The sequence below is a fragment of the Microcebus murinus genome, chromosome 6, assembly GCF_040939455.1.
Source record: "Microcebus murinus isolate Inina chromosome 6, M.murinus_Inina_mat1.0, whole genome shotgun sequence".
NCBI classification, from domain to species: Eukaryota; Metazoa; Chordata; class Mammalia; order Primates; family Cheirogaleidae; genus Microcebus; species Microcebus murinus.
Window position 1 is genome coordinate 10,298,510 of NC_134109.1, and position 72,089 is coordinate 10,370,598.

Consider the following 72,089-nt stretch of genomic DNA (forward strand, 5'->3'; position numbering starts at 1 on the left):
GAGGGATCAGGCTTCAGGGCAAATAGTCATAGACAGTCAACAGTCTGTAGCCAGAAAGGAGAATTATAGAGGTATCATGAGAGTGGTTGCCATGGGGGAAGGTCAGTGCAAGAGCCTGAAAATCTTAACCTAGGGCCTTTGGAATGGCCTGTCGATCTAAGGAAATTAGGCAAAATAGACTTCCACATGGTATTCTTGGTCATTGTGTTGAGAAAAAAGTTTGCCTGATGGGCCTGCAAGTCCTGAGGGCCTGAGGAATTTGGAAAAGTGGCTACTAGGTATGGGGTAAAAGGAGTGGCTATTGGGGCTTTGGTTCAGTAGAGAATAAGCAGATTATTTCTCATGAAGAACATAGTTTTCTTTGATCTAGGCAAAATAATGGCTTGATAGTTTCTCAGAAACTTTGCTTGCCACCTTCCTCTGAGGAGTAGGAGAGCGATTATGCTCCCTAGTCCACAGAATTGCTGTCTCGCTGAGGTCCTTAGCTCCTGCAGTGGTGTGCCCTTGCACAGATGACTTGAGATTGCACTTTGTAGTAGCTGGATATTGAATTCTTGTCAACTGAATTTCTGAAGTTAGAGTTCAGTATTGTGCTTCTGCATAGAAGAGACTCTACACTTAAGATTTTTTGTTGAATTAGATGCAACAACTTAAGTTATGTGTTGTATGATGGTTAAAAATTTAACATGTCAGGAGAGTCAAAGGGTTTGGTTGTCAAGTAAGAAAGCACTGTATTCACTCTTCTGGTTTCATAGAATAATAGCAATGAATACTCCAAAGCAGTAAGGGAGAAAAGTCCCTACTGGGAGCAAGTAAATTCTGCTGATAGTCAGGAAAGCTGGTGATAGACTTTTACAAAGAGATTGTAAATCCTAACCCCCTGTTCACAGGTTAGGAATTCAATTTTTGTCATTTTACCTAATCAGATTTACATATGGGGAAAAACTATATGAAATACAGAAAAGTGCTTAGATACCATGAAAAAAATTTTCATTTCATAGAATGATGTGCTTTGTTTTAATTTATCTAAGATATGTATAATTTTAAAGATACATGTTTAAATAGTTGGTCAGCTATGCAATTGTGATAGGTTGTCAATTGAGAAAAAAGACCTTCTGTGTTCATGGTTTTTTGATAAAATAACATAATTTTGGCAGACATTCGAATCTTTTCTGTGTTGTAGGCATAGTGCTAACTACCTTCCATACATTGTGTCATCATTTTATCAATAATACTGTCATATAACAAAGAATGTATGAAATATATTTATGTATATATTTATGTATTATATATACACATATATATAACAAGGCATCATACTATACATATTTTCTTTTAAAGTGTATATTATGGACACTGTTCTATATCAGTAAATACAGATACATATTGTAATCTTAATAGATTCAAAGTATTCTATTGATAGAGCTATACCATAATTTAGTTAGATTTTTACAAGTAGGTTTTAAAGTTATTTCTTATTTTTAAGTAATAGTGCAGCAAAAAATATTTATGTACTTATATCTTTCTGCAGCTTTCTGACTCTTCCGTTTAGATAGGTTTCTGGGTATAGAATTGCTTGGTCATGTATAAAATGCTTGACTTTTCAAACAATCCTCTTACATCAAGAAAAAGCTTAAACAGTTATAGGAAGAGTTTGAAAAAGCTCATAGGAATGATATTCTGATGTTTCTCTTGTTTCTGTGCTTTCTTTTGTTTTTCACCCTGCATGGTTGTGTAATGGTATTCTTTTTCCCTTTTGTAGTAAGCTGTGCTAGAACAAAAATGCAATGAAAGAAACACTGGATGAATGAAAAGCCCTGCTTTGCAACCCCTCAGCATGGCAGGCCTGCAGCTCATGACCCCTGCTTCCTCACCAATGGGTCCTTTCTTTGGACTGCCATGGCAACAAGAAGCAATTCATGATAACATTTATACGCCAAGAAAATATCAGGTACTAATGCGAACACTAATACTGGAGCATTCTTCACTAAAATGGAATACATTAAACTTATATAAAACTCATTTACCCTTTCAAGCCCCCCTCTTCTGATTAATTTTCTCATTCAAAACACTTTTATTCTTAATAGTCCTTTTCTTTTCTAACATCTGCTGAGTAATTAGATTTGATAGTTTTATTTGTGAAGTTGTTTATTTTTTTTTCCCCTCTGAAAACCTTACGGTTCCTTAATATCCACTTGGGTGTGTTTGTCCTAATGAGCTGGGTAGGAATCTAGATTAGTTTGAAAATGCTCAAACCATGAACTGGTAGAACCACTCATACTCTCAGTTCTCCATATTATTCCAGAGAAGTATTCTGTGTGTGCAAAAATAATTTTTAAAGAAACTGTAAATTCCATTTCAACATATTTTTACACAGCATAGCCATATAAAACAGGCATTTTATTCCTCTGATAATATTCTTGTATAAAGATGTAGAAAGTATGTTTTTGTGGTAAATTTATTAGAGGAAGATTTTAGAAAATAATAAAATTTCTTAATTTAAAACAAAATCCAATTTTCTAAATTCTGTACTTAGGTAAGAAGTGTATAATCTTTTTTTCCCACCATATTTCCAGGTTGAACTGCTTGAAGCAGCTCTGGATCATAATACCATCGTCTGTTTAAACACTGGCTCAGGGAAGACATTTATTGCAGTACTACTCACTAAAGAGCTGTCCTATCAGATCAGGGGAGACTTCAACACAAATGGAAAAAGGACCGTGTTTTTGGTCAACTCTGGTAATAAAAAGTTATTTTATCAAATTGTGGAGGAAATTTGATGGGGTTTTATGTTTAAGCAGATTTTCTCTGTGGGTATTAAGTTAAATTATTGAATGTGAAGAGAGTTTGACAAATGCTGTGCTTGTTGAAGCTCTGCTGGAAGAAATACAGTTTTGTCCTATTTATAGTATTTCTGTTAAATGTTCTAAATTTGAATTTCTTTTGAATGGATTATATTTGGAATATAATCTAAGTTGTTGCTGTTATTTTTGTTCTTGATGTTTTAGCTTCACAAAGTATGTCAAAAGGTGCTTAATTTTGGATAGGTAACTTTTGATTTATGATTTTGCTGTACACATTGTAGAAAGAAAGTTACATATGCTTCTTAAAAGTTAGATATTCGGTAACACTTTAAAATACTGATTTTTGTATGTTTGGGATTATATCAAAATATAAAATGTGAACCTAAGCTAAGAATGTCCTAATATCTCCATGTCACTCATCTCCCTAGTTTTAGATTGCCTCAGCATAACTATGTGCATTAAATATGTATTAGACTGTTTTATTTCTTGGTGAAAGAATGTGGTTTTATTGAATAAAGCAGGAGGGTGGCTCTGGAGTGGTTGCTACTCTAGGCTGGAAGGTAAAGTCTTAGGTTAGAGGAAGCCAACTGTAAAGAAAAAAGGAGGTGGTATAAAGTTCTCTGACATGAGTAACAAAAAAAATGAGTTGGCGAGTCTAGTAAGTACATTTTGGAGGATAACTTTGGAACTCTGATTTAAAATTGGCTACTTAAAAAATTTGTAGTTAGGTCTAATAATAATGATTTCCATAACTGTTAATCATTAGTAGTCCAGAGAGCCAACTAGGTAAAATTTCTTTTATTTACATGGAGTGTTATATTTGTAATCAGCAAACCAGGTTGCTCAACAAGTCTCAGCTGTCAGAACTCATTCAGATCTCAAGGTTGGGGAGTACTCAAACCTAGAAGTAAATGCATCTTGGACAAAAGAGAGATGGAACCAAGAGTTTACTAAGCATCAGGTAAGACTTGTAGAGAAATTTCACTTTATAAATCCCTACAAGTCCTTGACGTGGTTTGTAAGATGACCTATAACCTTGGCTGTCAGAGTTAGGGTTTGAAAACTCTACTTTTCCTATACTGTATCAGCCTAGAAACTAGCCCTTAGGTGCTCTCTTTTACTAAAACTTCTCATCTTAAAATCAAATAAACTTACTAATTTTTATTGCCATTACTTTGTAGAAAAGAAACAGTTTTCAGTGTGATCTGCTTGCTTGAAAAACACAAATTCACATGACTTATTTCCAACTTGCAGTAAATTTCACAAAATTTACTCTTGAGTTAAATGTCTTGAAACTGGAGACATTTCTTGGTTGAGGTCCTTGCTGGAGACTTTAACTCACGTCTCCATGTAGCCAGCAAATGTTGAGGTCTTTTTGTGTGTTGGTGTTGGGGGATATAAAGTGTTTAAGAAGAGATGCTTTCTAACTAACCTTAAATAGCCCACAGCCTACTATTATGTCTCACATACGGGTTAAATTCATTAATAAAGCATTTAAATGTCCACACAATGATAAACTAGGAAAAGAACACTTAGTCTGTGTCTTCTTCCAGAAAACCTTGTCAGTTTGCCAGAAAACAAAAATTTAAAAAGTGTAAATTGTTCTTTGATATGCCTAAATTGACAGGTCTCATCAGTCAAAATATGGCTTTGGGAACCAAAATTCTTAAGTAGATTTATCATAAAGTCATAGTCTCCATTATCAAGAATTTTTTCTTATAGTCTTTCTCATGTTTTCTGAATTTTCTTCTTAGTTTCAATGTATGAAATTATATACATTTAGAATTTTTATTTTAATTTTGATTAATGAATTTCTTAGTCCTCACCTATAATGTAATGGTTCATAAAAGTATATCCAGGCAGGTAAATGGGATGTTTGTATACTGATGCTGATTTTGTTTTAGGTTCTCATTATGACTTGCTGTGTCGCCTTGAATGTTTTGAAAAATGGTTACTTATCACTGTCAGACATTAACCTTCTGGTGTTTGATGAGTGTCATCTTGCAATCCTAGACCACCCCTATCGAGAAATTATGAAGGTAAGTTTTTAGACTTTATTAGTGTTAATAATTTTACTTAATAAATTACTGAGTAAATGCAGGGCTTTTAGATTTCAAAAGCAGTAATATTAGTTACCAGTATTGGGAACTTGGTTCCAGTGTATGAATGAATGAATGTTCAATTAATGTTCATTTAAATCTGTAATAAACTTTTAAACATCGTACTAAAAATAAATTACATATAGTAATTTTTGTAGTATATCTAGTTGTGCCTTTTTGAAAAACAGAACTTTTAAAGAAACTATAGTAATTCCATGAGTAATGTTATGTTGTCCTTGGTATGTTGATGTATTCAAAACAAATAGTTTTTTAGTATTTGTTAGTGATTTTGTTAGGTCTGGCCCGTTGGCAGACTGTTGTCCTGGTTCTTTGGCCCCTTTCTTGGAAAATTCACAAACAGGGCTGGTGTGACTGAGTGACCACAGGCAGGAAGTCATTCCACACTAATAGTTTTTATTGCAGAAAATAGGGAGCTATGCAAAGTGAGAATATGTTCCAGAGAGGAACGGGTCAGTCTCCATGAGTGGAGAAAGATGTTGAGGATTCCCAGGTGGTTTCCTTTTATTGGTCTGATCGGGAGGAGAACTTAAGGGAGGTGTGGGATATTACCAGATGATCGATATGCATGATTGACAGGTGTTCTTGTAACAAAGCTGCAGCTCCACAGGTGTATAGATCTTAAAACCTCAAGTTCCTGCTTGCAGTTGTTGGCTGTGTTTTCCTACAGTCCCTTCCCCTGCCCATCTTCTCCTCTCCTAGGAAAGCCCTCCTAGCCTGTGTCTGCCACCTGCAGATTTGGTCCTTGCCTAAGAATTTCCATTTGTTTTAATATGGTGATGTCTCTCTTGTGACCTTGCAAAGTTAAGTCTTTACTGTCAGTATCTTTCATTTTGTTAGCTCTGTGAAAGTTGTCCTTCATGTCCTCGCATTTTGGGACTAACTGCTTCCATTTTAAATGGGAAATGTGATCCAGAGGAATTGGAAGAAAAGATTCAGAAACTGGAGAAAATTCTTAAGAGTAATGCTGAAACTGCAACTGACCTGGTGGTCTTAGACAGGTATGTACTTACGATTGACTTGGCTTTAATGAAATTAGTTGTAACCAGTATTTTAGTTTTCAGTGTCTTTTGTAGTGCCTTGCAAATAGTACCTGTTTAAGTGAACAAATGGCTTTTTAAAGGAATGAGCAAGACTAAGAATTCTTTTTGAGTATAGTTACCTGCAAATTCAAGAATCTAACCATGTTTCCATGGAGAGTAGCAGATAGAGGCATTTCTGCCTTAAGAGATTGTTGCATAAGGTATCAGCTTTTCCTGTTTGCTAATACTGCCAAGCCTGGGAACTTTGACAGTAAATTTGTGTTTTTTTCTGTCAATAGGCATGCTTTGTTGTTTCGACCTCAGTGTCTCACATGAAGCTTTGAAAAAACATCAGTTTATTTAGAGAATTCGGCAATACACTTTAAAATATTTGGAAATACTCTGTTGTTTTGGAAATGGGTTATGGATTTCTGAGAAAGATGCTATTTATGATTTCCATGTTTGACTCTCTTTGAAGGGGTTACTATTTTTGAGTTTCATTGAAACACACTCACACACAGAACCTTATTGATTAGTTTAAGTTGGTGGAAGGAACCCTTTATAAGTAGGAAAATGGATTTTTAAATAAATGTAATTCAGTTAATATCAAAATAGTCTTCTATATGTGTAGTCTTAAACAAGGCTAAAGATTACCAAGTGATTCTTAGATAGTTATAATAAATAGAGAAGACTTCCTTAGGTTATGGAGTTGAGTTAGACATGGGTTTGAATACTAATTGTAAGCTGTGTGACCTTGGGTGAGTCACTTCCCTAAACCTGTAAAATGGCATTTACAGTGGTTTTTTGGGATTCTTTGATGATTAATTACATCGATACATAGAAAACACCTTGATATTAGTAGGAATTTGGGAAAAGTTCTCTTTGTGAAGTAAAGAAAAGGTAACATTTTGAATTCATCAAACACAGGTATCCAAATGCCATATGAAATACAAATCTTGTGACCTTTAGGACATACTATTTCTGACTTTCCTGAGCCAACACTATGATGTAGAAGTAGAAGGCTATACTTGCGCTTTTGTTGGACCTGATATAGAGTGCTTGGCCTCTATTACTTGAAGTTTTGGGGAAGTAGAGGTATTAGAACATTTAGGTAAAACCAGTAGGTAATCTATTGGACAAACATTACCTAATTCTCCAAATGTGACTCTTTGGTTATGTATAAATTCTGATTTGGGTTGAGAAAAAGGAAACCTATAGTATTTAAGTGTATCTTTACTATATTTCTTTTCCTTGATTAAAATCATTGTATGTGCTTTTACAATATTATTTGCCATTTTTGTCATCATATTTTATGAAGGATATGAAAGAGTCAAGGAATGATATCAGAAATGAATGAAAGTTGGAATTTTCCTTATGAGAATATTAAAAACACATTAAAAGTAAAAGTGATACTTGCTAAAAATTTCAAGTGGTATGGAAATGGATAAATTGAATGATAACCTCCCCCCCCCCCATGTCCATGATTTGTCCTCCCAACTTTGTTTCTGCTTCTGAGAAGTAATCATTGAGTTTTCTGAATATCCCTCTTTCTCATTCTGGCTGATACCTAAGAGGCCAAAAGATGGAAGTCTGACCCTAAAAAACGTGGGATAATAATGAAATCTATCTGCAAAATTTTGAGTATCAGCTCCATGTAGTCTTTCCTTGAGACCTGATGGGCAAACAATATAGATTATGTGTCCCTAAACAGAAAATCTGAAATTCTAAATGCTCCATAATCCACAACCTTTTGAGTGCTGACATGATACCACAAGTAGAAATTCCATACCTGACTTCATACGATGAATTGAAGTCAAAATGCAGTCAAACTTGTGTCATGCACAATATTACTAAAAATGTTATATAAAATTACCTTTAGGCTATGTGTATAAGGTGTATATGAAACATAAATGAATTTTGTGTTTAGATTTGGGTCTCATCCCCAAGATATCTCATTATGTATATGCAAATATTCCAAAATCCGAAACAATTTGAAATCCAAAACACTTCTGGCTCCAAGCATTTTGGATAAGGGGTACTCCACCTGTACAGATAAAAGTGAGGCACCACTTTAGGAAGGCATTTGTGAGTCTGCCTTTTATCTTGATTAGGTATACAAACTGAAACTAGGAAGGTCGGTTGTTTTTTTTGTTTGTTTTTATTTAGATATGTAAGTGGATCATAATGCTATAGTTAGTTTTTAAACAAAAGGTGTTCATGGAAGCAGTGGGGTTTGGCTGAAAGAACCTTCAGAGGAAGACAGTACTGAGTTTTGTTTAAACAAAATCAATGTCTTTAAACTTTCATAATCCTCCCCGTGTGAGGATTCAGTTAGAAGGTATGTAAAGTTCCCAGCATAATGCTTTGCAATGTAGTAGATGCTCGGTTTGTGTTTTCTTCTTTCCTCTCTTCTCCCCTTTCCTTTTGAAAACATCTTTTAAATAATGCTTTACTGGTTTATAAAAAAATGTTACATATTTACTGTGGAGAAATTTGATAATATGGAAAAATAATAATTAAAAGAAACACCTAAAATTTTACTCCCTGCTAACATTTTGGCATATTTTCTTGGTGTCGAAACTCTTTCTCTTTTTTTTTGAAAAACCTTTTTTTAAAATTAAAAGTTACGTTTTCATTCTTAAGCAACAAAAGTTGTCAATATTGCTATCTTAAAGGTATACTTCTCAACCATGTGAGATTGTGGTAGATTGTGGACCATTTACTGATAGAAGTGGGCTTTATGAAAGACTGCTGATGGAATTAGAAGAAGCACTTAATTTTATCAATGACTGTAATATATCTGTACATTCAAAAGAAAGAGATTCTACTTTAATTTCTAAACAGGTAAGCACATACAAAGTAAATACAGTAATTATATTAAAGTTTGTTTATTTTTAATATTGAAATGAAAATATGTTTCTAATGGGGCTTTTAAAAAAATACATTTTAGTTTAAGGTCTTTTTATCTCCCTGGACATTTTTCATTGAATATGGTATGAATGAAATTTTTATTGTTTATTGTTGCCTGACATTTTTATTAAGTATAGACCTCCTTTATTTAAGGAGACGAGTTAGGATTCACGTCGTGGCTATTTAAGTGTAGAGAGTGAGGCCAATTTTTTGTTTTGTTTTTGGTCAGGTGAGTTAGTGCCTGTTCAAACCTTTGGACTAAGGGAATTCTTCCACTGTTTCCTAGTGTGCATAATTGGATATGATCCTGTTGTCCCTGAGTGACCAGCTTTGATAAGTGATTCCTTAGGACAGTGGCTCTCAAAGTGTGGGTCCCACACCAGCAGCATCAGCATCTAGGTAGGGTCCAGAACTGAGTTAAGAGATTTCAAAAGTCCTGAGATTTGAGTTTTGACAAGCCCTCCAGTGATCTGATGCAGTAAAGCTTGAGAAGCACTGCCCTAGGACTTTGCAACCGTTTGTGAATGTGAACACTGTATTAAATGTGGGTCTTTATTTCTCTCCCGATTTTTTTCCTTTTTTGGTAGATACTATCAGACTGTCGTGCGGTATTGGTAGTGCTGGGTCCCTGGTGTGCAGATAAAGTAGCTGGAATGATGGTAAGAGAACTACAGAAATATATCAAACATGAACAGGAAGAGCTGCACAGGAAATTTTTGTTGTTTACAGACACTTTCCTAAGGAAAATACATGCACTATGTGAAGAGCACTTCTCACCTGCCTCACTTGACCTGAAATTTGTAACTCCTAAAGTAGTAAAACTGCTTGAAATCTTACGCAAATATAAACCATATGAGCGACAGCAGTTTGAAAGCGTTGAGTGGTATAATAATAGGAATCAGGATAATTATGTGTCTTGGAGTGATTCAGAGGATGATGATGATGATGAAGAAATTGAAGAAAAAGAGAAGCCAGAGACAAATTTTCCTTCTCCATTTACCAATATTTTATGTGGAATTATTTTTGTGGAAAGAAGATATACAGCAGTTGTCTTAAACAGGTAATTTCTAAGAATAACATCTTTTTCCAAATTAGAACAAGGCAGCTTTTTGTTTTGTGGAGTAATATGCTATAACAGCTTTAAGAGCTAATGTAAGGGTTATATAAGTGTCTCGGAATCGTCGTAGTTCATTTGTGATGCTATAGTGGAATTGACAGGGAGGATGTTTATAAATACAATAACTTTTCCAAAAGGCTAGTTTTGACAGAGACTGAAATGTTTTTTTTTAAAGGATGCAAATTCATTCTTATCCATTTAAAATAGAGAGCAAGTACAGTATAGAAAAACTGTTACATTTAAGTAAAGCATTCCTTGCTTTGTATTCGATTGTTAGATTCAGTTCAGATATTTATTAATCTTTAATTATGTCTTAGGCATTGTGTTAAGCATTTCACACCAAACTTTCTCCTTCGGGTAATCTTAGGATAAATTTTGTCTGAGTATTATGGCTAATTTCTTTATGTTAAATTTTTTCTTAAAAACTATTGATTCACATTCTGAAGGCTGCAGTGGAAAAAGTTTATAACAACTGGATTTGCAGTTTGGATTGGTTCATAGACTGTGGATTAACATTTTCCAAATCAGAAGAGAATAAGAATGTTAGGGAAGAGTTCTGAGAATATTCGCAAAGGCGACAATGACTCTGACTTTTAGGTTATAGCTTTACCCCTTTCCCCCTTCTTCAGTGAAAGTTTATTTTTCTTGAACATAGGCTCAACCAAGGAGCTATACTTCACATTGTGTCAGATGGTCACTTAATGTGTCCTTTTGGTTTGTGGATAGATGCTCTGTTATTTTCTGCCAAAAAAGGGTCCTTATTTTGTACTTAGGACAATCTACTTTTCTATGAGATCCATTAATTGTCCAAAGTTGATCTCTAAGAGCCTTTTCTGTAAGTAGTGATCTCTGAGGAAAAATTAAGCTTTGTTTCCTGAGGTAATTTGGGATTTTTTTTTTTCTTAACTGTTCTGAATGTTTAGGGGTTTTAAAAACTTTTTTGAGTAACAAGAAATTGGACTCGAGGGTAGTCATCTGGCAGTTTTTAGTCTGGTAATTTTCATAGTCATTGAGCCTGATCCTTCTGATGAATATGAAGTAAAATAACTTTAGGTACTGAATTACATTAAGTCAGAAGTTTAAGGTTGGAAAGGGACCTCACTATCTAATCCAACCCACTTATTTTTATAAAAACGAGAGAGTGCCTCAGGAGGAAAAGTGATTTGCTGTAAGTTAAATTGCTAGTCAGTGGCAGAGACAATGCTAGAATCCTAATATCCTAACTCCTAGTTTCCAGTTCCTTCTACAATTGTAATGCCCTTGGGCATCACAGAATGCTAAAAACTGGTGCTTTGCAGTGGGAAGACTGCCAGGAGACAGCGCCGGGAACGCATGCATGACGAGGGATCATTTCTTAGAATGGGAAAAAGGCATTTTGGGAGTCAAAAAAGTTTAATGCTGGCGCAGTTCTAATCCTAGTTATGGACATAACTCTCTGCCTCTGTATAGGATGGTATAAGGATTAAATAAATTTTCTGGGGCTTGGAGAGAAAAAAATAGGAGTGTATTTTTTGCCTTTCCCCTGTTTGCGCATATATTTTTGTGTGGATATGTGCCAGTTTTCATTGCAGGAATATTAGCCTGAAAGGTCTATTCAAAATCAGTCACTTCCTGTTGACTTTAAAGATCAGATTAATTGTGATCAACTTTCATGAAATGTGGCTGGAATTTAGTGTTGTATGATGAATCAAGAGTGGTCTGAGGGTTGACTTTATGAGCAGCTAATTAAATGTACAATAGAGGTCTTGTTCCAATAAGCTTTTTAATAAGCTTAGAAAAACTTCCTGAAATCCAAATTCTTTCCTTCCATCAGTTTAATAGGAGGAAAAATTCTTCTTCAGTGAACAGTTTCATTGGAGTATAAGCTATTGTAATGCACATGCAGTTTTCCACTCTCCTAATTAAAAAAATAAATCACAGCTAATTCTGTATGTAGTGTAGGTGTATGTAAAGTCTTATGTTTACAATTTTCCCTTTACCATATATATGTATATATGGGTTTATAAGTTACTTTTATATATATTGAAACATTTTTCACAATACCCCATAAGGGAGGAAGATAGATGTTCTTACCATATTACAGACAAAAGAAACCAAGAATCAGTTTGTGACTTTCCTAAAATTACACAGTTATCAAGTGGCAGAAAATGGCTTCGAGTCTCTGCGTCTAGTGTTCTTTTCACCATGCAACTTGCTAGTATTGTGTGATACTCGTGTTGGACAAACCTGGGTTTATATCTGTCTCTATTGTCCCACCCTTTTTTTTTCCTAGCAACTTTTTATTTTGGAATAATTTTATTAATAGATTTACAGAACAGTTGGAAAGATAATACACAGAGTTTCCATATATCCCTTAGCTAGTTTTTCCCATTGTTAATATTCTACATCACCATTTGTCATAACTAAGAAAACTAATACTACTGTCTGTAGTGCATCAGTATTAACTAAACCCCAGACTTTAGTTGGATTTTGCCAATTTTCCCACTAATGTCCTCTTTTTAATCCAAGGTAATATGTATTGCATTTAGTTGTCATGTCTCCCTGGTCTCCTTTGGTTTATTGTACTATCAAGTTTTTCCTTGTTTTTGATGACCTTGACAGTCTTTAAGGGCACTGGTCAGGTATTTTGTAGAACACCTCTCCGTTTGGGTTTGTCCGATGTTTTTCTCAGGGTTAGACTAGGGGTTTGGAAGAATACCACAGAGGTGTTGTGGCCATCATATCCTCATATCATATCAGGGAGTCTCAACACGAAACATCTCTGATGATGTTAAATTTCATCACTTACTTATGATAGTGTTTGCCAGCTTTCTCCATTATAAAGTTACTATGTTTCCCTTTTCTTACTCAATTGTTTGGAAGCCAGTCTCTTAAGTCTAGCTGTCCTGGGAGAGCAGGATTACTCTCTACTTTCTAGAGAGCAGTATTTCTGTACAAATTATTTGGAATTCCTTGTAAAGAAAATTTATCTCTTTTATCCTCTTTCTTTGCCTTTCTGTTTATGTTTATTAACTGAATCATGTATTTCTATCAGTATGGATTCATGTTTATGTTTTACTTTGAGTTATAATCCAATACTATGTTATTTACTTTGTTGCTCACATTGTTCCAGCTTTGGCCGCTGGGAGCTGTTTGCAGTTAGTTCTTGTGCCACTTTGACATACTCTCATCTTTTTGTTTTTTGAATATTTTCTTTTTTGTACTGCAGATGCTCCAGCCCTTATATTTTTCCCTGCCGCAACCCTAGAATCATCCATTTTGCTAAGGAGCCCTAGTTTCTTTTCTTCTCACTTTTTGAGTATGTATTTTATGAAAATTATTTAACTTTTTAAAGCCCCAGCATTTTCATCTATAAAATAGTAATAATACCTCCCTCCCTTATTGGTTTGTTAATAAAAGACAGGTATGTAAAAATGGCTGTTTTATCACCTGGCACACACCTGGCTAATTCTTAGGTTCTTTATGCACACATTTAGAGGGTGCAGTATCAGTATTCCATAACTATCAGTGATTTTGGGGTAAGATCATAGAGGTATTATATTTGATTTTCTCACATTGCCAAGAAAATATAAGGAGTAAGGGATACTATTAAAGGTTTTTGTGATAATATACTTCAAGTACCTGGCAGAAATTTCAAATGAGGTGTTCTTTGACTTTTTCTCCTCTTACGGTTGTCTGCATTAATTAACATGTTTAGTAAAGTCACAGTTGTCCATAATACATCTATTAGTTTTCTGAACCTACCATACATATTTCCTGTTTTGGGTCATGTTAGTTTTAGTCTGATTGGGGAAGCAATGTCTATATACATACAACGTGTGGTCTGTGGCCTGGTTAACTCTGCAGTGAGTTAAACTATAGGGTCTGAAAGTAAGCGTTGAGAAACTCCTATAGCAGTATAACAGTAATTTTGTCTACTGAATGTAATAAAATTGGCACTTGAATTTTAATGCTTTTTTAAATTTTATTTTTTTAAAGACTAGTCAAGTATAGTAGTGAGAAAGGGAGGAAGAGTAGAACAAGAAGTTCGATCTGCAACAGACTGTGAACAATCAAGATAACTCACTACCCACTATTCAAATTTTAATGCTTTTTAAGTTTCATTTTCTTCATTTTTATGGAATTTTACAAAAATATTGGTCTCTGATGGATTAGAAATTTAAAAAGAAAGCCCGATTCTTTGCTACGTACAGTTTCAGAAGCACTGTGCTCTAGGGAATGGTATTATCAAGTAGCTTGCTTATGGAACAACGCCTATAAACTCAGTGTAAAAATCAAAAGAAATAAGACTTTGTCTTATCCATTCTGTGGTGTTGTGAAATCTTTAAGCAGTCTGTGTTAGTCACTTGTGTACTCCCTGAGAACAGCAGGCACTTGTTTTGTTTCCCTTAAAGCCTGTAGCTTTGTCATGGGCACATGGTTAGGCATCCTTAAATTCATCGAGTAGAGAAATATATTTTTGTCTCTAAACATTATCAGCATAAATGTATAGTATTATTGCTTACAAGAGGTTTTATTAATGTGCATGTTATCTCTTCTGTTCTCTACAGTTTTGATGTGAGTTTCATTTAGAGTAAATAAATTGGCTATTAGTCCTTCCATTTCTCATCTAATTGGTCTGCCAAATTGATAATTTTGGCAAAGTAAAATACATTCTTTGCCTAATTAGGAGTAACTTGAAATGCATTTTTTATCTCTACTACATGCAAATTGATGCTTATTTATCTAAATTAAAATTTGGAAGTAAATATTATTTCTAAGGTAATTTATTTCATAATATAGACTTCTGGGCATGCTATTTGTTTGCATGGAACACTGCTTTCTGTCACTGCCCTCACAAGTTATTATAATAGTTAAGAAAGCCTTGGAACATAATGAGGGAGTTTCTGATCTGGACGTTTTAAGTATTTGAACTGTAGAATAGATGTTCAAACTAACCTAGACATGCAGTTGTTCTGTTGGCTGGGAATGGCAGATATTCTATATGACTACTCAAGGTTTCTTCCAGCTCTTTGATATTAGTCTGTTTCATGTATTTTAAGAAAAAGAATGATTTGATTTTTAAAATGCAATTTTCTGTTAGGAATTTATACTATGTAGTGTGTCTTTAGAGGGACCATATGGAATCACTTATGTCAGGTGTGGAACCATTTATCCTGTGTGCTGAGTTTTTGGATGTGAATATTTCCAAAATAGCTGTAATGGCAATAGTAACTGTTAACCTCCTGCACCCATGTAATGTGATCTCATCCTGGAGCTCTTTGCCATTTCTTAGCTAGAAGGCTGGCGTTAGGTTACTAGCACTCTGGGTTAATACCAAGAAGCAGTCAGGAAGAGGGACGGAGCTCAGGAGTCTCTTCTTTTTAATGACAGGAGGGTGTAGGGAGCTCTTTGGCATTGCTGTGCCAGTACTGTGCCATGCAGAACTTTGGTCAGTGGCTGGGGATCAGAAAGTGTTGGGAATTGAGATGACAAGGCATTTCTTTCCCCAGAGCTCTAATTCTAGTGATACAGGGTGGTGGGGTAAGAGGAAAAGAATACAGCTGGAACCCTTTTGTTACATATAGCAGGCCAGGAGGTTTCCTTTGGTGTCAGGCTTGCTAGTCCTTGCTCTGTGTAAGCATGGCCGTAGAGGAAAGACTACGGCCGTAGAGGGAAGAGCAGGTCTGCAACTGAAGCTGCGTGTGATCTAGAGAAGGGAGCTTTTCCACTGGAAGTCCGATCCTGAAGCCAAGATGTAAGAGGGCCCATGTTTCTCTCTGACTAGCTCGGTCTCATCCAGGGCCACATTTCTATTAAGTCATCATCGCCAAATCAGCAGCTGGAGGTAATGTGACCACTTCATTTGTCACTATAAACCAGCCTTGTATTTGGTATTATAAGTACTTGGTTTACTGATCTATGTGACAAAGAGTGATAGTGATTTCTGTTTAAGCTGGTTGGGAAAACAAACAAACCCACCCAAGACTACTTGTTAGGTATGTTGGCAAAAATTACATGTATTTCCATTTTAAAGGAGCCCTTACAAACAAACGTTTATTATCTCTCAGAAATGCTTAACTTCCAAATGTGCATAATTTTCTTAGATTGATAAAGGAAGCTGGCAAACAAGATCCAGAGCTGGCTTATATCAGCAGCAATTTTATAACTGGACATGGCATTGGAAAGAACCAGCCTCGTAACAAACAGATGGAAGCAGAATTCAGAAAACAGGAAGAGGTAACTTGAATCACAATAATTGTACAATAACAATTTTCAGAACATATGCAGACAAACTGCCATTAGGAATTCCCTTTCCCTAGCAGTTTTTTGTAATATAGAATACTTGTTCATGTATAGACAAGCTGTCTCCTGTGAGGTACCTGCATAGTGATTTATATGCTCAGAATTAGAATAGCTGTCCGGCAGATCAGTTTTGTGTCTTGATTGTCATCAACCAGTTCATTTTCCTTTGTCAGATTGAGGTCACACAACTACATTTCATAGAAAAATAAAGCACATATAACCATAACTTATGTTGACTCCATATGACAGTGGAGTCAACAATGAAGCAACAAACTGAAATCTTTTCCTTGAAGGTGTTTTGTTTTCTTTTCTTTTTTCATTTAAAGTTCTGCCTTGGTTGAATACTTAAAAAAAAAATAGCCCTATATTTTTTAATAGATTTTTTGTTTAAATTTTTTTGTGCTTTTTAAGGTGTTAATATGGGAAACAGCATTATTAAAGATGCTAAAACCTAAAACAGTGTTTTGACTTGCAAACAAAAACCTTTTATTTAAAGTTTATTATTTAACTTAAAATTAGCAGAATAATTCCTGTCAAAGACATCTTCTGCATCATAGCTTTTTGATAATATTATAGGTTTGAGGAGTCTAGGATCAAGCCTGATGGATCTAATTATCTGAAAACCAGCTTATGTTATTTAATTTATCTTGAATTGGGGAGTGACATGATTTTAAATCTTATGTGAAAAAAGTTTTCACTTTATGTTTTAATCAATTATGACTGATTTAATTGAAAATTTCCCAAGATGCCAGAAAATAGTAATGTTTTACTTGTAATTCTTAATTCCAAATCAATTTTAGTGTGATAGAGTTTTGGCATCTTTGGAGGGATGTTTGCACAGCCTCACAGACTTAAGATATCATCATGGAGGGTAAGAGTATTGACTGAACTCCAGAAGTGGACTCATTTGGTCACTTAGTTAGATCCACCTGTGGTCATTAAAGAAGCTAGCCCCTTCAAACTGAAGCTTTCTGTGATTTGTGACATTGAGTATTTTTGTAAAGTAGAAAGCCACTTTGATTTTCAAGTTATGTTCGGTTGAAAACTATTGTCATTGAATCAGAGTTTCTTTGTTCATCTATTTTGAGTTTTCTTTAACCTGGCCTTAAAGATTTAGTGTGAAAAGAGTGTCAGAAATGACATTTGTCATTTATTCTTACTATATTGTTTTCTTTGGAAATTTTCTTAGAATTACTTTTTTTGGTGAATTTTTTCTAGGTACTTAGGAAATTTCGAGCGCATGAGACCAACCTGCTTATTGCAACAAGTATTGTAGAAGAGGGTGTTGATATCCCAAAATGCAATTTGGTGGTTCGTTTTGATTTGCCCACAGAGTATCGATCTTATGTTCAATCTAAAGGAAGAGCTAGGGCACCAATCTCAAATTATATAATGTTAGCAGATACAGACAAAATAAAAAGTTTTGAAGAAGACCTTACAACCTACAAAGCTATTGAAAAGGTAAGGTCAAAAAATTAATATGGCATCTGTGTTATTCTTTGTGTGTATAGGAATAGAGAAAAGGTTCATCAACAGAGAATAGTTTCAAAAGGGCTACACATTATAAGGAAGTTGAGAATGATTACAAAGACCCAGCAGTGTTTTCCAGAGGTTGAAAAGTCATAGTAAAATAACAGTGAAAATGGCCATGTGGATTATTGGGGAAGGATCACTGGGAAAGTGTACTATAAATGTAGACGGCAGTAGTGACTGTCAATTGCTTAAGTTGTGGAATGACTAGAGAGTGATAACGTAGTAGTTGGACTCGTGAAAGACTGACCATCACGTGTGTGGATACGCTACAGTGTAGAACATGTACTGTGTGGTGAGTGGCTCCACATGACTGGCGCTGGGAGGGATCATTGGAAGAAGTTTTTGCAGCAGATGACTTTAGAATATTGAAGTATGTTTAAGAGAGAGAGATTTCAAGTCAAGAGAGCTTTTTCTATAGGTGCAGAGGAAGACAGCTAACATATGGCAAGCAGGACATTTTTTTCTCATCATAAGTTCTGTTTTTAAAATGTTCAGATCTTAAGAAACAAATGTTCTAAGTCAGTTGATACTGGAGAGACTGACATTGATCCTGTTGTGGATGATGATGATGTTTTTCCACCGTATGTATTGAGGCCAGATGATGGTGGTCCACGAGTCACAATCAACACGGCCATTGGACACATCAATAGGTATGACATCAAATCATTTGCCTGGAAAACCTATAAGTATTACAAGATTTAAGTCTGAATCTGTAAGTGGTGTTTATGTTTTATAATCACTGATATTTTCATTAAAGGTTCATGATATTTTGATGAAAGAAAAGTTGCTTTTTTCGTTTATTCTTTTTGTCAAAAGGCAAAAACCATTTATTGTATAGTAATAAATGTTTAATACTCATTGACAAGGCTGGCATAATGAAGCCATGCTTATTTTGATTAGATTAAATTTAATTTTGTAATCCGAATTTTTTTCTGAATCCTGAAATTTGTTGTTTTGTGCCATAAGTGGTAAGTAATGTTGAATTTTTCCCTAGCAATAAAGTAAGATTATGATAAACTAATCTGTATTTTTGAATACATTTTAATTTACTTTGTCCCTGAGCTGATGATAACATTTCTAAGAGCTAAAAAAGCAGGTACATACCTAGATTATATATCAGGATAATTTTCATTCGAAGGCAAAATAAAAGAGCAAGTATAAAAGATTTTCTTTTTAATTTTTTATTTTGAAACAGTTTCAAACTTTACAATGTTGGAAGAATGCTACAAAGAACTCCCTTGTGTCCTTCACAATGAGAATGTTCTTTGTAGGCAAAGGATCCTACAAAAGGATCCTGCAAAGGATCATGAGTAGTAGTTATGTCCTGTTGTCACATCTACCTAATCTCCTTCAATCTGGAGCCATTCTTCAGTCTTTCCTTGACTTTGATGACCTTGAAACTTTGGAAGATGTGACCAGTCATTTTGTAGTCTGACTCTCAATTTGAGTTTATCTGATACTTTCTCATGATTAGACCCAGGTTATACATTTTTGGCCACCACATCACTGAAGCGATGTGGTGGTCTTCTCATCCTGTCTTACGGGGCAGCCCACCATGTTGATTTGTGCCCTTACTGGTTGGTGGTAACTCAGATCACTTGTGTAAGGTCTGCCAGTCTTCTCTACTGCTAAGTTAACCTTCTACCTCTTTTATAATTAATAAATATTTCATGGGGAGATACTTTGAGACTATATAACATTTATTCCTTTTCCCTACTTCGACTCATTACAGTAAGTATTCCTTGATATTTCTTGCCTGAATTGATTATTACTATGATGGCTACTAAATGGTGATTTTCTAATTCCATTATTCTTACCATATTTATTAGTTGGCATTCTATCATATCTCCATTTATTTATTCTTTTGTTGTTGTTTTTTATCTCAGTGTGAATTTATGGAGTCCTTTAGGTTATAATCTATTACTATCATTTATTTATTTTGATGTTAAAATTGTCTCATATTTGGCCCGTGGCTATCCCTTGCTTATGTGTCTTTTTAACATGTTATCATCATTCTTTGACCACTTTCTTGCTTTATGGCACAAGACATTCTAGACTCAAATACCTTCTCTGCCACAACCTTGATGTTGGCTATTTGTCCATGAGGGTCCGGTTCCTTTTAGTGAGAATGAGTTGTGGTCAGAAACCAAGATCTAGATAGACACTAGGTATATTTATTGCCACTGGGGTATTGCTACTGCCAGACTTTTTAGTAGACAGAGCTAGAAAGTTTATTTATGTTGTATATTTATATATATTCACATACACATTTACATCTCTATGTCTGACTACCTGTCTGTTGATACTTCATTTTCTGTGTGACACTAGAGGATTCATTTTAGATTTCCTCTTTTCTATCTTTGTACCTCCCTTTTCCAATAGTGAGAAGTCTGGCTCCCATTGTCTTCAGAATGATTACTTACATATTCAGTCTTCTGTATGTGGCCAGTTTTCCTACTCTGCAGGGCTGCCACCATGCTTGGGTGCCCTAATTGCACAGGCTCTAACCTGGCAGGGCTGCTGCCCATTCCCTTGCCCTCCTTCCTTGGGTCCTGTCCTGGCGTCCTCCTTACTTGGTGGGCTTGGCTTTCCTGGCTCACTTCCTGCCCTGCACCCGCCCTCTCCTGGTGCTGTTGCTCAGTGAGCTTCTTGTTCTGATGCCTTCCTGTGTCAACAGGGGACTGTCCTTCTGCCTTCTTCTGATGCCTTCTTTACACATGCTGAAATAGTTGCTGGCAAATGTAAGATGATTAAGGAACAAAACATCGCAGTATGTTCCATTAATGGATACAGAACAGTACTTTGTGAATTGTTCATTATAGTAACACTAGACACATTGGCTATTTAAATTGAAAATCCAATTTAAAATAAAATGTAGTTTCCTAGTTGCACTTGTGATGTTTCAGGTGCTTAGCAGTTGCTGCCTTGTTGGACATCGCAGATACAGAACATCTTTGCAGAAGTTCTGTTAGACAGCACTGTTCTATCTTACTGATAGTTTGAAGCAGTGATGTTCAGATTCCACCTATAAATACTAATCCAGTAGAGGGGAAGAAAGACATAAAAAATCAAACTTTAGGTTGTGAATATCAACAAACATTTTTCCATGTCTTATAGATTCAGCCTCAGAATTTCTTTTTCTTCACAGATACTGTGCTAGATTACCAAGCGATCCATTTACTCATCTAGCTCCTAAATGTAGGACCCGGGAGTTGCCTGATGGTACATTTTATTCAACTCTTTATCTGCCAATTAACTCACCTCTTCGAGCCTCAATTGTTGTAAGTTTAGAAAAAGACATGATTGTATCTTTAAAAATATGTTTTTAATGGATTTTTTTTTCCAGCTTTTCTAAAACATGAGAGTTATAGGTAAATTTGATTTTAAAATTTACTTTAAAAATAGATTTATAATCTTTTGTAGTAATCTACATGTTCAGATTTTTAATAGACTAATTTACAAACTCTTAGAATTAGACTAAACCTCTGAAGTTTCCTCTAAGGCATTATTAATGTGTACTTTTTTTTGTAAGGAATCTGTAACTGGTTGTGAAATGTATACATTTTTGAAAGAATCATTCAGTTGTGGCTTAAATACTTATTACAGTGACAGAAAATTCATTAAATGTAGTTGGGCTGCACTAGTTATTTTGTTGGTGACTCAAAAATCTGCCTTTTGTAACTACTGTTCTTGGTCTCAATGTTGATTTCCAGATATTTCAAGGTGACTCATTTCTATTGCATATTAAAAGCTGCTCGGTACTATTAATCTGTTATAGTTATATCCTATTGTTTTGTTTTTTTGCTACATATTTGTAGATTAGTGAAAATAAGATACTTTAAAATCTTACTGAAATTTAAATTTATCAAAATCGTAAAGTTTTAGTTATGAATTAATTTTTACTGGACATGATTTTTAAAGATGGATATTTCAAAATGGAGACTAAGATTTTAAAAAACTTGCTGGTACTTTTTAAAATAAAAATCTTTGTTTTGGTAAATTGAACTTTAAAGATGTTGGCAGAGGTTTCCTAGATGTTTTATGTGCTAGTGATAATATAGCTACATGTTTATATAATGGAAAGTTTTTCTGTTATTTTCAGGGTCCACCAATGAGCTGTATGCGATTGGCTGAAAGAGTTGTAGCTCTCATTTGCTGTGAAAAACTGCACAAAATTGGTAAGGAGGTTTGAAAAGCATATACAAATGAAAATCAGTTCCAAATGCCTTAAAAAAAAAAAAAGCATATTGAGGACTCTGAGGATTTTGTAGAGGATTTTTTGAGACTCTGAGGATTTTGAACTTGCTGTTCTTTGGTGAATATAAATTTAAGTATTAGGTAACTGTAAAGTTACCTAACTTGAAGATCCTACAACATTAGGGGACTTTTTTGGTTTTTTTCCCACATCTTAACTACAAACAGCTGTCATTTATTTACTGTCTTTACTGATTCCTTTTTAAAAAAATCTTATAACTATTGAATTATGCATGAGCATTTGTGTTTTAATGTATCAGTCTCTCAAATTAGTCTTTACTAGTGTAAAAATTAATCCTTTTTAAAATAGGAAGACTCATTTTCCATGTCCTTTTAATTTAAAAGTAGTATGTGCTGGTGTCCGGTTTAGATGTTATTTTTGAACCTTAGAACAGAATTTGCAATCCTGCTCATACTGAATATACGAATGCCAAAATACACTTTACCTGAAATATTGTGTCTGATTACTTTTACATTATTAAAGGCAAAGATGCTTTAGTTTTCCTTTTTCAGTTGCTTCCTAACATGGTGCTCTTCTAGATTCTTTACTCATTTAGGTTTATCTGATGGTTTATTTTCTCATGATTAGACTTGGGTTATACATTTTTTGGCCAGCAAATCACTGAAGCTTTCTGTGTTCTCGTCCTTTCTTACTGGGCAGCCCACCATGTTGATTTATGCCCTTCCTCATGGTAACTTAGATCGCCTGAGTAAGGTCTGCCAGTCTTCTCTGCTGTAAAGTTACCTTTTACCCCTTTTATAATTAGTAAATATTTCATGGGGAGACAGTTGGAGACTATATAACATTCCTCTTCCCTAGAGAGGCAAAATCTGGATTATGTTAATTCTTTTAAAATTTCTTAGGTGAACTGGATGACCATTTGATGCCAGTCGGGAAAGAAACTGTTAAATATGAAGAAGAGCTTGATTTACATGATGAAGAGGAGACCAGTGTTCCAGGAAGACCAGGGTCTACAAAACGAAGGCAGTGCTACCCAAAAGCAGTTAGTATTGCTTAGAAAGAATAAAAATCTAGCCTTTCTGACTTATTTCTTGCTATATCAAATTTAAATTCCTCTGCTTAGTTGGCTTCCCAGACCCTTGTTACTTGGCCCATTCTGAATCTCGGCTCATTTCTCCAATTCACAACTTCTCTCTGATCAGCCCCTTTACTTTTGTATGTACACTGTGTGCTCTTCCACTTCAGATGATGCTTTTGTCTTTCTTCTGAAAAGGATTCTTGTGCTTGTCAGATTCTATCCAGAATGAGTTTATTTGACTTAAAGGGACATTTTTTGTTTCATTCATTTTAGTGGTATGATTCTTGCTTTGCCTATGTTTTGGGGCTAAGACAGAAGAGGATTTGTATGATAAAATTGACAAGTGAAAAGATAGCTTTTAAAATATTTGTTACTATTTTTACCTCATAAGAACCAGCAAAATTTACTGTGTATAGCAGGCCCCCTCCCCTTATCCTTGGTGGATATGTTCTAAGACCCCCAAGTGGAAACCAGGCCCAACTCTGACAACAGGTCCTTGAATGGCTTAAAGTTATTTCATGATAATGTCGATGAGAAAAATTGATTCCCAGCTCGAGGTCTAGGTGAAGTTTACACATTCTCCCCACATCTGCGTGGGTTTTCTCTGGGACCGCCAGTTTCCTCTTACATCCCAGAGCTGTGCATGTTAGGTTCACTGGTGTGTCTGCGTTGTCTACATTGTATGAGTGAGTGTGGGTGTGGATGTGAGTATGCCTTGTTATAGAACGGTGTCCTGTCCAGGGCTAGTGCCCGTCTTTTTCCCCAAGCTGGGATAGGCTCTGGTCACCCACCACCCTGAACTGGAATAAGTAGGTAAATAATTATCTCATTTTTATTAACCCTAATTGCATATATAGCTCATGTTCATTTCAATGTTTAATATTAGGAATGTTTTGGACTTTATTTAGAAGTTTGGTAATGACCAGATATAGGCCATAGGAATCTGACTCTTGTTTGTATCGGTTAGCCTATGGTAAAATTGGTTTCATTCCATTCATTTTGCTTAAAGTCACAGATCCCAGAACCTATTGACTACGTTAAGTGAGGGCTTGCTGTACATATTAGGTTGATGCGAAAGTAATTGTGGTTTTAGCATTGTTGACATTTGTCATTTGATATTGGAATACATTCTTAAATAAATGTGGCTATGATATACATCATTTTAATGCTCATTTCTCACTTTGTTTTTTTGCTAATGACTTAATACTTACTGTTTATTTTAGACTATGAAAATGATGTTAGACAAAAGGCAAATTCGAGCAATTTTCTTATTTGAGTTCAAAATGGGTCGTAAAGCAGTGGAGACAACTTGAAACATCAACAGCGCATTTTGCTCGGGAACTGCTAACAAACATACAGTGCAGTGGTGATTCAAGAAATTTTGCAAAAACAAAGTTTTGCCAAGAACCTTGAAGATGAGCACAGTGGCTGGCCATCAGAAGTTGACAATGACCAATTCAGAGCAATCATCGAAGCTGATAATTTTACAACTACATGAGAAGTTGCTGAAGAACTCAACGTCGACTGGTCGTTTGGCATTTGAAGCAAATTGGAAAGGTAGGTGAAAAAGCTCGATAAGTGAGTGCCTCATGAGCTGACTGAAAACCAAAAAATCATCATTTTGAAGTGTCCTCTTCTTGTACGCAACGAGCCATTCCTCTATCAGATTGTGATGGGCAACGAAAAATGGATTTTATATGACAATCAGCAATAACCAGCACAGTGGTTGGACTGAGGAGAAGCTCCAAAGCACTTCCCAAAGCCAGACTTACACCAAAAAAAGTTCATGGTCACTGTTTGGTGGTCTGCTGCGGGTCTTGTCTTAGTGACTACAGCTTTCTAATTCCCGAAGAAACTATTCTATCTGAGAAGTATGCTAGCAAATCGATGAGATACACCAAAAACTGCAAGGCCTACAGCTGGCATTGGTCAACAGAAAGGGCCCAATTCTTCTCCATTACGACACCCGACTACATGTCACACAACCAACGCTTCAAAAGTTGAACGAATTGGGCTATGAAGTTTTGCCTCATCCACCGTATTCACCTGACCTCTCGCCAACTGACTACCATTTCTTCAAGCATCTCGACAACTTTTTGCAGGAAAAATGCTTCCACAACCAGCAGGATGCAGAAAATGCTTTCCAAGAGTGCATTGAATCCCAAAGCAGGGATTTTGACGCTACAGGAATAAACAAACTTATTTCTCATTGGCAAAAATATATTGATTGTAATGGTTCCTATTTTGGTTAATAAAGATATGTTTGAGCCTAGATACAATGATTTAAAATTCATAGTCCAAAACCCCAGTTACTTTTGCATCAACCTAATACTGTTTTTTCCTATGTGTACATACATACTTAAGATAAAGTTTAAATTAGGATAAAGTTTATAAATTAGGCACCGTAAAAAAATAACAATAATAGAACAATAACAGTATACTGTAATAAAAGTTATGTGAATGTGGTCTCTCTCAGAATATCTTTTTGTAATGTACTGTCCTGTTTTTGGACCACCATTGACCTCAGGTAACTAAAACCATGGAAAGCAAAACCTCCAGTAAAGGAGGGGGAATACTTTACTTTCATCTTAGCCTACATGTGTGATTGGTTTTGCAGTTTTACTAAGCTTTTACTTTTAAAATATTTGCACCCAGCTAAGCATTTCAAGATTTAAAATTATGTTGGTTTTTTAACAATCATGAATGTTACTCATTTTCCCTGAATGCTTATGTCTCTCATATCCAATTTTCCTGTTGGACTAGTTTTATATGATAAAGGTCACTGATGATATAACTGTTCCAAAAAGCATAGTTCTGCCTTACATTCTGTTTAATTAATAGATACATTCTGTATTATCAGGTACTCTACTAATCATAGCTATCTTAGCCAGCATTTCTTTATCTTTTAACTGCAGATACAGTTGTTTGTCATTGAGCCTCCAAAATTTCAAGACCCTAATATGAAGGGTTGTGTTAATATTGAAAACTTAGTAATCTCAATTTAATTATGGTTCACTTACATAATAAGATAGGCATTAAAAATTATATTAATTCATATTGACCCTGAAAGATATTATAGTAACTAGGGATAAAAATCAGGTTGCCTTCCTCCCCCTCCCCCTCTCTCCTTCCCTCTTCCTCCTTTTTTCCCTACCCCTCCACACACCAATGTTTTGTGATTCTATTTGTAGGGAAAAATATGAATGTATGTGTTTATATATTTAATTATACAGTATATCAAAATGTTAATGGTTATCTTTGAGTGATATGATTATATGTGGTCTTAAAAATTTTACCTACCTTTATATTTTGATATGCTAGAGTAAGTACTTAAACAGCCCAGAGAAGAAGAGTTCTCGTCAAAAGAAGGAGATCAAATTAATATTTTTAAAAGACCCTATAGGGTCTGATTGTTTTATATAATTTTGATGTTAGCTATATAGTCAACAGTGCATTATAATGTACATGAACTTGGGCCACTATCAGCAGCCCAGGCATGAGATTTACTGAGTTTCCCAGGAGTGTTAATAATTAGGAGGTCTCATGTCTTGTGTGTTTTCTTAGCCTTTTCTCATAAGCTTTTAGTAAAGCTAGGAATTAGTTTTCTTGCTGACATCTGGAAAAGAGCCTATTATACTTGAGCATGATGCTTAATTTTTTTTTTTCCAATTCTAGATTCCAGAGTGTTTGAGGGATAGTTATCCCAAACCTGATCAGCCATGTTACCTGTATGTGATAGGAATGGTTTTAACTACTCCTTTACCTGATGAACTCAACTTTAGAAGGCGGAAGCTCTATCCCCCTGAAGATACCACAAGATGCTTTGGAATACTGACAGCCAAACCAATACCTCAGGTAGATATTTCACAATAATTGTTTATGTTAAAAATATCTTGTTTTAAAAAGAAGAGAAGGAAAAAAGAAAATTATTTAGTAGTGAGTGCCTTTTGTTACCTCCATGTGTTTCATATTTAAAGATTAAGGTGCCTCTTCTGTTCCCCCAGTAGAAAGCATCATTCCTTCTTAAGTTAACTATAATGGAATAAAATACTTGTTAACTTTGGGCGGTGCTTTATTTTTCTTTTTGCTAAGATTCCACACTTTCCTGTGTACACACGCTCTGGAGAAGTTACAATATCCATTGAGTTGAAGAAATCTGGTTTCACATTGTCTCTACAAATGCTTGAGTTGATTACAAGACTTCACCAGTATATATTCTCTCATATTCTTCGGCTTGAAAAACCTGCACTAGAGTTTAAACCTACAGACGCTGATTCAGCATATTGTGTTCTACCTCTTAATGTTGGTAAGAAGGAGCCAGACCTTAAAGTGTTCGTTTATTTATAATAGCTACAACTTAAAGTTTTGCTTGGCAATTAGCTTATTGTATATACTAAAAAAGCTCTTACTTTGATAATTCTTAATTAGACACATATACAAACATGTAGCTTAAGTAAAAATCTTTTCTACATTGCGGTTTAACAAGCTAAAGAGTCTTTTTTTCCCCTAAGTTAATGACTCCGGCACTTTGGATATTGACTTTAAATTCATGGAAGATATTGAGAAATCTGAAGCTCGCATAGGCATTCCCAGCACGAAGTATTCAAAAGAAACACCTTTTGTTTTTAAATTAGAAGATTACCAAGATGCAGTTATCATTCCAAGGTAGGTATTTAAATGGATAGGAAAATGGTGGTGATACTTTATATCAAAAGATGCACCTATTAACCTAGGAATATAAGTGGGCCGTGACTTCAACGTTGTTATTACTACTAGAAAATTTAGGTATCTTGAGGTGGACTGTTCTCTCCAGTTTACTTGCTTTAAAAGCAAAACCTAGAACACTGCAGGTAAAGGGACTTTTACTTTGTAAAGGTCAGCTAATCTAAATAGTATTGATAGGCTTTCCTCTCAAGTCTTATTACAGAATTTGGTCATAATAATTTAATTTTTAAAAATTTTATAAGGAATATTAAGCTCAATAAAAATAGAATGATTTTTTTTCTTATTTTATAAAAATTTAGGGAATGAAGTTTTGGGGGAATAAAATTACATGCACTTTTCAAAGAAGTAATTCAATCTTTCTTTGATCTTTTTTTTTTTGGCATCTTACAGCCATACTTTAAATTATCATAAGGACTTACCCTAATAGATGATGCAGTAATATACTTTATGTGGCAAATGTCTTTTATGTTTAGCATTAGTAATGTACAAAATGTTTATTCAGTTATTTGGGTATTAAATTTTCTATACTGTCTATATTGATGAAATAGGTATTTAAAGGTGTCACTTAGCTTCATGTATTATTAAAATATAATTAGGAAAAGAATAATAAAGTAGGGGAGAATAGAGTCAGTTTTTACTTGATGAATATTGTTCTTACTGTCTCAAATACACTTGAAATATAGTCTTTGGAATTGAAGTTTTCGTTAGTATTTTTTATTTCCAGTGTTTTGAATCGTTAATCATAATTGTTTTCCAAATTAAAAAATGGTTTTAAGAATAGTTGATTTAAACCAAAAAGCAAGTGATTATTTTTTTTTTTTAGATACCGCAATTTTGATCAGCCTCATCGATTTTATGTAGCTGATGTGTACACTGATCTTACCCCACTCAGTAAATTTCCTTCCCCCGAGTATGAAACTTTTGCGGAATATTATAAAACAAAGTATAACCTTGACCTGACCAATCTCAACCAGCCATTGCTGGATGTGGACCACACATCTTCAAGGTAAGGAGCTTCAGAAATGACATTTAGATTGCATTTGAGGCATTCTTTTCAGATATTAGTAGGCACATGCAGAGGTCACTGTCCACCTTGCCCACCTGTGGGCTATCTGAAATCAGGGGACCCTTTGCACATAGACCTGCCCAGGAGATGACCCAGGAGTCTGCACTTTAAATGGGCTCGTCAGGTGATTTTTAGGCACACTGAAGTTGGAGAAACACTGTGAGAGTGTACTTATTTTTATCTGTTTGGTAAAATTGTTTTGGAATTTTTGTAGACTTAATCTTTTGACACCTCGACATTTGAATCAGAAGGGGAAAGCTCTTCCTCTTAGCAGTGCTGAGAAGAGGAAAGCCAAATGGGAAAGTCTGCAGAATAAACAGGTAATGAATTAATTGTTACTATCATAACTTAATATTTGTTTGAATTGTGTATTATCAAGTTGACTGAGTGACTTGTGAATCTTTTCAGAAGTTATCCAATCCTTAGATTTTTTTGTTTTAATCAATATTATGTTTTTCTTTTTGGTAAATATTGAGAGTTTTAGTCTTTTACTTGGTCCATTGATGTAATTATATCTTGAAACCATCCTCTTAAATCTTGGGATAAATCCCATTTGGCCTTAGAGGATTATTTTTTTTTTTTTTTTTTTTTTTTTTGAGACAGAGTCTCGCTTTGTTGCCTAGGCTAGAATGAGTGCCGTGGCATCAGCCTAGCTCACAGCAACCTCAAACTCCGGGGCTCAAGCAATCCTCCTGCCTCAGCCTCCCAAGTGGCTGGGACTACAGGCATGCGCCACCATGCCCGGCTAATTTTTTCTATATATATTAGTTGGCCAATTAATTTCTTTCTATTTATAGTAGAGACAGGGTCTCGCTCTTGCTCAGGCTGGTTTCGAACTCCTGACCTCGAGCAATCCGCCCGCCTCGGCCTCCCATATTTTTTAAATGCTTTTTAAAATTAGGTTTTACTAGCATTTATGATTTTCTTTATTCATTAGTGAAATTGGTCTTTAATTTTTTTTTTTGTTCTTTTGTGAATGGACAAATGGCAAGCTTGCTAGTGCTCAGTGAATAAGCTATGTGTGCTTTATATTTATCAGCTTTTCTTCCTTCTTCAAAGATACTGGTTCCAGAGCTCTGTGCTATACACCCAATTCCAGCATCACTGTGGAGAAAAGCAGTTTGTCTCCCCAGCATACTTTATCGCCTTCACTGCCTTTTGACTGCAGAAGAGCTAAGAGCCCAGACAGCCAGCGATGCCGGCGTGGGAGTTAGATCACTTCCTGCGGATTTTAGGTATGCCTCTGCAATCACCACAAAGAAACAAAGGTTTGCAAAAGAATAGAATTAAGTTAAAAATTTAATTTTGTATAACATCTTAAAGGATCATAAAGAAAACATGGATGTCTAATACATGAAATAAATACATTAGATATTTCCTAAGTGAAAATCTGTATGTTGGGTTATTGAGTCCTATGGTCTTGTCAATTCTGAGAAGGAGATGAGCTCTTAAAGCTAGAAATAATTATTTCGACTTCAGTGGTAACAATGGAAGAAAGAGTGAAAATAATTCTTTGTTAGTGTGACACCATTTTAAGACTGCTTTTTCTTTCTAAAAAACCAAATATATATTAGAAAGTAGAAGCCTTAGCATGTTCTTTGTCTTCATTAACTTCTTCCCATTAGTAAAGTCTCTGCATTCTAAAGAAATTATTGGTTTAATTCAGGCGTCCTCAAACTACAGCCCACTGGCCACATGTGGGTGTTTTTGCCCGTTTATTTTTTTACTTCAAAATAAGATATGTGCAGTGTGCATAGGAATTTGTTAATAGTTTTTTTTAAACTATAGTCTGGCTCTGACCCTCCAACAGTCTGAGGGACAGTGAACTGGCCCCCTGTTTAAAAAGTTTGAGGACCCCTGGTTTAACTACTCAGATTAATTTTGGTTATCCAGTTGGCAATATCAAGATGGCTCTAGGCATTGAAGGAACTTTAAAATATAACAGTAATAACTACAGTATTTATTGAGTACTTACTGTAGTGTCAAACACTAGTTTAAATGTTATACCCTATGTTAACTCATTTAATCCTTAGGACAATCCTATGAGGTAGGAATTGTTAGCCCCATTTTCAAGTGCAGAAACTGAGGCACAGAAAGGCTATGCAAGTTGCCCAAAGTTACTCAGCTAGTTAATTGGAATGCCTAGGAGTTCCACCCATGAAGCCTGTGGCTCCAGGTCTGCACTCTGTTTCCAAGCTTCATGATCTTCTTAACTACCTATCCTCTAGGGCAAGGGATCAAAGCAGTAGAGTAAACTGCATCCCACTTTATAACTTACATTGTACACAATTCAAAATAATGGTAATTTCTGGTTTCAAAACGTGTTTCTCTTCTACAGTAGGAGTATATCTAAAGGGATTTTTTGTTTTTAATTCAAATTGCTATTGCTGTGAACCTAGCCCTTTTGACAGATCTGACAGAAAGTTATAAAAATGTCTTTGCAGATACCCTAACTTAGACTTCGGGTGGAAAAAATCTATTGACAGCAAATCTTTCATCTCAAATTCTAACTCCTCTTCAGCTGAAAATGATAATTACTGTAAGCACAGCACAATTGTAGTCCCTGAACATGCTGCACATCAAGGTGCTAATAGAACCTCCTCTCTAGAAAATCATGACCAAATGTCTGTGAACTGCAGAATGTTACTCAGTGAGTCACCTGGTAAGCTCCAAATTGAAGTTTCAACAGATCTTACAGCAATTAATGGTCTTTCTTACAATAAAAATCTTGCCAATGGCAGTTATGATTTAGCTAACAGAGACTTTTGCCAAGGAAATCAGCTGAATTACTACAAGCAGGAAATACCTGTACAACCAACTACCTCATATCCCATTCAGAATTTATACAATTATGAGAACCAGCCCAAGCCCAGCGATGAATGTACTCTCCTGAGTAATAAATACCTTGATGGAAATGCTAACAAATCTACCTCAGATGGAAGTCCCATGGCAGTCGTAATGCCCGGTACGACAGACGCTGTTAAAGTGCTCAAGGACAGGATGGATTCTGAGCAGAGCCCTTCTCTTGGGTACTCCTCGAGGACTCTTGGCCCCAATCCTGGACTTATTCTTCAGGCTTTGACTCTGTCAAATGCAAGTGATGGATTTAACCTGGAGCGGCTTGAAATGCTTGGTGACTCCTTTTTAAAGCATGCCATCACCACGTATCTATTTTGCACTTACCCTGATGCTCATGAGGGCCGCCTTTCCTATATGAGAAGCAAAAAGGTAAGGTAGGATTCTTTTATTTTGAGCAGTTAATTATTGAGTATGCCTGAAAGTGGTTTGCAGTACTGGATAATCTCCGAGTATGGGAAGAATTACCTGCAGAGAGTGCTGCAGCGTCCAAGCACAGCTGTTCCGTCACTCTCCTAGGGCCAAGCTGAAGCCTGCGGTAGAACCGCCTGGTGATTGATGTGGATCTACTTCACACTGATGACACACTCAGGTTTTGGGGCTTAACCAATCAGTATGTTCCTTATTTATTGATAGAAATTTAGTTCAAATAAAACTATTTGTGCAGGTGTGTATACCGCTAGATCCTAAGGGGGATATAAAGAAATATGCAAAATACTTGTTCAAGGAACTTGTGCTGTAGGTGAGTTAAACATTTATTTGAGGGGGTGCTGTTTTGGCTTTCAAGGTGTGCAGATATGAGTAAGACATAGGGCTCTCATGAAAGATGGATCTACTCAAAGTTTTAGAGAGTCAGGAAAGGGAAAGAGTAACAGACTTCACACAGCTCAGTCACCTTTCGTGTGAAGAGATGATATGAGAGTTCTGAGTAACAATCTCTTGACAGCCAAAAGAAGATCATGCTCTTAAACTTAGTGTGGAATTAAGACTTAGGAAGAAAATGAAGGTAAAATATTTAAATGATTTAAAAAGATGTCACGAGACAAATATGAGCCTCCTTGACAAATGACTTACAACACTGCTAATTACCTTCTACACTCAGAAGGAAGGAGTGTCACTTGTGAATCAGGGAAGGCTTTAATGGAGGAGGTGAGTTTATAGTGCACAAACAGAACGGACAAATGGCAGAGCATGTCAGTGCTCAGTGAATAAGCTATGGCAGCAGTCGGAAGTGTGTAGATACCTGAGGAAAGGCTTGAAAAGCAGGTGGGGCGAAGCGGTATTGTGGAAGGCCTTGGGTACTAGGCTAGGGAGTTTGCATGTGTTTTGAATGTCATTGGCACCGTTGAAGGAATTGTGAGCAAGGGGCCATTAATATTAATAAAGTGGTAGTTTAAAGTGATTAATCTGATAGCAGAATGTAGTGTGGGTTGAAAAGCGAAACCAAACAACAGTAGAAAGAGAAAATGAGATAGAACTGGGGTTGTGGTGGTAAGGAAGGGGCTGAGGTCAGTGATAATTTAAGAAGTAGTAGTAATTGCTTACTCTGCAAGATACTACTCTACTCACTTTGTATGTATTTCCTAATTTAATTCTCACTATAATTATCCCCATGTCATAGGTGAGGACAGTGAGGCAGGAGAAGTTAGCTTGTGTAAGGTCACGTGGCAAGTAAGTGGCAGAGCTGGGTTCGAACCCCGACAGTGTAGTTTTGGAGACCTTGCGCTGTACATTACACTGGCGGCGTCAGACAGGACCCTGTTGCACCAGCCACCGCACCAAGCATTTTCCAAATGTTATCTCATTTAATCTTCTCAGCGAGCCTCTGAGGGAGCTAACACGTCTCCATTCTGGAGATGAGGAGAGTCGCGCCTAGAGAGTCTCCTTAACTCCTGTGAGCTCGTCTAGCTTGTCTGAGGCTGGAGGCCACACGCCTGACCACTCTCTTCTGCCCCTCCCTGCATGATCGTGAAGCAGACCGAGATGTCATCCTAACAGCCATATAAACAGGACAGGCCAGTGGTGGTGCTGGGGTGGGTAGAATGTGGGCAGTCAGGGTTAGGGTTGCGGGTTTTAACCCTCATGGAATATAGGTAGAAATGGTCAGTGAAATGCTCGGATAATTGAGATGTAGGCTTCAAATATAGTTTTGGACAGCAGTCTCCCTAAGAGTGATAACTGAAGCTCTGAGAATGGATGAGATTTCTAAGGGGTGGTTGTAGGAAGGAAATATCAGAGGCTGAGAATGAGTATAAAGTAAGAAATAGTATACTCTATTAGATGAAAAAGATTATTTCATATTGCAAAAATTCATCCATTTGTCTGCTCAGAAACCTTTGACTCCTTGCTTCCTGCAGAAAGAATGCTCACTCCCTCAGCCTGACGTTCAAGCCCTTTCAGCGTGCCTTCCATCCTAGGCTGAAGTCCCCTGCCTGCCTGTTGTGCAGACTCCACACTCACGCCCCAGGTCCCTGGTCTTTTGCTCTGTTGTTCCTCCTGTCAGCGTGCTTGTCCCCATGCCCACCTGTTGAATTTGGCCTGTCCTGAATTTTGCCCCATCTCTGGGTCCTTGCTTAGTTCTTTATTCACTCTCTATCCTGCTGACCATTTTTGTCCACTTTGAATTTGATTCCCCTCCTCTTTAAGTTCTTGTTGAACTTTATCCTCCTCTTGGCTTTTGTGATGCTGTGTTCTCGTAGTGTGGAAAGGGAAATTAGCATTTATTTCAGCCTGCAGGTTTCAGGCAGCACAAGAGAGTTCTTCCATGCATAGATTGTCCTATGCAAATTCCCTTTCCCTGCTAGCCCTTGCCATTTGCAAGGACTGCTCCTCTGTCTTGCTGACTTGGTTCCCTCGGGATTGCCTGATCAAGTGCCTCTTACATGGTAGGTGCTTGTTAAATAGTAGTTGAGTTACATGGAAAAGGGTTCATGAAGTACTTAAATAATAAGGAACTCAGTTTTTAGAAAAGGAAAATGAGATTGACAGTTCTATCCCTAGTTTCCAAGTTAAAACTAGACAGAAATGCAATGATTTGTGCAAATTAGAAAAGAGAGAGAGGCATTAGGAAAAACAAATAGACCAGAGGGTAGACAATAAAGCTGTTTTATTGATGTGAATAAACAAAAACCTTTTGCTTCATTTTAAAATAGTTGAACAAAAATGTCTTGAAATGCCTCCAAAACAAAGAATATTTCAGAGAACATTGCAATTGAAATCACATTTGTGGCTTAGATTCTAGCAGTATAAAATTGTTTTAGTTCTGTTCAGTGCCAATTTTTATTTTGTAGCTAGAGTTGATGGCATTTCTCCCCCTATTTCCTTAAAAATGTTGTGACATCTTTAATTTTTATATGGATTTTTCTACTCTGATAATTCCAATTAGCAATTTGCATTTTGTATCAGCAGGTTGTGTTTTCAAAACTGTGAAATTGTCTGAACTGTTCCTTCTGACTTACAAGGAATTTGTGTATTTATATACATTAGTTTTTTGTGCTCTATATTTCATGTTCAGAAATATTATACTAAAAGATATAGAATACTCAGGAATTTAATATTCTTTCCTATCATGAATGGGTAAGAAAACTGTACGGCCCTTATAATTGGTTACTAGTTAAAGTAATGTGAAGCCATTTAGCTAAGGGTTTGTTAATATGCCTTGTATGAATTCCAGCAGTGATCATTTATAGATAAGTATCTTATAATATTTTCTGCTAAAGGTCAGCAACTGTAATCTGTATCGTCTTGGGAAAAAAAAGGGACTACCCAGCCGTATGGTGGTTTCAATATTTGATCCCCCTGTGAATTGGCTTCCTCCTGGTTATATAGTAAATCAAGACAGAAGTAACACAGATAAATGGGAAAAAGATGAAATGGTAAGTTTTTGGTAACTGGAGGGATTTATGAGCCAGAGAATTTTGTTCTGTTCATTTTTTTGTTTCCTTTCCTTGGTGTGTTTTGATATTTGATATATTGAATTAATTTCTTTGTATAGACTTTTCCTTGAATTCAGAAATAGTGGTATAATTTTGATGGAAGATAATTTTTATTTTTATTATCTTCCTTTTCCTAAGGCAGAAGAGTATGCGATTTTTATTTTATTTTAAAAAAATAAAGTTCCTTATTTATTGTTTCACCTTGGTATTATGCATTACAGTTTATCCTGGATCCTTAGCTCTGTTCAGTGAAGTGACTTTTCAGTGACCTATGATCTCCAGACTATCTGTGAAATAATTAATTTCAATAAAATCCTGCTTTTGCAGCTCAGGGTTTTCCCAGTTAGGCTTATTTCTGCCTCCTGTAATTGTGAATAAAATCATCATACATAAAGGTTGTAGTTTTCTGGAAATAATTTAAATCTTGCCAGTGACTTACAATGACTCCAAGTGTTAGCACCCATCTGCTTCATTTTGTCTTGTCTTGAAGGCCACCAGAGGGCACCTCGGAGGGCCTGGGAGCTGTAGAAGCAGTCAGCGCAGTGGTGGCTGGCTGGGAACACTCTCCAGCCTCTTCCAAAGTTAGAGGCAATCCTTCAGGCAGTTTCATTTCCCGGAGATTTGTTTTGCATCAAAGATAAATTGGCTCCCTGTTACTTCACTTTTAGTTCAGGCTAACAATGATAATATTATTTCTTTCATAGGTTATATTTTCTAAATATACATTTTCTTCATGTAGCATGCTCTGTGACTGTATTCTGATTTTTGCCTGTTTATTGGGTATATTTTTAACTCGTGTAGTATTGACTTTTTACAGAAATGGAACTTACCTGGAAAACCTAAGAGAATATTTTAACGCAATTTAGGTCAGAAAAATTACATTTGTTATTTAGAAATATGTAGAACCTTAGAGGAAATTGTGTAGATTTTGAGCTTTAGAAAAAAAATGTTGCATTTCTATGAAAAACATTCCAATAGTAGTCATCCTTCTTTGTAAATACTGTTTCATAATATATTTGGCTCTTTTTAAAAACTTGTAGCATAAAGGTGACATTGGCATGTAATTTTGACTTTCTTTTAAAGATAAGACAAAGTTCAATTTATTTTTCTTAATGTTTCTGATGACTTGGCACTTTTGTTTTTGAAATGCATTAAAAATACTATTTAGATTTTTGTTTAATAATTTATTTTTATTGCAATAGGTCCTTACATTATATTGGCAAGAGCACAACGTGTTTTTGGGTTTTTGGCTTGTTCCATTCCAGTACTCCTCACCTGCTTCTCCTCAGCAAGTAGATTTAAGTGAAACTTTTGCATACAAATGCCTCTTAGAAGAGAGTATGATAATAACTCAGAAAGTTGACTTGAACTGTCAGAAGAAAGGGTTTCATGCTGGTATTTTTTCTTAAAAGGCGGAGTGCTCTTGGAAAACATTTTATGAGATAGAACTTCACTGTTTTGCAGATGAAGAATCTGAAACCCAGAGGCATTAAAGGACTTTACCCAGGATCATGCAGTTTATTCGTGGTAAAAGCCAGTCCCTTTTGTTTTTGTGCTCTGCCAATTTGAGTATGGTAGCACCTTCATTGTTTTTATTTTTAAAAAATTACTAAGTCTGATTTTTTGACATTGCAATTTGGCCATTTTTGTCTTAAGGGCCAAAGAATAATTAAAATCATCTCCTATTGCCTTTGAAAAGGGTAGGGTTTTAATAGGAAATGGTTTCTGTCTGGAATCAGTGGTTTTGCCACTTGAGTTTCTTTTGGTATTATTCTTATCTTTGAAAAGGTATATTTAAAAAAAATTTTTTTTTAATGAAAGATATATGGCTTGGCTCACTGCTTTTGTTTCTTTTCAAACAGTGTTTGTATCTCAGTCTGGTTTAAAATTAAATGTTTGCAGTATTTAAAAACTGCTTGACAGTTTGTAAAACTATTGTCAGAATACTCCAGAAAGTTGTTACACTCAAAATTGAAGTATGCCCTCCTGCCTTTCCCCCCAAATAAAGTTTTTGGTTTTTGTTTTAATCGCATAACAGAAATTTGGCATCTTTCTAGCATTGCAAAAAAGTTACATCATGGCTGAATTCTAGCCCATTATTAAGACTGTCATTCACAAATAAGCTTTTGCCAAAGAAATTGGAATTAGCAAAGGTCTTTTGACAGAAATTGGATTGTTGTGTTTCATGTTAGTCTAAATTTTGTTCTATTTTTGTCAGTTATGCTATAATCTGTTCCCCTGATTACTGTAGCTCAGAACAGAGGGGAAAAGCATAATTCCTCAAATTCATAGCTTAGTTCAGTGATCACTTTTATTTTTCAAGCAAAGAGATTTAGTTTTACATTTTACAAATCATTTGTACCTTGATTTGAATTAGAAATAGGGAAAAAACTTTATTATAAAACCTTATTATTCATTTTTTGTTTTAAAATTAGTTTTTGCTCTTTTCATATTCTTAATTGCAAAGATAATGTTTTTATACATTTGGGATTTCATTTTGTTAATTTGAAAATCTTTTTAAAAATCAAGTTACCACATTTTAAAAACATCAGTGAAATTGAAGATCTCTGTGATCAGCATTTGAGTGCTTTCATTGTGTGTCCTGCTGGAGTTAGACTTCTGAAAAGTTGAAGTTTTGCGTTGTGGACATTAATTTTAACTTTATATCCATGTTTAAAATCCTTAACTTAAAGCTTCATACTGGGTAAAGGTCATTTTTTTAACTTAGAAAATGAACATTCAAAGAACATGTTTTACTTTGTTTATATGATTAAATAACTTATTTTATGTTAATTGAAAACAAATGGCTATGATTTTAAAGTTGCCTTTTAGTATTTGTGGTTGTCATTTGAAATTATCCATAACCCTTGCTTTTATTGAGTTTCAAACCCTTTTAAAAACAGCAGCTATGTCTCCCCTCCTTCCCATTCCCCCTGTTTCAGACAAAAGACTGCATGTTGGCTAATGGCAAACTGGACGAGGACTATGAGGAGGAGGAAGAGGAGGAAGAGAGCCTGATGTGGAGGGCTCCAAAGGAGGAGGCCGACTATGAAGATGATCTCCTGGAGTACGATCAGGAACATATCAAATTTATAGATAACATGTTAATGGGGTCAGGAGCTTTTGTAAAGAAAATTTCTCTTTCTCCTTTTTCAACCACTGATTCTGCATATGAATGGAAAATGCCCAAAAAATCCTCCATAGGTAGTATGCCATTTTCATCAGATTTTGAGGATTTTGACTACAGCTCCTGGGATGCAATGTGTTATCTGGATCCTAGCAAAGCTGTTGAAGAGGATGACTTTGTGGTGGGCTTCTGGAATCCATCAGAAGAAAACTGTGGTGTTGACACAGGAAAACAGTCCATTTCTTACGACTTGCACACTGAGCAGTGCATTGCTGACAAAAGCATAGCGGACTGTGTGGAAGCCCTGCTGGGCTGCTATTTAACCAGCTGTGGGGAGAGGGCTGCTCAGCTTTTCCTCTGTTCGTTGGGGCTGAAGGTGCTCCCGGTAATTAAAAGGACTGATCGGGAAAAGGCCATGTGCCCGACTCGGGAGAATTTCAACAGCCAACAAAAGAACCTTTCAGTGAGCTGTGCTGCTGCCGTAGCCAGTTCACGCTCTTCTGTATTGAAAGACTTGGAATATGGTTGTTTGAAGATTCCACCAAGATGTATGTTTGATCATCCAGATGCAGATAAAACACTGAATCACCTTATATCGGGTTTTGAAAATTTCGAAAAGAAAATCAACTACAGATTCAAGAATAAGGCTTACCTTCTACAGGCTTTTACACATGCCTCCTACCACTACAATACTATTACTGGTAAGGAGCCCCAGGACCAAACTTCATTTCTGTGAAAATGAGACTCTGTGTCGATGGCATTGTTTTGGCCTTGTGAAAAGTGAGCTGTGCATGTACAGTGTTCGAGCTTGATATGCATGGGCGGGGGTGGAGGGAGCAAAAGGAAAAGAAGGAATCCTTTATTGTCCTCATTATTGGAGGAGCAAGTACTGTTTCGTAACCTTTATATTTGGGGGTATAGCTATCTCACATACTCTCATAAATGTCATTTTATATGATGTGTAATTAGAGAAGTTTGAGCCTAAGTATTTTGGTGTGTTTTCCACATTTTATTCCACACGAATACCTTTCTGATCCCCATTCAGTGCTGTGTTTGGTTCTTGATTTATTCATATATTCTGAGTGTATTTCCACATCCTTTTTATTATTCTTCCTGGACAAAAAGGTCACCCTCTTAGGGTATTTAAAGTGTGAAGAGGGATAAGTTACAAGAACTGATTTCTTAGGAAGGTTGCGTAGTCCTTGCGTTGCCTCTGCTGTCATCTTCTACTTTTCATTGTGCTCTGTGTTTTTTCCACTCCTTTATTTAATAGGCTCTCAATCCAGTAGATTAGAAGGGAGAACAAGTCCCACAAACCAAAATCAGCTTCAGCTTGTGAAACACAGCTGAAGTTTACATTTTGATTTCTGTATCAGTGTAAGTGCGTGTGTCCAGAATACCAAAGCAAAGTATAAAGTTTGTATAATAAAAACAATGTAGGTTAGGATGATCAGCAAAATGTAAAACCAAAAAGTCACAAACTATCTCACTGTGTACTAGAAAGGCTGATGAAACTAAAAACCTAGTTTTCTTTATGGAGAAGAGATGGTGTGTGGCTGTCCGCTACACTCTGCTGGAAGTTATGAGACCTGGGTTCTGCCTCTGCCTGTTAATTCCTTGGGTGTTCCAGGACAAGTCACTTCATCTGTCCCTGCCTTAGTTTCCTCAGCTGAATTGATTGCTTTAATCACTGCGAGAAAATAGAGATGTTGGTTAGTGTTGATAATTTTCGTATTTTGACAACCATTTTTGCCTAAGGTTTGCTCACTTTCACAACTTTTTTCTCATTCTCTGGTTTATGGCAAATTCAACATTTCTAGCTCAAGGTGAAAAGAGGGTTTTTTTCCTGTGACCCTGTGTAACAAATATAACCCAGGAGTGGCGAGGAGTGGTATCACTTTTACACATACCCCAGAGCGTGAGCGAGACGGTGTGTAACGATGACAGCAGAGCATGGCGCGTGTGGAAGATGTGTGCACGGGTCTGGTTTTACTGCAGTGATGATGTGTGATGGGGACTTGAGAGTAAGGTCTCAGTACCTGCCTGGCCAGCTCGGCGCCAAAGGAAAGGGTTCAGTGACAATCATGTCACCTGTGAGATTTTTTTTTTCTTAGCATTAATCTTTTGGCCACCTGAAGATTTTATGACCCCAATTTATATATAAAAATTGTGTTTAATTTGCCATTAAAATTTAATTTCCATATTAATTTAATATGTCAAATAATTTTCTCATTGAGGAGTATATATGCATTTGATCCTAAATAAAAATCTTTTAAATAGGTTTGGGATCAGATCTTTGTATCAGTTGTGTGTGTGGAAATGGTCTAAATGTTGTTGCACAGCTCATGATTCCACTTTGGATCCTCTCTCAGATTGTTACCAGCGCTTAGAATTCCTGGGAGATGCGATTTTGGACTACCTCATAACCAAGCACCTTTACGAAGACCCACGGCAGCACTCCCCGGGGGTCCTGACTGACCTGCGATCTGCCCTGGTCAACAACACCATCTTTGCATCCTTGGCTGTGAAGTATGACTACCACAAGTACTTCAAAGCTGTTTCTCCTGAGCTCTTCCACGTCATTGATGATTTTGTGCAGTTTCAGCTTGAGAAGAATGAAATGCAGGGAATGGATTCTGAGGTTAGTACTATTTAAAAACATGTTGAGTTCAATATTGAAGAACGCCGTGCAGCTAGAGGTGTCAGTAGTTTCAGAGATCTGACTTCATAGCTATCTAAAGGGACAGTGGAAGGCCAGGGCTGTGACACCCAGCGAGCTGTGTGTTCTCTGGGAACACTGCGAGTGAAGTGCAGTTGCAGGGAGGCCTTTTAAACTTGACTGCCCACACTGAACTGTGTGGTCATTCTGGTGAAGAGAAGGAGCCAGAGGTTTTCAGTTATTTTACTATTCCCAGTCCTTCATTAGGGCTTCCAGTGTTTAGGCATGTCAGAGAATTGCACCTCTTCTTCATGCCCCCAGAGCAAGTTTTAAACTACATTGTAAATGCTCAATGCAGTTTATTCCATCCTGTCTTTTAAAAATGGATCAGAAATATTTGCTAATATCACAAATGTACATTCTGCTTCTACTTGAAGTGGAAAAATCTCATTTAAAAAACTTCTAAATTTTTAAACATTGGAATTTGGGAGGCTTCTGTAAGTTCAGCCAAAGGTTCTTTGGTGATGGACCTAATTGTAATGTGTTTGTGAGCTATTTTGAATTTTGGTAGGAAAAGGGTATTGCTTAGATCTTTCCAGTCTCCTGTAATCCTTCACTAACATTCATCTGCGTACCTGTGTCCCCAGGAGAGCACTTTAATTTCTTATTCTTCCCATTCTGATTCCTTTGATTTTCTTATTTTTGTAGATTTCTTATAAAGAATCAAGGCATTTATTCTGAACCCTGGTAGCTATTTTAACTGTCCCTGCTTTAATTTGTACCTTCCCTTTTTAAACTGCCCTAAACCAATTTTGGGGAATAGTGAATTTCTTTGACTTTCTATGAGAAAAATTAAGAGTCTGGGTTTTGAAGTCTTGCCTTGGGGCTACCAAGGCAAAATGTCAGACCCTGCCAGCTGCCTAGATGTGTGCGGAAGGAGCATGAGTAGGCAGAGCGCCTTCTCTCTGCCGTGCCTTTGTGCGCCCTTCCCAGATTAACGACCTAGTTGGAGCACAGCTAGCAGTGAGACAGGGGAGTAGACCGTCTAAGGTACATTCAAGTACTATTTCTAGTCTCATACTTTAGAAATATTTAAGCATAAAATTTGAAAAATTAGCTGAAATTAGATTTAAGCTTTCTTTTGATGCCGGTGGAGCATACTGGTTCTGTGAATTTTTCTTCATTCTTTTCATTACCTTTGTTTATATAAACATATGTATAAAAGTTACAAAAACTGATTGGAAATGTCATAGTCTGGCTTTTCTAACTTACTGTTTGATCTTAAGGTTTCTATAGCTCTCTGGGCCTCAGTTCCCTCTACTATAAAAAGAGAATTAATCCTCATGAGTTTTTAAATTTCTGTGTTAAAGCCCTGATATATGAGCAATAAGTGTCTTGTTTTCTAGTAATCAGCATTATTGTATTACATGGAACTTTGTGTGGCTCAACAGTCTATTTAGAAATTAATATTTCTCCTTTTTCTTTTTCACAAATGATTTGTGTTTATTTTAGAAAAATTAGAAAGTACAAATAACAAGAAAATTAAAGTTGATCAATTATGCTACCCCAGAAATAACCAATATTAACATTTCAGGATGTATTGCTAATGTGTATAGATATAAACATATATAAAATATAAAATGGAATTATATTAAGCATAGTATATTCTAACCTGTTCTTTTCACTTAATGTATTGTGGATAACTTTCTGTGTATCGATTGCATTTTCAGTAGCCATGTGCTAGTCAATATGAGGCTAATTTATTTAAATGGCTCTTTACAGCTGGTTAGGTAGATTTTTAGTTAGGATTTTTAATAAGCATGGATATGGTTAATATGCTGTATATCCAGTTACCTCCTTAAAATAAATTCCTAGAGATGGAATATCCTAAAAATTGGAATTGGTCAAAGAATTGTGAACTTTTAAAAAGCTTTTGATATGTATGTAAGATTTTATTTTATTAATTTGATTACCTTCTATGTGTCAGGTACTCTATTATGGTAAATATGTATTAAGTGGCTTTATGAAAAGGGAGCTTGGAGGAAAATCTGTTCCAAATAGAATTTTCCTACCAAAAAAGTAGCAATTTCCACTCCTCAAAGCAGGGTACACCCTTGCCAGCAGCGTACTAATTAGTATTCTGTTTAATCCTTGCCAAGCTGCAAGGATAGAACTGTTTTAAGCATAGTCCTTTGATTACTAGTGAATTTGAGATTTTTTTCCCATACCTTTATTGACTATTTCTAATTCTGTGTTAATCTTTTTTCCTTTGCTAGAGATAAAATACTAAATGGAATAGGGATTTCTTTTCTCTCTGTCTCCCTTCCTTTCTTTCTGTCTTTCTCTCCCTCTCTCTTTCTCTTGAGAAGTCTGAGAAACTTTTTTTAAAGATAATGTTTATGGAGAACCTATTACGATGTAATAGGCATACTATAGATGGTTGGTATTGCTCCCCCTTATTAAAGAAAGAATAAAAGTCATATCCAGGAAAAGAAACACACATCTGTGAACTGCCTTTAAAAGTGGCCTTTTTGCTTACAATTCACTTTTCTCTCTGTAATAGCTTAGGAGATCTGAGGAGGATGAAGAGAAAGAAGAAGATATTGAAGTTCCAAAGGCCATGGGGGATATTTTTGAGTCACTTGCTGGTGCCATTTATATGGATAGTGGGATGTCACTGGAGACAGTTTGGCAGGTGTACTATCCCATGATGCGGCCACTAATAGGTATTGTTGGCTCTCTTTAGAAAGAAAACAAAATTAAAAACAATTTTAAGGATATTATTTACATTGTTCTTTCATTTTGATTACAGAAAAGTTTTCTGCAAATGTGCCCCGTTCCCCTGTTCGAGAATTGCTTGAAATGGAACCAGAAACCGCCAAATTTAGGTAAGTAAAATGTGTACGTGGAAAAAAATTAACTTGCTCAAAAACAAAGGAAAAAGTTCTCAACAATCTCATAAACTAATGAATCTGAAAAATATTTACACTGGGGCATGCTGTTGTCCAATTTCCATTTGTAATCTGATTGCCTTCTCTTTTTTTTCTTTGTTTTTATAAAGTAATGCTGAATTAAAGAAGAAACAGCAGCCCTGTCTGTCGGTGGTATGCAATAAGTCATAATGCACATTTTCTTTGTGTGATGTCAGCTTGTACATAGGACTGTCGGCCTGCGAGTGCATACTAAATGCTGATGGACAATAATAATAAATACTTCTGGCGTCTAATTCTAGCTGTTTGGATTTTTTACAGCCCAGCTGAGAGAACTTACGATGGGAAGGTCAGAGTCACCGTGGAAGTAGTAGGAAAGGGGAAATTTAAAGGTGTTGGTCGAAGTTACAGGATTGCCAAATCTGCAGCAGCAAGAAGAGCCCTCCGAAGCCTCAAAGCTAATCAACCTCAGGTTCCCAACAACTGAAACCCCTTTTTAAAATTAAAAACAAAACAAAATTAAGAGGAAAATACTTAAATTGAAAGGGTGATTTAAAGTTGATATTGAATGGAATGAATTGAAGGCAGAATTTAAAGTTTGATAAACAAGATAGATAACAGAATAAAACATTTAACATAATGTATAAAAATTTTGGAACTAATTGTAGTTTTAGTTTTTTGCGCAAACACAATCTTGTCTTCTTTCCTCACTTCTGCTTTGTTTAAATCACAAGAGTGCTTTAATAATGACATTTAGCAAGTGTTCAAAATAATTATTGAGTTTTTTTGTTTTTTGTTTTTTAGTTTAATTTCTGTCAGCTTTGCTTAGTGTTAGAAGGCCATGGAGCTTACACCTCAAACAGTCCCTAGAGCTGTGTAGAGTCCTCTTACCATCCCTCAATGTGTGCGGTAGTGCCAGTCCTACAGTAGTGGATAAGCCGAATAGAAGGATAGGGTTTTTGAGAGGAGAAGTGCACCGGTGTTGTCTTTCTTTCCATATTATATTGTGTAAGATGATGTTCCCAGTCGCTATTGCACTTGATAGGAAGGGACAGATTTTTAATTGACATTGGCTGGCATGTTGGTGAATCACATTTTAGTTTTCTGATGCCACATAGTCTTGCATAAAAAAGGTTCTTGCCTTAAAAGTAAATCCTTCACAGATATTCTTTAATTTCTGATCTTTTTGGAACAAACTGTTTTACATTCCCTTCATTTTATTATGCATTAGATGTTGAGACAGCGTGATATTTACAACTCACTAGTATAGTTGTAACTTATTAAAGGATCATACTAGAATTTCTGTAATGTGTACTGAAGACATTATGAAAACCAGAATATGTAGTCTATGGATATTTTTTATTGTAATAAAAATGATCTTTGGCTAAATACTCAATTTTACTAAAAACTTCCTGCTAGGTAGTTTCACTGATGGAAATGTTTATGGCAAATAATTTTGCCCTCTAGGCTGTTGCTCTAACAAAATAAACCTTAGACATATCATACCTAAAATATGCTGCAGATTTTATAATTGATTGGTTACTTATTTAAAGAAGCAAAACAGAGCACCTTTACCCTTAGTCTTCTCACATAAATTTCTTACTGTACTTTTCAACATTGTTGCATGCGTATTTCACTTACCAAAGCTGTGCTGTTAATGCCATGAAAGTTTAACGTTTGCGAAAACTGCCGTAATTTTGATACATCTGTGATTTAGATCATCAATTTAGATAAACTAGCTCATTATTTCCATCTTTGGGAAAGGAAAAAAAACCATTTTTAGGCATTTGCCTAAGTTTCTTTAATTACACTTGTAGGCACTCTTCACTTAAATACCTCAGTTCTTCTTTTCTTTTGCATGCATTTTTCCCCTGTTTGGTGCTATGTTTATGTATTATGCTTGAAATTTTAATTTTTTTTTTGCACTGTAACTATAATACCTCTTAATTTACCTTTCTAAAAGCTGTGGGTCAGTGTTGCACTCCCACCAACATACCAGTAGAGGTTTGCTGCAATTTGCTCCATTAATTATGCTTGAAGTTTAAGAAAGCTGAGCAGAGGTGTCTCATATTTTCCAGCACATCATTCTGAAGTTGATGCTTCATGTAATGCTGCATTTATGTTTTAAGTTACAATTGAATACTGTACTTTTCGCTTTATCTGCACCATCCACCCGCAGAGAATGCCTCTGCGTGTGCACCACAGAAACCGTCAGCTCTGCTTTCTAGGGAACCCTGAGTGAAGGGGATATTGAGCTTCTCCAACGTTATTTGTTATCTCCAATCTCAAACTGAAATTGAAATCTAAATTATTAAATGAGTTTTTGAGCAAATTAATTTAGGTGACTCATTTTTAAAATATTTAATTCTGATGTGGAACCTTAGATGTCTATTTGATTTTAAAAAAAAAAACTTTAAGATATCATGGCCAGTTAAAACAAGGCAATTCTTGAATTATATAACTGTAAAAGTGTACAATTAACAAGTAAGGCTGGATGTGAATTTTGTTTGTGAGGGTGATTTGTGATAAATCACGAATCTCTTGATAATTTATAAACTACCTGATGCCAGGAGTTTAGGGCTTTGCATTGTGTCTAATGCATTTATCCCAGTGTTATAGGATCCTCTCGACTCCTGGCACCAAAATCAGATTGTTTCATAGTTAGGATTCTCAGTGGGAGAAAAATGCCTCAATATATTTTGTAACCTTAAGAAGAATATTTTTTGTTAATACTAAAAAGTTCAGATGTGGACATAATTAGGTCATACATTCTCAGGGGTTCAAATTTTCTGCTACCATTCAAAATGTTTTATCAACAGCAAACTTTAGCTATTTCACTTTTTGTTGGATAAAAAGTAGCTGATTTTAATTTGACTCACAGTTTGAAGCATTCTGTGATCCCCTGGTTATTAAGTTAATAAATAAAAAGTATGAGTTAGACATATGAAATGGTTATGAGTGCTTTCATGCTGCTGATTTTTAATGCTGTAAAGTTTCCCCCAGTTATCTTGTTGAAATGTTTTGCATCTGTCAATTAAAAAAAAAAAAATCTATGTTGCCCCACTTTACAACCCTGTATGCCATTCTTTTGTTCCTGTGATTGCAATGTGAGACCGAATGTAATATGGAAACCTTTGTGGGGGTGTAGGTGTGCTGCAAGCACGTGTGTAAAGGACTGAGGAGGCGTATCTTGAAAAAGCAACTGCAGAAATCTCTTATGATGATTGTGTGCAGGTTTTTTGGCATGAACCTTCATTGTAAATGTTTTTATTTCTTTTTATAATATACTTTCTGCAGTCCTAACTATGCTGCGTTTTATAATAGCTTTTTCCCCTCTGTCCTGTTCACGTAGCACAGATGAGCATTGCACTTGGTACCATGCTTTACCTCATTTCAAGGAAAATGTGCTTAACTGAGAGGAAAAAAACGTGGTTTGGCCTTGCTGCTGTTTTGATTTACCGAATTTGAAAAAGATAATTATAATGCCTACAATGTATCATATACTCACACAACTTAAATAGGTCATTTTTGTCTGTGGCATTTTTACTGTTTGTGGAAGTATGACAAAGATTTGTTACGTTTTTTTTTCTTTTACATTATGTGAAGTGATTAAATTTAGAATGACCTCTAACACTCCTGTAATTACTTTTTAAAATACTGATATTTTTACTTCCTTCATAATATCTTACCCTCAAAAATTCAAGCACCCTTCCTAGACAGCAAGAGACCGGAGGCTGCTCTGGCTCTGTTGGGTCAGCTCATGAGTCCAGGCCTGTACCTGGCATTTGGCTTCTTCCTTCACTCCCTGGGGTCAGGTGGTGGCTGCCGAGCTCTGAGTCACTGGCGTCCAGACCTGCCGCAGCTTACCTGTGACGCCCAGCTGATTGAGAAAGCTTTGTGTCTTGCTCTGCTGGGGCAGCTGATCCTTTTACACAAATTTAAGCCACCTAACCAAGACCTTGATACCTTTATTAAACTGCATCTGAAATTATGTTAGAGTCCTTAACTAGTTTGTGTTCTCTGTGGAAGAGAAACTCATGTTTATTACTTACCCACGTGGTTTTTTAATTACATTTAAATAGGTATGTTTTCCCAGCCACTGATTAATTTTTAGGAACTGAATTATTTCCAAATAAATTTCTTTATATTGTAAAGTTTTAGAGATACGTTTAAGAGCAAGAATATTAAAATGAATTTAAAGGTTTTTGGAGACGCCAGTAACAATATCTAGGAAATTTGCATTGAGACCATTGTATTTTCCACTAGCAGTGAAAATGATCTTTCACAACTATCTTGTAAATATATTTGAATCATTACCTTTTTTGTAGTCCATTTTTATTTGGACATCAACCACAGGCAATTTAAATTTTATAGGCATACTCAGAATTCACTGCAGCAGCAGGTATGTAGCAAAAATACAAAGGGGAACAGAAAGTAAATTTCTGGCTTTTCTGCTGTAAATAGAGTGAAGGAAAATGACTAAAATCAAATAAAATTAACATAATTTGATTGACAATAAAATATTTACCATCACATGCTGCAGCTGTTTTTTAAGAAACATGATGTAACTCATTCATATGGTAATCCTGCTGCAGAAGTTTGCAGTCTGCACCTTATGGATCATAATTACCTTTATTTGTTTTTTTTTTTTTTTTTTGTAATAATTGTAGCCGAGTAAATCTCCAATAAAGTTATGGTCTGTTCACTTTGTGTCCTTTTATCTTTTTCCTTTCTTGTTTTGATTTGGTTCAAATGGGTTAATATTTAAATTATGGTTGCAGACATGATCTTTAAAATGTTTTAATTCCATGGTGAATCATATGAAATGCATATTTTAATATGATAAAAGTTTGTTTGCCAAGTTCTGCTTCATGACTACCTATAGAATTATATAGTAGCAATTTCCTTTTTGAAGGCTTAAATCATACCAGTTTGTTTTTGGAAATTCTGTCACATTCATTGATGTGTTCTAGGTGTTGGATTATTTGTGCTGTATTTGACACATTCCTTAAGTGAACTTGGATATTCTGAAATTGATTGTACAGAATGTTCGGCTTCCAGGTGTTTAGGACATTATTTGCAATATTGTTGGTTAAGAAAGAATTCTATTATTTTAAGCTTTTGACCCAATCCCTTTGTAATTCAGTAAACCAAGTGCTAATGGGAATTACTTGGTTGTAGGAATAAGATGGTAAGCAGAATTGTTTTTAGAATGAGAAGAAATTTTAGTTTTCCTTTGCAAGTTTAATCCCTTCCTTTCCTCTTCCTCTGACTGCTCTAAACTAAAGGAGAAAAAAATATATGTATTTTAATCCTGTGGAATATGGGTAAGTGCTACATGCTTGCGTGTATTGGTGTCGCTGCCCAGAATTCTGTGGATAGTTAAGGCTGAGCCTCAGGGTCACAGGTCCTTCCTGCCACCATTGACCACACCCTCCAAGGCAAGTAACCGCCCATGTCTGCGGCTCCCAAAGCCAGCAATAAAGAGCACAGCCAGGACTAGTGTATCATTTCTCAGATTGTGATGTGTGCGAAAAGAATCCAGATGGAACTGAAGTTTTGTGTGTGTGCAGATCCATGAGCATAATGCACGTTTTAGGTGGAATGGTAGATACTGGGTCACAGCAGCTCAGGTGTGTGCTGTCACTTGTCTTTGCAGAGATACAAAGAGCAGATAGATGCGCAGGCCGGGAGAATGCTTCCTAACTTGTCTACAGGGCAGTTGGTGAACAACCCTGAGATATTTTGTGTGTGTATGGAGGTAAAACATGAATAAAATTTACCATTTTAATCATTTTTAAGTGTACAATTTAGTAGCAAATGTTGTGCAACTATAACCTTCCTCTGTCACCAGAACTGGTTTATCCCACACTGAAATGTACCAGTTAAACACTTAACTCCCCTTTCTCTCTTCTCTCTAAGAGGGACTTTCTGTCTCTGAATTTTCCAAGTACCTCATGTAAGTGAAGTCAGACAGTGTCTTTTTGTGTCTGACTTACTTCACTTACCATAATGTCAAGTTTCACTCATGTTGCAGCATGTGTCAGAATTTATGTATATACCACATCTTGTTTATGCATCTGCCAATGGACATTTGAGTTGCTTCCACCTTTTGGCTATTGTAAATGATGCTGCTATGAGCATGAGTGTACACATATCTGTTTGAGTCACTGCCCTTAGTTCTTTAGAATATACCTGGAAATGGAGTTGCTGGGATATGTGGTAATTCTTTTTAATTTTTTGTGGAGCCACCACACTGTTTTCCACAGTGACTGCACTATTTTACTTTCCCATTGGCAGTGCACAGGGTTCCGATTTCTTCACTTCCTCACCAGTGTTTGTTTTCTGTGTATCTGGTAATATCCATCCTGATGGGTGTAAAATATCTTACTGTGGTTTTGATTTGCATTTCCCTAATGATCAGGAATGGTGAGTGTCTTTTTCATATGCTTAAATTTGCCCATTTCTGTATCTTTGGAGAATTCTCTACTCAGGTCTTTTAATCATTTCAAATTGGGTTATTTGTGTTTTTTGTTGAGCTTTAGAAGTTCTTTATAAATTCTGGATATTAAACCCTTATCAGATCTGTGATTTTTGTATTTTCTCCCATTCTGTGGGTAGTCTTTTTACTCTTGAGAGTGGTTTTTGATGCACAAAAGTTTTTAATTTTAGTGACATCCAGTTTATCTGTTTATTTTTTTATTGCCTGTCCTTTTAGTGTTTTATCCAAGAAATCATTGCCAAATACAATGTTATGTAGCTTTCCCCCTGTTTTCTTCTGAGTTTTATAGGTTTTAGCTCTTATATTGGGTCCTTGATCCATTTTGAGTTAATTTTTACACAGTTGCTCCTCAACTTATGATGGGGTCTTGTCCTAATAAATCCATTATAAGTTGAATATCTTAAGTCGAAAATACATGTAATACACGTATGCTACCCAACATCATAGTTTAACCTAGCCTAACTTAAACATGCTCAGAACGTTTTTTATTAGCCTACAGTTGGGTACAATTATCTAACACAAAAGCCTATTTGATAATGTTTTGAATATCTCATATAATTTATTGAATACTGAAAACGAAAAACAATGGTTGTGTAGGTACTGGAAGTATGGTTTCTACTTAATGTATATTGTTTTCTAACCATCATAAAGTCAAAAAATCATAAGTTGAACCAACCATCATTGTAAGTTGGGCGCTATTGACCTATGGCGTAAGGTAATGGGCTAATCTTTTTCTTTGACATGTGAATGTCTGCTTTCCCCAGCACCATTTTTTTGGATACTCCAGTCTTTTCTCAAATAACAGCTAAAATTTAATATTAAATAGTAAAAAATACACATATGGAGCTATGAATTTGGAAGCCATTGCTGGATAGTTGTAGATGTATGGATGTCTCTTTCATTTGGATATTGAAATTTCTTGGAGTCACTATAGGACTGTGATTAGAGAAGAAAAGTATGAATCTGATAGCAAAATTAGTTAAGAAAACTGGACAATTTATCAGGGATTGGGAACATATGAGTAGATGATAGCATGAACCACCAGAGAGGAGAAATCTAAAATATTGATGGTTCTTGGATTCCTGATTCAATACAAGACACTTCATGAAGTTAAAGTACCTGGGATAACTGATTATTAATCATATGAGCGATGTATAAACATAAGGGTACGTTTTACCAATCCTGTATTTGCCTGGTGAGCTGTATATACCCTTCCACAGCTTACACTGTTCAAATGAGGAAAGCTTGGAGTCCACAGAATCAAATGTTACTCCTTGTTACAGGTCTCATTTGGGGGCCCCGTTGTTGAAGTGGTGCTGAGCAATCTGTCCCTCCACCCGTGCAGCTGCCAAGCTAAAAGCTTCCCTAGGGTCATCCTTGGTTCCCGTCCTCCCCTCATGACCTGCAGTCTGTCAGTCCGTTACCAAATCCTGGCGATTTGTCCTCCTTAGATACAACCTAATTCCGTTCCCACAGCCACCACCCTGATGGGAACCACCATGGCTTCTACTGGGATTGTGTCGCAGCCTCCTAACTGATCTTCCTGCTTCCACTCTGTAGCCAGAGTAATCTGTTCAGAATAGAAAGCAGAGTAGATCCGAAGCCCTCCCGTGGCCTACAAAGCCCTCTGTGATCTGAGCCCTCCTCCTGCAGGGCACTAGCCTCACTGCTCTCTCAGGTTTTACGAGTCACTGTAGGCTCTGGGGTCCGACTGACTGCATTTGGAGTCATCTTTCACTGACACCGTGGCCTTGGACTGGTTGCGTCCTGTTTCCGTGCCTGTTTGCTCCAGTAGGCATGGTGAGGAGGTGGTCATGAGGATCGAGTGGGAGGATGCAGGGAAGGCGTGTAGTGCGGGCCGCTGTGCAGGACATGTGGACCTTCAGTGGAAATGCCCGTGGTTGGCTCCTTGTCACTCCGGGCCCTACTCAACTGTCAACTCAGAGAGGACAGCCCTTATTTAATATAAGGTAGCCCACCCTCCCAATCACTATTATGGTTTAGCATGGTATCTAGTACCATCTTGTGTCCAGCTGTCCCCCACACCATATGGGGGGGGGTGCTTCCGGAGACGTCCAGAGCAGGACGTCTTGCGTCCTGCTGTGGGTCTAGTAGCTGGCACCCAACTCAAATATAGGAAGTGAATATGTATTCATTTGTCTGACCCGTGGTGGCTAGACCAAACCTTAAAGTAAGGAGCATTATGTCACCATGGAACCAAAAGTGATTTGTGTTCCCTTCTGCTTCTCTCACCTTAAAGCAGTAGTGAGCGTGGAGGTTGGCATTCACTTTTGGGGTGCTGGGAGTCGGGGAGTCAGGAACAGTGCACACATGCACATGCACACGTGTGCACACCACGCCTTCACACATTTATTCAAAACCTACACAGCTCTTTGCTCCTGCCTGGTTCATACCTCCCTGACCGAGGTCTTGGGTCCGAGGTTTGCATTGGGTGTTCACGCCGCTCATCCAGATCTTCCAGCCTGAGCTCCCAAAGCTCCAGTTCATCTGGACGTTCTCAATTCCATGTCTCCCTGGGTTGGGAACTGATCACAGCCCTCGAGCCACTGAGTCAATCTCCTTGTCCTTCCCTGGATCAGGAGAGAGGGCTTGGGGAATCACACAGCTCAGTCTCAATAGTACAAGTAGTAAACTTTTTTTAAAGAGTATTTTTCCAATAGGAAGAACGATCACAAACACCTAAAAATGTATTAAATATAAAAAGGGCTACATCGAAAAGTATGCCTCTTTATGCAGTACTTTTCCCCCAAAGGCAACTAATATTAGTTTCTTTGAGTATTTTTTTCAGACATTTTATACCGTTAAGCAAATGTCTGTGTCCCTACCATGTTTATGTGGCAGCATACTAACCACACTTACACACTGCTTTTTAACTAACATATTTGAGAACACTCCGTATCAGATCCGCCTTTTTCTTTATAATTGAGGTAAATCAGTAATATGCACTTAGCACACAGCTCGGTGCGTTTTTATACGTGTAGATGGCGTGTATGTGTGTGTGCATACCGTTAGGGTATGAGAGCTAGTGCACTCGGGTTTTGAGAAAGATTTCTCCACACAGAGGTTAGGACAGAAAGAAGGAGTTTACGTACTTTTCCTTGGGCAGACAAGGGCCAACACAGAAGTGAAGGACGTAGAGAATGTTGGCAGAGAGAACCAGACACTCAGACTTTTTATTTAGGGGGTGAGGAAGGGTTATGGCTGTAGCCAAATTGACAGGGTACTGCTGCATCCAAGCCACCCTTTTTTCTCAGCGTCAGGATGATGACAGAAACTGCGGCGGGATGTCGGAGTCCAAGAGTTGGCTGCCCACGCTTCCCTGGAGACGGGACTATCGCGGGGAGAGGTGACTCTGCCCTAGAGCTACGGCTGAGGCCCGATCCCACACCCTGCTGTTCACTCCGGAACTTTTCAGACTGTACAAAACGCAGATTCTCAAAGGCCATTTTGAAAGAGCAAGATTGACGTCTTTTCCCATCTGTTCAGCTCTGTTCAGAAGTTGTGCAAAACAACTCCCATGGAGTCCCTGTTAGTGAGAGAACGCGCAGGGTTGATCTTCAACTGTTACTAGAAAGTTGTAGGGTCAGGTATTTTCCTGTTAATTTTTGCAAGGCTGCAAAAATTTTCGTGTACGCACTCGTATGGCGACCTGTTTGTCTCGGTTACATACTGTGTTCCGTTGCATGGAGGTGCCCTCGTTGATTTAGCCTGCTCCCTGTGAGATATTTGTATTGTTCCGATTACTTGTTGTTAGAAACAAAGGTGTAGTTCATGTCCTCACACATACTTGTGCATATGGAAGGGCACCACTTATCTTAGGCACTAACACAGGTTCATAATTCTGATGTCCAAAAAGCACTGAAACGTTTTTTAGAACTATTTGACAGCAAAACCTGACCTGTCCTGAGCTGAGTCTAGCCCACTCAACGTGTCTAATCCTAGGTTTCACAACAGAAATACTAACATGTCTCATTGCCGGTCTTGCTGTGGACCCTGCCAGGAGTACCGTGTAACATACACTGTAGGCACTGAATTACCTTCCTAAATTCATAAAAATTCTGAATTGCAAAACACACTGGCCTCAAGGCAAGGATTCCAGATAAGGACTTGTAGACTTTATCCTAAAATTTGTTAATATGTAGTAGATGCCAAGTCTGCACTGTTTTACCTATTTTATGCCATTTATTCCTCAATGCAATTATGAAAGTGATTACTTTCGGTGGGAAGCGGATTGCAGAGATTCAGATTGAGAACCTGGGTCAGACCTCCTGGTCCCCAGCACTGTGGGATTCCGACACGTTATTAAACCTGTCTTAGCTACATGTCCTTGCCTTTGCTCAGAGGAGCCAACAGTCGTTAGGATTAAAAAAGGGTGCGCATAAAATGCTCAGTACGGCGCTGACACTGAACTAAGACCACACAGATGCTAATGGTCACTACAGTCTTCGTTTTACAGGGGAGCAGAATGAGGCGTGAGGAAGTGGAGTCATTTGCTTGAGATTCCCACTAAGAGTCAGGGCTGTGCCTTGAACCCACAGCCCGGCCTAACACAAAAGCATTTCACGTCTTATGCAAGAATTCCCTGAGTTATGTGGGTCCTTTGAAATACAGGTGGGATTAAAATATGTATGCATATGTATGTATGTAGATACTTCATGTTGAGAAGAAAAACAGATGGTGACTCCTCTAACCAACACAGGCGGCAGTTGTGGGCCTTATTTCTTTGTTTTAGATGTCACCCTTGGAGCTCATTTCCCTGCTTTTCAAAGGAGGAAAAGATTCCTCCTAATCACCCTCGTGGAGGAGAGCTGGAGTTGGAACCGACTGTTCCTCTGCTCCCCAGCTAGCGTGGCCGGGCCAGCTGGGCCACTCCCGTGTGCACAAGACAGCCCCGGGGAGACAAGCCCTTCGTGCCTGGTTTCAAGCAATGCTCTGCCAAACCCCACAGCAAGCAAGCATTCACTTTAACTTCTTTGTTCTTTTCCCCTCTTGCTTTTGCAGGGGCTCCTTTTCGAGGAAAAAGAAGAGCCCCCTTCCTCAGCAAAGCCACCCCTGTTAAGGTGTTACTGTAACAGGACCCAAAAAAGGAAGGAGGTTTATCCAGTCATGCAGTCGCTGGCAAGGTGGCTTGGCGAAGGTGGTCTTTCCACTCGGGGGGGTGATGAGGCTCCCACTCCAGAGTGGGTGCTCTTTACACACACATACACACACACACGCGTGCGCAGCCTTGCGGCAGTGGGGTGGCCCATGGTGGCATTTTCGCCCTGCAAAGCGAACGGGATGTTTTCTGATCTTGGTAACGTCCTCCGAGTTTTTCTTGGCTGGGGCTGGGGTGGCGCGTGCATCACTGCGAGTCTAATTGGGAAGTTACTAGGTGATAAAGGAGTGCTATCGGCATGCTATTCGCATCTCGAAAATTTCTTACCGACGGTGAGCGTTTTCTGGTTTTGTCGTGAACATTGCCTCTCCCTGTAAGACTCCCCACCCCGCCCCGCCCCGCCTCACTGTCCCCTCAGCCCCTGGATCTGCCGTTGGGATGGAGATGTGAGCGGAGTCCAGGGAGGGAAATGGATGCAACATGGCAAAAACAGGTTCTGTGCTTGACTGAGTGTGGGTAATTCCTGGATTAAACAAAATTAAAGAGGGTTCTTTCTAGAACTTATTGGGTGGTTTATTATGCTAAAGTGCACTGAGACTAAAGTGCACCGAGACTCTTCGAGAGAGGGCCGTGTTTTCCACACTAACGAGCCCACAGATGCCTTCGCGGTGGATCTTGTGGTTCTGGGGTCCTGAGCGGCACAGGTAGGACATGTCCTACCACGGGCACCTGGGAACCCAGCCTGGCCGTGGTTCATCAGCCAGTGGGCCACGGTGACATCTGAAGGTGACCAGGGCTGTCCCTGCAGTTGGTGGACTGCAAGGGAGCCCCTAAGGTTTTCTGTTCATAGGGTCACTTTGGTTCCCCGTTGATGCTGGGAGGGTCTAGGCCTGTGGTCCCGGCTGAACTTGGCTTGCGACGAGCGGTCGTGATCTTACGGTACCAGCATGAGCTCCTGCCGAAATGTGACGTGCCCAGGTACTGAGCCCTGACAGTCCCAGAGAAGAACATGCTTCATGAGGTTCCCCTCCCTCAGAGGACTTGCACCTCACCTGTCTCAGGGTGACGGGCACTGTCTCCCCAGGAATCCCAGACACAGCCCCGGGGACAGCCTGAGCCTGTCCTCTGGTCCCCGCCTGCCACAGGCCCTGAGACATCTCACCCCATCGTCCCCATCTCTTTGCATGTCTGGGGACCACTGGAGTGAGAAGGACGTGGCTTAGTCGCCACTGCATGTTCTGGGTCCCCAGGGCCACTCGACTCCAGGGAAACGTCACTCAGTGTGCTGTGATGTCCTTCACCTGCCGTCTGCTGACATGGGTGTGACAGGGGCCACCAGCAGAATAGGGGGTGGGAAAATTCTTGTTTTTTTAAAAAATGTTTTCACCAAGTAGGTTGAGCCCTGGGCCCCTCCTGAATCTTGGCGTGTCATCGTCTCAGGTGCAGGGTGGGTCTCCTGGTCGGTCTGACACAATTGGTAAGTGTAGACTTGGGAGGACTCAGTGGAGAAATGTCTAGAAAAGCCTGTGCTTTCCCAACAGATTTGGTTTGAATGGACAGTATGAACCTCGTAGGTGACCTTTTTCCCTTTTTGCTTTGGCCACTAGGCAACTCAGTTCAAATGTTCACTTAAGTATTTGTTGAGCACCTTGTACATGCGGGCATTCTTGTAGGCGCTGGGGAAGGAGCAGCGGCTAGCACGCCATTCCTGCCCTCGCTATAGGCAGCCACATCCTAGCGGGGAGGACAGGCCACAGCAAAGTCAATGCATATTTTATGGGAATAGAAGCCAGTGTTTTTATTAGTAGCAGTTTCTCATTCTCCTCTTGCCTCATTCCCTAACTATCCGTCCTACCTGTTGCGGCATGTGTGTGTTGTTATTGTGCTGTTGCCACAGATCCTTTTAGGAACGGAATGGGCTATGAACAAACGCAGTGATGTTCGCCGGTCCAGAATATGTTTATGAAGCAGCTACTAAGTGTTGGGCATGAAGCTAACCCAGACGAGGAGGCAGAAAGCCCCCTGGGATCCCGGCTGTGACCTTTGCCCTTGCCTGTGCTGCCAGCCCCCGGTGGGCCGGCCGGCCGGCATGTTCGCTGGGTCTGGGCCCAGGTCGCCGTTTGTGCAGACAAGCGAGGTGACAGGCTCTCGGGTTTCTGCCCCTGAGAGCCCAGGCCCAAGTGTGGGTAGACAGCGGGACTTAAGTTGCTTTTATGGGAAAGTGTTTTTGAGCTTTAAGTTTTTTTAAGAGCCATAAGACCCACTTTGGGTTTTGTTTGGTGGTTGGTTCTTTTTACTTATATTTACCTATTTTGGAATAAAGGGCTGAATCAGTCCTCCCCAAAAGCCAGAGTTCCCAACTTGAGGTTGGGTTTATAAATAGAAATCCTAGGCTTTCCAGAACCGAAGCTGGCTAAAACCAGTTTTGTTGACAAAGGGGAGGCGCTGTGGAGGCTTCTGGCATTCCCGTGTCCCTCCCACTCACGCCCCGGGACAGTCTGGCTTTAACCCTCCTGTGCCAGGGAGGCTGAAAGGAGCCAGTGAGCCGCACCCAGGGTGGCCTGGGTCTGCCACTCGCCAGCCAAGCTCTGTGCCTCCCATGGCCTCGATCTCCTCATCTGTAAAATGGAGCTAGCTCACGGGGCCCATTATCTGTGGATAAAAATTAAAAAAAAGCTTCAAAAACTCAATTTGTGAAGGCAGAAGTAATGGAGATCTGAATCATGGCTGGTCAAGATGGTGCATTCCTAGAAGCCGGGGCACGTTCTTGCCTTTTGCCGCACACGTCACCTCTTCATCCATTCACGAGTATCGGCTCGGCGTCCGCTACGGCTGGGCCCCTTCCGGGCTCTGTGGCCTCGATGGGATTCAGTCAACAGACACGTCTATCACATGGTGGGGACTTCACATTCCTGTGGTGGGAATGGGGCAGGGAGACAGATCCTAGGAAAACCCGATTGTCCTGGAGACTGATACTTGCTGTAACCAGATGGGTGATATAATGAAGTGACAGGTGTGGCCAAGTTTAATCACCATAGATCACGTTTATTGAGAGCGCAATGTCCTAAGCACTTCCCCGTGTTTCTCGTGAGAGTGGGTACAACTGTCATTCCCATTCTACAGATGAGTAAAGACGCGCGGGGCTGTTGAAGACATCCCTGAAAGTGAATCATTGACCCCACATTCAGGGCTCAAATAATGGTGGGGATGATTGTGTATAACTCTGTAATTTCAATCCAGTGCCCCCCTCTGAGAAGGTGGGAGGATGAAGGGAGCATTCACAAAAGGGGTGATACTGGAGGGTTTTAAGGGATGAGTAGGAGTTCTCTGTACAGAGTTTCTCACTGTAGTAGTTGTTGGTTCATGGTGCCATGGACATTTGCTGCCCCTTCAACAGACCGAATTCTTTAAACGATGGGTCCAGAGAAGCTCCTAAGATGTCAGTCGTGTAACTTGCCCATATCATAAAGCCCTTAATATTTTTGAGGAATTATTTAAGGCATGCTATCACTATAAATCTTTAAAATTAACTCATGTATTTTAAGCCAAAGTTACACTTTCAACATGGATTTAATGACATGCCATAAGCATTCTGAGGACAGGCTCTGTTTTTCTAGGTTGTAGTTTTGAACTTGAACTTCCTTTAGCCAATCTTTTTCCCTCTCCGAGTCTTAGGCTCCTCGAACATCAACTGGGGTTCAACCAGACCAGTGAAGCCCAACAACAACAGAATCTCTGGTGTGAGACCTGGGCATCTGCTTTTTCAAAAAAAGGGTTTCCAGGTGACCCTAATGCATAACCAACGTGAGAACCACTGGAGTAGAAACAAGGTCCCCAGTGGCGTGCTGCCCAGTGCCAAGTGGCCAGAAGGGAGGGTTGCCATGGGAACTGGGTCTCTTCTCTCTTCCTTCTTCAGCCAGAGCTGTTGTGATTATTTGTTTATCGACCTCTTGTATAACATTGTGTTGGGAGAAAGGGTGCTGTCACCAAAAACTAACGCTTGAAAAGTCACTGGAACGAAAGCCAGTGGGGACCACCCAACTCCACGCCTGGGGTTCTGTGGGGTTTCCTTCCCCGGGGGTTTGGATCTTGGTGCCATTTCTGCACTCTGCAGAGCAGCTGCTGCCTTCTGTCTCAGACCTGGCTACCCTTCCTTGATAGGTGAGTTAATCCCCGCCGTGGCAGGGGCAGCCGTACAATGGGGGTTTTGATTACCGTGTTATGAATTACGGCGAAGTGCCCTGGTGAAGGGTCGAAGGCATGTGAGATCCTCTGGGATCAAATGTGAGATATTACTAAAACGAGACTCCATTTAATAGGTGATAAATCTTGATAGTGTAAGTTTAATATAGTTTGATGGTTGTAAATCCAGTGAATCTACTGTAGGAATTTGCTGCGTGTTGCATTTATAAAATATTTAGTCAGGTGTTTTTAAAGGGATGGCTTTTCTCAGAAGGTACTAATTTTTATGGGCTTAACAAAATTTCATATTGGTTTGGAGTGAGCCGCCGTTCAGGGCTTTTGAGAAAGAAAAGGTATTGTCGTCTCCTTTTTGGTATTCTAAGTGAAAGCTCTTTGGAAATACTCAGAGCAGTAGCCAAATCGAACAGTGGATTTTTGTATATATAAGAATATATTTTCAGATAAGAAAATAGTAGGATAAAAGGAAATTTAAAGTGAGCTTATATTTGAGGGTCGGACTGTAAATATTGGGAAGGAGTACACAAGTGGCCACAGTGTGGACGCTGGGTCAAGTCTACTTGGTTGGTGGCCAAGAGACCCTGAGTTCATCACCGGCCACGTGCATTTGTTTTCTGCTGCTACGTAACGAATTACCACCGACTGAATGGCTCAGAACACATTCATTATGTCACACTGTCTGTGAGTCATGAGTCTGGGCACAGCTTGGCTGGAGGCCTCTGCTCAGGGCCTCGCAGCAACCAAGGTGTTGCTGGGGCTGAGGTCTCCTCTGCGCTCAGGATACTCCCACGCTCATGTTGCTGTTGGCAGAATTTATTTCCTTGCAGATGCAGAACTCCTGGAAGCTTGCTTCTTCAAGGCCAGCGGGAGAGCTTCTCTCCCACTTCAAAGTTCTCTTTTCAGGGAAGGCCTGGATTGCCTTTTAACGGGTTCACTGGATTAGGTCATGCCCACCTAGGATAATCTCCATCTTAATTAACTCAAAGTCAACTGATTAGGGACCTTAATTACACCTGCAAAATCCACTCGCCCCTGCCTTATAAGGTAACCTTACCAGGTAGTGACATCCTGTCGTATTCCCAGGGCGGGCCGATACTCAACAGGTAGGTTTTAGGCAAGGCATGTAGACCAGGGAGTGGGAACCTTGGGCCATCTTGGAATTCCGCCTGCAAAACCACAGCTGTGAGCTCAAACCTCTCTGAGCTTCACTTTTGATGGCCGTCCAATGGAGATGTCTGGGAGGGGTGTCGTCAGCCGAGACGAGATGACGTGTTTGAAGTCCGGGAGTAAGCTGGGAAGCCCCTGGTGCAGTGTGCTACGTGCCCCGAGCAGGCGGGAGGGACCTGGATGGGAAGATAAGCTTGGGGCTGTCACCAAGGCCGCACTTCTGCTTCATCCTGAAGACACCTCGGAACACACTGGGGCAGACACTCCGTTTTCTTTCCTTCCGTCGGAGAGCTGAATGAGTGGGCATTGAAACTGCTTCCAGTTCGCTTTCCACAACAGTCACCTTTGCAAGTCCCCACACCCCTAACAATGGCACAGACATCTTTTTTGGATTAGAAAAGGAAGCATTGCTCATTCGCTTGCTTTGACTCCCTAATTTCCCCCCAGCCATTCTTCAGGGCCAGACGGAGACTGTGGCCAACAGTCCCATGACGTGCCATGGGAGTACGGCCCCGTGGGACCGAGAGCTCCACTCCCCCAAACTCGCTTCCCCGGACCCCCCTTTACAGATTCCTCGCTGATCACTTTCCACTTCACAATTAATGTGGGACCCAATTGGAGACAGCCAGGGAAAGACAATTTTTTAAACAGATGCTGCGGGTCGCTGGTAAGTTATTGGTCGAATAATATTCGGGGGACAGATAACTGCTTTTGTCATTGAAACCGAAGGCGCACGTTGCTCGGCAGTAATTGCAAATGCAGGGAAATGGAGGGAAAATCCATCTTATTTAAAAGTGTTTTAGTGTCAGCAAACACATTGCAATGCTATTAAGAAAGTTTTTGTTAAGGACACGTTCGACTTGAGGTTTTTAATTTGTTTGAAGTATTTTGCTAAAACAGAATTATGTTGGAGTTTACATAAAAGTAGAGAATGACATGAAAAGTTTTAACTTAAGCAGCAAAATATAAAGGCTAATCTTATTTAAAAGTAATATGTATGTCTTGATTGAGTGCCCAGATACGCTCAACTGGGACTTTTTAGTGGAATCGGTCTAAGCTGTTACACTGAGTTATACCGGGAAGGTTTTTCCTGAGCTTATATAGCCAGACCTGAAATACTCTTGTGGCTGCATTTAATAAAGAAACGAAAGTCTTGAGTAAGGGGATATGATTTTTTATGACAGAAGGAATGCAAATAACTTTTAGTCTCATTGCCTTGACCGGGTTTGGTTTGATTTGATGGAGTTTAATAATGACTTATAACCTGTGCTGACAATATGCAGGCCCGCACAACGTCATTTAACTCATTTATTCTGCTTGCTGTAAAAACAAAGAGATGGCAAATAAATATATGGAACGTTCATTGTTTGTCAGAGGGCCCAAGCCAAGAGTTTTCAGTGACCTTTTAAAATATGGTCCCAGGCTAGTACTAAAATGTCTGTCACTCAACACACACACTTGCACGCTCTGGCCTTTTAACCCATGCATCTTGTGTTTTTCTCTTTCAAATGGGTGTATGAATTTCCAATCAGCTGCAGCGATTTAGGCTTTTGCATCGGAGGATTACTGTAAATTGCAGCCTGACAATTACAATACGCAGGGCACTGGCGAGTTATTAATGGGCTCGCCTACTGATGGCCTTTCAGCGCAACCTCAGACCTGCTGAGCCGCAGTCTAATTGGATCCAGGGGTGGAGGCCCCTGCGGAAGAGGCGAGCGGGGAGCGGGGCTCCCCGGGACCCCGCCCGCAGCGGAGGAAGATATCAATTGATTATGGATGGCTCCTGTCCGCCTTGTCGGGGCTCTAATTCACCTCCTCCTTAATGACTTGTATTGGCTTAAGGAGCTCCGCATTATTTGACGGCGTCAAGCTCTGCTGACAAAGACCAGCAGGTGACTTTAATTGAGGACTTCTATTGCTAGAGATTTTATGCAAGACAGAGCAACAGTTCAACAGACACAAAAGAGGCCTGTAAAAAAAAAAAAAAAAATCCCGCAGCAGTTCTAGAAGGAAACTGGGACCAGACCTGGAGTTGGCTACTTTACTTTCATTTAGTTTACACATTTTTTTTTTTTTTACCCCTTCGGTGGTGGCATCAGGAGAGAGACCCCCTTCTCCTACCCCAACTCCCCCCCACCCCCCGCCCCTGGAAATTCTGCAGCCGTCTCTCCTCTCTTGGGTTTCAATATTTATCTTTAGGGATGAATTATGTCCAGGCATAAATTATGTTTGACACATCTTGATGCAGGGGGAAGAAATTAAATTTTTCACTGCTCTGAAAAACATTCCGCAGAACATATCACGCTCAGAGTGCATCCTGAAAAAACCAGGCGTGCTGTTTAGTTTTATGAAATTAAATGGACGGCCTGTCTGAAGTGTCGGAAGGGGTGGAGGATAATGATCAGTGAGTGAATGAATGAAAAAAAAAAAATGCGGGCTGATAGGATCGCAGACTCGGAGCCCTGGGAAGAAAGAGAGGGCTAAGCTGGCTGCAGCCAGAAAGCCCCTCCCTGCTGGGACAGGGCAGGGGACTCTTCGAGACGCCGTTGTCTTTCCGAGCTGAAGGCATGGTGCCACCCGGGTGGCTGCAGAGCTGACATTTGCTGCCCCCCCCACCCCCCATGCGAACTGTGGTTTGCGGCCCGGGCGGGGCTGTGTCCACCTTCTTGGGCGCTATATGGGCAGCCCACCTCGATCTAGGGCCTGAAACTCCATGTCCTCTTCAACCTCAGCCCTGCACTTGGACCTCACCCAGCTTCTTACCATTCTCCAAAATATGCAGAGTATTTTCGTATCAGCAGCCTGTGCCCGTGCTACTTCCTCTGCCTACATTTCCCTTCCTCTTCTCTCCTCCATCTTGCAAACTCCTATTTGCCCTTCGAGACACGGTTTGGTCACCTCCCCCAGGAAGCTTTCCAGTTCTTCTCTCCCCCAGCCCCCCCCAGACATTCTGACATCCAGAGCCCACGCGCTGCTCAACCACTGAGCCGCACTGACTCTTGCCAGGGTGAGGAGGCACTTGAACCTCCAGAGTGACCAGCCAGAACCCAGTTGCACCCACAGAGGTGCCGAGGTCGTCCCAGCGTTACAGAGGAAGGTCCCAGGGGAGATGGGTGGGAGGCAGAATGGGAGGCACCTTGCAAGAGAGGTGGCCCCTGAGGCCGGCAAGTCTCTGGGGCTGTGGTGGGGGCAGGGTGTCCCAGGCCGAGCTTGGACCCAGGAAGTCAAAGGGACACCAGTGCCAGATGGTTTAAGGCCTGGGAATGCTGCCAAGAAGGACTGCCGATCTGAAATAACGCTGTGCTTGGACACTCCAGCGTCTCATCAGCCCGATAGCCCAGCTTGGTTCACATGTTATGAACAGGTTGGCGGACGCCCCGAATGAGCTGATCCATACGTCGTTGTGGCTTCAGTCTCTCTGCTTCTGCTCTGCAGGAAGGCCTCCTTTCTCCTCCTTCTGTGGCCCCGTCCAGTTCTCAAGATAGCGCCTCCTCCGGGAAGCCTTCCTGGATTCCTCATCCGGGTAGGACTGGCCGAGTCCCCAGTGCAGACATCACGTGTTATCAGCCCTATCCTTCCTGGGGCCCCGTGGTGAGCCGTTTGGGGGCGGCTTCTGTGTCAGACTCACCTCTGTAGTGCCCAGGCTGGCCACAGTCCGCTGTGGGGTGACGAGAAGGCAGAACGGAGGCAATGATCGCAAAGAACCCTCCTCATGATTCAGGGAAGCTGGGTTGCTTTAATTTGTTTTTTTAAAAATTAAAACTTGGCATTGTATGCAGGTCTCAACATATCACGTGCACGTCCAGAATATGCACAACAATTATGTATCAATACAAAATTAACAGTTGGAACTGTTCAGTGATTATTTGATCTTTTATAAGGCAGCTCCGCATACTCATTAGGGTGTTCACTTGGTTGGGGCGCACCTTGAGTGCACGGGCCGGTGGGGGGTGGTTGCTAGTTCCTGCCATGGAGGTGACCCTGGTCCATGGGGTTGGGGTGCACCGGGCGGAGAGCAGAGCAGCGTGGGGGGCCGGGTGGGGGAGCCAGCGCCCAGGGCATCGGCGAGGGCTTGTTGAAGGGTTTGATCGAGGCAAAAGGAAGTGGGGCCAACAGCAAGGAGGCTAAGGAAGCCCTGGGTCCCCAAGGGAGTGGCGGGGATGGGACGGTGGGGCGGAGGGAGAGGTGTCTCCTGGGTCCCTTCTCAGAGAAGGGAGGTGGGGACTCTGCACTCTCCCCTGGCGTGGGCGCACTCTGAACTCCTGCAGCGCGAAGACGCTTATAAAGTCACCTTTGTCTTCCTCAGTGACTAGTCTAAACCCACGTCTCCAGCCCTACCCGTCAGCCCCAGCCCGACTTGCCCGACTTTCCCAAGCGCCCACCCAGCCTCTCCCCGGCCCTGCCCTGCGCGGTGACCTAGGACCTATGGTTTTCTCGGCTGCCCCTGCCTGGCTGGCGGGAGGATGCTTCTCTCCGTCTCCAGAAACCTCAGGCCGCCTTCCCCTTCTGCCCTAGACATGGCTCCCCCACCGTCCCCCCAACACGGCTGGCCCTGCCCTTCCTCTGTACAGCTCCCGAGAGGTCCCGACTCCAGCTCTCCTCTCCTCTCCTCTCCTCTCATCCCTGTCCCCTGCAGCACCGGGATCTTTGCACACAAAACATGACTCAGATCATGCCAAGCCCTGGGCATGCGGTGTCTTCTCCCCTTCCTCCATGTGCCCCCCACCCCTCTGCCCACCTCAGCACCCCAGTCCCTGGCTGGTCCCCCATAGCTGTCCCCCCTCCCCAACCCCCCACCACTTCCACGTGGACCGTGGACGAGCACAGGACTGGGCTCCTCCGTTTGCAGGGTACCTCGGGCAGGCAACTTACCTGTGGACGCTTCATTCTGGTGTTGCCAGGATAAGGGTGTTGGTGGGAGTGAGTGGCCGAGGTCGAGGTGACAAACGGCAGGGCTGGGCGGGAGGCCCCCTTGTGCCACTGAGCAGCCGGGTGACCTTTGAGACCATGTCTCTGGGCCTCAGTTTCCCTCTCACGGCCAGGTGACCGTGACCATAGCCACACTGCTCCAAGCGCTCGGCACAGAGCCTGGCATAGCACGTGTGCAGTAAGTGTGCTTGTTATTATCCAAGTCACATGCCGGGTCTTGCAGACGATGACACACCCCCGCCGGCTGTCTCCCGAGCCCCCAGTGCGGGGAGGGGGCGCTGCTCTTGGCTGCACCCTCGTGAATGTGGGGGCTGCCTTGGATTCACTTTTCCCAAAAGTCCCAGCCCTTGGGAGCCATGAACAACAGAGCTGCCGGCACGGCCAGGCTGGGCTGGGAAATCATCGCTTGGCCGAGGCGAGGCCAGGTCAGTTGTTCCATGACTGAGCGGGCCCTGGATGTCTTCATGGCTTTGGCCTGGTCTCGGGAAGGGCCTCAGCAGGCAGCCGCGGGGAAGGCGGCCTGGCCAGGCTGTCAGATTCGCTCTGCCAGGCATAACTCAGGCCTTGGCCGAGTCTCCCGCCTAGACTCGCCGGGGCCCTTAGGCGGCTTGAAGTCATCTGTGTCCCTTTGCTCATTACCCTGGAGACGGAGGGGAGGGGACGACAGAGGAGGGGAGGGGAGCTGACCTTCCTCCTTGCTGGGAAGCTTGTGGAGGAGGGTTTTTGAACTTAAAACTCCTCCTAGAGACACAGCTGTGATGGATGGACGTTTTCTGGCCAAACCTAGCTGAAGTTGATCCTGCATTTCAAAGTGTCAGGCTGCAATGAGCCAGGCTGGGAGGACAGAGGGTGGGGAAGAGGACAGGCTGGGGACTTAGCGGCCAGGAGCTGTCCAAGGAGGGCACATGCCTGGAGGGTGGCACTGTCAGCGTGGCTGTCCCTACGGATGCCCGGGCGCTGGTGCCTGGCGTGTGTGAGCCAGCCTGGCCCCGCCTAATGAGGCCCCAGTGACAGGCGCCCAGAAAAAGGAGTGGCGTGTCAGGAGAGCTGGTGACTGAAGCCCTAATCCCCCGTGGAGGGTGGGGCTGGGCCGTGATAGTGTTTCCTCCGCCCTCCGCAGGGAATGCTGGCCAGGGGCCTCATCCTCGTCCTCGCCCTCGTGCTGCCGGAACCAGGGAGTGTGGGAGCTGCGTGGGGCTTGCAGCTGCCCGAGCAAGGCCCCCTCCCTCCCTCAGACCATGCTCTAAACGAGGACACTGAGGTGCAGAGAGGGGACGTGGTCGTCCCACGTGCCCTACCTGCCTGCCGTAGAGACAAGGCAGCAGCCGACCCAGGACTTTTGGGCTTCATTCCACGTGCAACGTTCCTCCTGGCTGCTCCCCCCCAATCCCTGTGTTGTGTGCCTCCCCTCCAGGATCCCCCCGTTTCAGCATCCCCACGCACGGAAGGAGTGGGGACAGAGGGCATTTGAAACGCAGTGCGTATGCGTGAGGAATGTGACAGGGCGGGAGAACTGCAGGGAATCTTCCCAGATGACAGCAGCCATCTCCTGGCGGGGAGGGGAGGAAGGGGTGTGTGACAGTGGGGGGCCTGCACAGACGGGGGAGGCAAAATGGGGACGGAGGACCCCTAAGGAAGGAGTCTGGAGACACAAGATCTCGTGCTAGCTGAGACGTCCTAAGATTTTGGGGGAATAATGTGGGATATAAACAAACAAATGATGATGATGATGACGGTGGTAATGGGGTGGTGATGGGGGTGATGATGGTGATTATGGTGGTGGTGATGATTATGATGGTGGTGGTGATGATGATGGTGGTGGTGGTGATGATGATGGTGGTGGTGGTGATGATGATGGTGGTGGTGATGATGATGATGGTGATGATGATGGTGGTGATGATGATGGTGGTGGTGGTGATGATGATGGTGGTGGTGGTGATGATGATGGTGGTGGTGATGATGATGATGGTGGTGATGATGATGGTGGTGGTGATGATGATCATGGTAGTGATGATGATGGTGGTGGTGATAATGATGGTGGTGGTAATGATGATGGTATGGTGGTGGTAGTGGTGATGATGGTGATGATGATGACGATAGTAGTGATGATGGTGGTGATGATGATGGTGATGATGATGATGGTGGTGATGATGATGGTGGTGATGATGATGGTGGTGGTGATGATGATCGTGGTGGTGATGATGATGGTGGTGGTGGTGATAATGATGGTGGTGGTAATGATGATGGTATGGTGGTGGTGGTGGTGATGATGGTGATGATGATGACGATAGTAGTGATGATGGTGGTGATGATGATGGTGATGATGATGATGGTGGTGGTGATGATGGTGGTGGTGGTGATGATGATGATGGCGATAGTGGTGATGAAGGTGGTGGTGATGATGATGATGGTGGTGGTGATGATGGTGGTGGTGGTGATGATGATGATGGCGATAGTGGTGATGATGGTGGTGATGATGGCGGCGGTAATGATATTGATGATGACGGTAATGACAACAGTAGTGATGATGATGATGATGATGATAGTGATGGTGGTAATGATCATATTAACTCACTGTGTGACCTTGGGTAAGTTCTTTGTCTTCACTGGGCCTCAGTTTCTCCATTTATAAAACAAAGAGCTGGAACTTTAGCCTCCTTCCTCCTCTGAGATTCTGTGATTCTAAGAAAGGATCAGAAGGATGTTGAAAAATCTTCTAGGAAAGAATGAGAAAGGATTGGGGTGGAGAACAGGGAAGTTGGGACCAAACCAGAGCAAAGGAGGAACCTTTGTCCAGTCATGAGTTAAAAGAGACCTCTCCTGATGGTCTTCCGTTCGTCCCTGGACTGGGGGGCTGTCCCCCCACGCTGGCCTCCTGCTGGACTGGAAGCTGGTTAACAGGGCTGCCCGGCCTGTGCTGACAGCACCTGATTTCCCAGCCCATGGAATCCTCTCACCTGCTAATTGCATCGGCCAGGCTACCTCCTCTGCACCATCCCCCAAAGAGTCTGGAGCAAATCATTAAAATATCAGGTTTCCAGCCCCTGGGGGATGAGTAGGTGCTAAAAAGAGGCCATGCTGGATTTGTCAAAGGCCAATCAGCTCTCACACACAAATACCTCGCTTGGTGCGAGCAACTAGCCCAGCGTTCAGGGGTGTGAAAGGCGTTGGAAGGGGCTGCTGGGCTCTGGGAAAGTGCTTAACCCCAGGCCACCAATTAGCTGCCCTATTTGGCCCCCAGGGCCAGACGGAACCACGGGGAGCCAGGGAAGGGCCCAGCCATTGGGCAGGATTAAGACCAGAGAAATTACTTGGAGAAGCAACCTACAAACTCAGCTCCCCACTGACTGCTGAGGGTTCTGAAGCCCGGGTTCAGGCGTCAGTCTTGTGTGCCTCTCACAGGGCTCACTCAGACGGGCCCACTGTTATGGCAGAACTTGCAAGCTGCAAAGCACTAAGGAAATGCAATTCACCCATGCAGTCCTTTCATCTAGAGCGTCTTTTTAGAGCGACCACTGTGTGTGGGCCCCTGGGAGGCTCCAGGGGCCGACGCTCTGCCCTTAAGGGACTGCCACGTCCTCCTTTCTCGGGGTCCTCCTTCGGCCTCTGTGGCCGGAGCTCAGTCTCCACACTGGCATAGTCTCTGCCCTGCCTTGCATATGGGGGCTCCCCGGGCTCCGTCCTGGGCTCTCTTCTCACGCCCAGACCCATGGATCTGTCCCGGATTCTCCCCTTGGAGGCCCCGCCCAGCTCACCGAGAGCTGCTGTCTTTGCAGCCCCTGCAGACGCTCCCTGCCTCCCCCCTCCTCTGCTTCCTGTCTCAGTCAAGGGCCCGCCACCCCTCCAACTGCCCAAACTGGAAACCTGGGAGTCGTGCCCGTCACCTCCGTCATCTCTCCTTACCTCTCTGGCCAGCGAGCCTTGCCAATGCCTCCTCCACCGGAGCTCCTGCTCCGTCCCCTCCGTCAGCTGGCCGGAGCGTGCGCCGGGCGGCCCCTCTCTCCCTGCACTGTGACGCCGGCCCCTGCGCAGTCTGTTTGGATCCATGCCCCGAGTAGTCGCCGCAGCGGTCATCATGGTGGCCTTTCCACGATGCAAGTCTGCTCCCACCACTCCTCCCTCCCAGGAGCCCTCTGATCTTTCTGGGCTCTTTCCTTGAGCAGGATACGCAGAGCAGCCGCCCGGTAGCCTGAGTTCCATGGGGTCTTTGCTGCTCAAGGCCACCGTCCAGTGATTTTCACCTCCTTACCAGCTTAAGTCACTTAACATCCTCGGCCTCAGTTTTCTCATCTGTGAAATGGGGATAATACCTGCTTAATGCCCAAGAGCCATAGGAGGTTCAAATGAGGGACAGTTTTCACAAACAGGCCCTGGCTACCCCAGGTGTTTGTGCAAAGCAGATTGCCAGGGAGTACAGGGGGACGCAGGGTAGACATGAGGCTCTTTTTCCAACATCAGTTTTCCCAGTTCTTGGTGGGGAGAGGGAGAGCCAATATACTTCTTCTTCTTCTTTTTTTTTTTTTTTTTTTTGAGATAGGGTCTTGCTCTGCCACCCGGGCTAGAGTGCAGTAGCGTCATCATAGCTCACAGTAACCTCAAACTCCTGGGCTCAAGTGATCCTCCTGCCTCAGCCTCCCGAGTAGCTGGGACTACAGGCTCATGCCACCGCACCCAACTCATTTTTCTATTTTTTTCTGTAGAGACAGGAGTCTCACTCTTGCTCAGGCTGGTCTCGAATTACTGACCTCAAGCGATCCTCCTGCCTCAGCCTCCAAAAGTGCTAGGATTACAGGTGTGAGCCACTGCTCCCGGCCCAATATACTTTTTTAGCAAACCAAACACCGGCATACTATTGAATCAAATGCAAATTTGGCATCAGTGTGAAAGATAAGCATGGGTCTAGCAGGCAGTCTTGGTGCCCTGTCCAGACCTCTCTCACCCCTGGCACACTAGGGCTCACCTCCCAGCTCGCACACTCAGCACCAGCATTTCTGTGCCCCGGGGCTTTCTCTGGCAGCAGAAGCCCACTCTGCCCAACCCATGCTGGCCAGAAGCACAGGGAGGTTGACAACATTGGCAGCCGCCACCAGCCATTGAACAAAGGGCGGAGTGTCAGTGCTGCAGCTCCCTTGCTCCCGGGACTCTCCAGGGCTCCCCAGCAGGACTGAGCGTCAGCTGTCCACTGTGCTCGCAGCTGTGGCTGTGACTTTCCTGGCTGCCTTCCCTTCTCTGTCTCATGTCCTGACTCCCCTACTGCCTCCCCACAAATGCCTGCACTGAGTCCTGGTCTGGGGGCTGCTGCTGGGGGTGTGCAGCTGGGACAGAGCCGTCTACCAACAGCAGCGGCAAGGAGGACAGGCAGGACAGCAGTGCACACAGCTGCCCACGGGCCCGCGAATCCTCTTTCACGTGGCCTTCACAGTCTCCCATTTCCCCTGAGCAGTAGGTGCTGTTGATGAGGAAGACGAGGAAGCTAGGATGTAGAGAGGCTAAATGACATGGCTGCGGCCTCCCAGCAAAAGTACAGGCTGGAGGCCCAGCTCCTAAGGGAGCCTGGAGTCCACACTCAAATCCAGTGTGCTTTGGTAGAACCTTCCAGAAGCATGGCGCTGGGGAGAGCACGGGGTGGGCTGAGGTCTCCCCGCGATGCTGGGCTGGCCGGCGGCAGGTGAGGAGTCTCGCTCCTGGAGCACTCCCCTGGAGCACTCTGCCTTTCTGACTGGTCTCACGCTCCCGCCTGACGGAGCCACGCCAGCGGCTTCTCGACCTGGCAGAGGAGACAGCAGTGAGGG

The 72,089-nt window shown here is 40.3% G+C and overlaps 1 protein-coding gene across 1 annotated transcript; it reads left to right on the plus strand.

Moving 5' to 3' along the window:
• The first annotated feature begins 1,788 nt into the window (after positions 1-1,788).
• DICER1 (dicer 1, ribonuclease III) lies at positions 1,789-49,085 on the plus strand. The gene is given in 27 exon segments (XM_012755372.3): positions 1,789-1,830; positions 1,832-1,951; positions 2,577-2,739; positions 3,635-3,765; positions 4,709-4,843; positions 5,762-5,922; positions 8,619-8,787; positions 9,441-9,913; positions 16,057-16,189; positions 17,474-17,716; positions 18,284-18,438; positions 20,937-21,069; positions 21,891-21,966; positions 22,907-23,046; positions 26,758-26,937; positions 27,175-27,388; positions 27,594-27,747; positions 28,631-28,813; positions 29,088-29,193; positions 29,933-30,108; positions 31,318-32,101; positions 35,449-35,604; positions 38,607-39,492; positions 41,164-41,432; positions 44,014-44,176; positions 44,263-44,338; positions 44,702-49,085. Coding segments are annotated over 27 exon segments (5,772 nt in total). The 5' UTR covers positions 1,789-1,803; the 3' UTR covers positions 44,868-49,085.
• Positions 49,086-72,089: the final 23,004 nt, after the last annotated feature.